Here is a 60,948-nt window from a genome sequence, read left to right as displayed (position 1 = left end):
CTCTCTCTCAATCTCCCTTTCTCCCAGAACCCCTTCAAAATGGTTCACTGATAACGTGAAGCCAGTTTGGCCTTCCCAACAATAGGGAGGCCAGGGTTACATGGTCTAAAATCGAGCCCTTGGCCTTGGAGTGTTCAGTAGTTTAATTATCAGAGCTCTGTGTCCACTGTATTTGCTACATTTTTCAACCACCTTTGGGAAGCAGGAAAAGATATCAGTAATAATAGATAGCATTATGAAGCAAAGAGCAATCCGCACTTCACCATATTCCATTGCATTATTCTTCTACTAATGGGGCCGGGGGGCGGGGTGGGAACCAGAGGGATGAAAAATAATAATAAATAAAAAACAGTTCTGTTTTTCATCAAAACTGACCACCATTGAATCTGTCTTCCAATTTAGAAGAACAGAGAAAGGAAATAATTCATGTCACTGGAAAATAAATCTCTCTGTGGCCCCCTTTCGATCACAGAGACTGGTGGATGAGGAGACAGGGCCAATGGTAGGTGGTTTTGGAGAACAAGAGCCTACTCACCTGTTTTTGGAAAAGAGGACGATGCCCAGAGCAGAGGCTAAAGATAGAGTCTACTTCCATTTCTGAGGGGGTGCCTGGAGAAGTCAAAGAGCACACAGAAAGACATTAAGAAGGCAACACTGCTGGGGCTCAGGATTATTTTGTTTTGTTTTGTTTCCATTTTCCATTTAAGATGTTTGCTCTGCTAGGAAATAAAGCCCATCTGTGCTCTCCAACCGGCTGTAAAGACTGTTACCCATAAATGCCCCATGAGGGTGTTTGTTTTGTGTAATTCCAAGAAAGAGGGAGAAGCATGGCATTTGGTTCAGCAAGGGGTAGAGATGAGGGAACTTGTGTGGGAAATGAGAGGCTGGGAATAGGGAGTGGGTTCTCACCGTAGCACGAAGGAGGGGCCAGCTCTGCACTGACATCCATCCCTGGGAAAGCCTAGAAATCCCGGAGAAGACAGAAAACAGCATGTCTGCACTGACATCCAGGTTTCACTATTCATACTGTTGTTATTAGGATTGCTCTCCATGAAGGGAGCCAAGCAGAACCCACCCAACCCAGATCCCAGTAATACCAAAGGCACGGTGGTGTGTCTACCTGGGTATCATCACCAGCACACTCTCTGCCCCCAGCGAGTGCTAACTCCTATTTATACTCGGGGCCTCATGGAGGGAAGCTTGGAAAGAGTGGGGTAGACAGGATCACCCCAGGCCAGTTGCTGCAGTGACCACAACCCATCTTCAACATTCATCTGCTGCACGATGAACAGCAGGTGCCCTCAAGGTGACACCTTCCTTTTCCAGAAACCGAAATCTGTCAGAGAGCAGCACTGTGACTCCAGAGTTGAGCCTGTCTGAGCCAAGGTGCACCACTGGGAGGCAGGTGGGCCCCGAGTCCCCCTGACCCGCTCCCAAGGACACTTTGCCTGTCCCACGGGTGCCCCCTGGGGGGCCCTTGCTTCACTGCGAGGGAAGAAGCTCAGTGGCTGGAACTCTGGTCCGCGACAGATGTAAAATGTGCCTCTCCAAAGAGGCAGGGTTGGAAGGTCCTTCCTAATACACTTGTCTGATTAGGAATTCCACATCGTGTCATCTGAGAAGGCTCCCGCATGGAAGTTTTGCGATCGTTGTCGCCAGGGCTCTGCAACCAGAGCAGCTGAGCCCTCAGCCCTCTGCCTTGCAGTTTGTGAAATTCGAAACCACAAATATGTACCAGGGTTGCTGGTGGTCCGTGTGTGTCCTGCACACTCACAAGATGAAATAGGAATGTGATCTTTTCATGGTGCAAGCTTACAAGCCACGGACGGTCGACTGTTTCACACACTGCTCTCCAGAGACTCTAGTGGCTTTTCCTTTGTTCTCTTTTTCCTAATTTTTCACCTGCCATTTCTCTCTAGTTAGTAATATAATATTCTTCAAGGTGGAATGCAAGCCCTTAACATTTGAATTCCACAAAGGAGGCCTACTGACATGCAACTCTTAGCTACTTTAAGCTGCCTCCAAAAAACTTTGTTAAATGTGTATTATCCTGAGTTTTCCCTGAGAAGACAGTGTAACCAGTTCTTTACACTGTGTGCTTTGGTGTAGATTTCTGCTAAATGCCTCTGACTTTCTTCCTAGAAGAGTCTCTGCTGCTTGTCAGAAGTTGTGACGTTCAGTATTTTCAGTAAAGTAGTCATTTATTAGGGCCAGTCCCTGTGTGAACTTGGATGAGTTACATGGTTTTTGTCACTCCGTTTCCTCTTTCACAAAATTAGTTGTACGATCTGCTCTGGAGCCAGCTCCACCATGAATCACCATGGCATACAAACAAGGATAATTGAGTGCCACACCTCCAACACTGGTCCTCAGTATATTGGCACAATTAGGGCAAAGCCATCAGAAAATGAAGGAAAAGGAATGGAATGAGACATAGGGGCCAAAGGAAAGGTAATAGGATTAATTAGACATGAGGGAAGCACTGGGCTCCCATTGCATTTGTCATTCCCATTTTCCCCTGGTGAGGCAATCTGCTCCAAAAATAGGAACACCCAATTTTGGGGGGTACACTGATAGGCTGAGGATACATGAACAGCTTTACACTTGTCAACAACAGGTTTCCTCTGCCTACCTTTTTAACCCCAATATCTCATACATAAAAGGTACTCAGTAGAGGCCCTGATAAATATTTGTAGAGCTAATCATTAGATGAAACGCTGATAAAGAAATGGAGATCAGGTGATAAATACTTGCATTCAACAATCAGTATCATTAAAGTGGAACAGCCAGATAAGATGTCCCTCCTGGAGTGATGCAATGTGACATACACGACATCATATTCTTTATTTTTTTTTTAAGATTTTATTTATTTCTTCATGAAAGACACACAGAGAGAGAGAGGCAGAGACATAAGCAGAGGGAGAAGCAGGCTCCCTGCAGGGAGCCCGACGCAGAACTCAATCCCAGGACTCCAGGATCATGTTTTGGGCCGAAGGCAGGCACCAAACTGCTGAGCCACCCAGGGATCTCCACAACATCATATTCTTGCAAAAATCTAGACCTGGACTGGATTAAGCCTGTAGAGTTTACTTTTACAGGCTTAATCTACTTTTTTTTTTTTTTTTGTGAGCGTAAAAATACTTTATTTACCAATTTGCAGTGTAACAATTTGCACTTAGGAAAATAACAGCTCCCGCTGGGCCCAGAAGGGAGCTTCTTGAACCAAAAGTCGGTGGAAGTCGGCGGAAGTCAGCACAGACTTCCTTCTGGTTGGGAAAGCAAATAGTAGATAGAGGAACATAAACACCAGCTCCAGGGAACAAATTCAGAATATAGGACATTCTACAGGTCAACTCACTAGTATCTTCACCAAGTCAGTGACAGGGAGAAAAGGAGAGAGATAGAGGAAGAGAGAGATTGAGACTACTACTTTAGATCTTGATTAAATCCCAATTCGAACCAATAAATTATACAAAGACAATTAGACAGATGGGCGTGTGTACTGTGTGTTAAATGACTCCAAATACTTAACGTTTAGTCACCGATAATAGTAGTGCTATAGTTATGTAAGAAAATCTCCATGCTTTTAGAGATGCATATCAAAATAGAATGATGTGATATTTGGGATTTGCTTAAAATATATAACCACACAAAAAGGTTCAATGAATATTGTGTGGCAAAATCCTTATAATCACAGGGTCTTGGTGATAAATATAAAGGAGATATATACATTGAGGTACACTTTGTTGTTCTCTGTGCTTTAGGTTTGAACCAGTTATAATATTCTTCAAAAGTAAATACCTTAAGAGATGTTCTAACCAGGAAGGGGAATAGGGAGCTTTTTGAGGGGCTAGAAATGCTCTCTCTCTGATGTGGGTGGTAGTTACATTGAGGTACACATTGGCAAAACTCATCAAACTATACACTTAAACACTTAAGATGTGTGCTTTGTGTTGCCTTTGTTATATTGCATTAAAATAAACTAGCTTCCATCTTTAGCAGGCAAAATTAAATTAAAAAACACTTTCATGAGTAATTACATGCAACACACATTCTGCTCTCCTGGCCTTAAAAATGCCTCCACTTCAGAGCTTCCTGAGAATTCTAGCATCTACTCTTTAGCTGGTCTTCTATGTGCAATAAAAGCAATGACAATCACCAGGAAAATGATCTCCATGCTTTAGAGACTAGAAGCACTATTAATCAGTTTCTGGGGTGATGGGACTTGAAAACCAGGCAATTACAAGCATTCACCTTGAGTCATCAGCATCTCGACACCCTTGAAAGAAGAAATGGGGGAAAAACTGATGTGTTTTTAGGCAAAGGGATAGAAGGAGGTCTGAGGGAGGGCCTAAAGGGAGAGCAACCTTAAGAGAAAGCCAACACAGCATGGGTGGCACAGTTGGTTGAACATCCAACTCTTGCCTTCGGCTCAGATCACTATCTCAGGGTCCTGGGATCCAGCCCTGCATCAGGCTCTGTGCTCAGTGGGGAGTCTGCTTCTTCCTCCCCCTCTGCCCCTCCCCTGCTAGTGCTCTCTCTCTCTCTTTCAAATAAATAAATCTTTAAAAAAGAAGATGACGCTGGTACTGTAGATACTGAAGTAGGAAAAAAATAAACAGGGTTTTTGACAGCATTGAACCACTGGATCAACCCTTACCTGAAGGCCATTCTAATGCTGGACTTTTCCATTTATAAGAAATAAATTCCCTTATGATTCAAGCCAATTTAAATTAAAGCCACTTTAACTGATTCAGTAATTATGTTCTGTACTATGTGACCCCCAACAATGGCTGAATCTGAGTGGAAGAAGAGAGAGCATCAGACTCTTGAGCAAACAATATGCAGTCTGGGCAGGAGTCTATAAGGCAGCCAGATACAAAGGCTCTAATAGGGACATCATATCTAGGGAAGTGACTGACCAGAATCAATCCATTTGGTTTCATGTCCTTCGGTAAGTCTACTAGTAGCCGCAAGAATATTTGAATTTGGGGAGCCCGGGTGGCTCAGTCGGTTAAGAACCCGGCTCTCAATCTCAATTCAGGTCTTGATCTACAGGGTCATGGGATCAAGCCAGGGATCAAGCCTGGAGTCAGGCTCGGCACTCAGCAGGGAGTCTGCTTGAGATTCTCTCTCTCCCTCTCCCTTTGCCCCTCCTCCCTCCTCTTTCTCATTATAAGAGAACTTAGAAACAAAGAAAAATGATGAGTGTAATGATTACACTCTCAGACCCCCACACATCACATTGCACAGCCCTAGTTATTCCCATAACCAGTCAGCGACACCTTGCCCCTTGCAGAAGGAGGGAGAGAAAGTAACCGGTACTCCCACCGGACACGGCCAGGGCTTATGAGACACATGGCTAGAGACGAGCAACATCCCCACTGACTGGCCAGTTCCAAAATGCAAATCAGCCTGAGAAGCTCAGCTCTATGCCTGTTCCTGTTTTTCTGTGATTCTGGCTTTGGGTGGAGATCTCTAACTTCCTTATTTCCCCCTGAGTCCTTTTAAGAAGCCCTTCTCAATTGCTACGCTTCTCTGCTTTGAAAACTCAACACTATTTTCAATACATATCCAATTTTCTCCAACGAGGTCTCTCAAAGAGAGTCTATGTTCCCTCTAATAAAATGTACTCTTATTTTTTTTTTTATGTGTAAGAAAAGAGTCTTTTCTGAACCCAGGGCAACATTGTTTCAGCAACCTTGACAAGCCCAGGCTGAGACCACAGGTCTTGCGGCCCTGGCTTCCACCAGATGGCGCAGTCGCTGGTTCGCACACCCAGAGGCCTGCAAAACTTCTCTCAGCACTGAGTAAACACCAACAACAGCTTCACAAAACTCACCACTTCCCCCCTTCCCGAGAGAGAAAAATCGTCACTGTGACTGGCATGCTGGACACTTACCAAGTGTTTCAGAGGGTTTTCCTTAGGGGTAAGATATTGAGCCAAGCCCCCGGGGAAGCAATGGTGACCTCTGAGAGCGTAGTGGGAGAGATGACACTTCAGCAAATATCACACACCTAAACACACAGCCACAAACTCTGACTTGTGCTACAGAAAGAAGCAAAGGCACCTGGTTGTTAATGCCACACAGGACCCACCAGGGGACGAGGCAGGGGTGGAATCCAAAGAGGAAAAGGAGCTAAATTATGGAAGAGGGAAGAGGAAGCATTCCCCCAAGCAGAAGGAACCGCAGATAAGAAGACACAGAGGCTGAAAGGATTGTGGCACGTTGGAAAGGCCAAGAAAAAGAGAAGCCAGAGCTTTCAAACTGAGGATAAATGCAAAAGAAAGGAAGAGAACTGAATTGATCTCATTGGAAGTCCTCAGTTTCATTAAGCATTTATAGAGTGACCCCTAAGTTTATATCTCTGATCACCTCCCTTGGAGTTCCATATATGTATGTCCCTGCTTGCTATATGCACTGAGTTGGGTTTTTTCTTTTTTCAAGATTTTATTTATTTATTCATGAGAGACACAGAAAGAGAGGCAGAGACACAGGCAGAGGGAGAAGCAGTCGCGCTGCAGGGACCCCGATGTGGGACTCTATCCCAGGACCCCAGGATCATGACCTGAGCCGAAGGCAGATGCTTAAGCACTGAACCACCCCAGTGCCTCCACTGAGTTGTTTCAAAGGCACACTCAAATACACGTGCATCACCAAATCCCTGATCTTCCTTGGTCTGATCCCCTGTTCTCTGAATACCAGTGAATAGGACTTACCCATTTATTCCATTGCAAGATTCAGAAAACAGAGAAGAGTTCCTGAATCTTCCTTTACATGGTGCTGCATAAAACATCTACCACCAAGTCCTATTCATTTTATCTGCCACATCTGGCAGTTTTTCTCCAGACCAGTGATTCTCCAAGTGTGGTCTCCAAAGTAGCAATATTAGCATATCCGAGGGACTTGTTGGAGAGAGAGAAATGCAAATGCTCAGACCCCACCCCAGACTTTCTGCACCAAGGGGCCCAGAAATCTGCATTTTAACAAGCCCTTTGGGGGGGATTGGAAGTCCAGGATGCTTTCACAGCCTGTGCCCTAGGCCAGGAGACCCCTGCCTCTGCCGAGAACCCGTTCCATCATTTCCACTCTGGGCTGCTGTCGCAGTTCTGCAATTTTTCTTCCCCATGTAGACAAAAGCCTCCTTTCAGGGTAAATCGCAACCCTGGCATCTACTGTGATCTACTAGGATCCACTAGAAACTGACTACAGCAGAATCTCTAAGGGTGAGGCCAGGTATTGTCTGAAAGCTTCCTGTAAAGGCCAGGACTAAGAACCACCACTCCACTTGATTTCACTCTACCCTGCATCCTGACTGATGTTTTAAAATGCAAATCTGGGTGGCTCAGTGGTTGAGGGTCTGCCTTTGGCTCAGGGTGGGATCCCAGAGTCCCGGGATCAAGTCCCACATCAGGTTTCCTGCAGGGAGCCTGCTTCTCCCTCTGCCTGTGTCTCTGCCTCTCTGTGTGTGGGTCTCTCATGAATAAATAAATATAATCTTTAAAAAATACAATAAAATAAAATGCAAATCTGGTCTTGCAATTACCTAAAATGGGCCAGGGTCAAGCCCACATTCCTACCACCATGGAGGCAGGCAGGCGAGTGATCTGGCCCCAGCACTTAAAGCCCCTCTGGGCTGGCCCGCTGGGCTTCTACCACACTGGCGGTTGTCTCCAGCCCCCTGCAGGCCCCATGCTTTTTCTTGCTTTTCTTTGGTAAGTACGGCTTGCTCTCCTGCCTTAAATTGCTCTGTGTTACCCCTGTGCCCGATAACCTTCCTAGTAATCATTCTGTAATCTGAGCTTCATCTTCTTTTCCCCAGGGAAGCCTTTCCCAAGCTTCTTTGTCATGGAAAGAGTGAGGTGGACAGGATACAGATGCCTCTTTGTCCAGAAAGTTCCTGATCTATGAGCTTACAGATTATGGATGTATTTATTTTTCATTTTATGTTTATTGGTGATTATGTGATTCATGTTTCTCCTACTCACTAGGTTGTAAACTGCAGATGTAGGGCACACAGGATACACAAACAAATATTTACTGAATGATGCAACAACTTTTTGAGGTGGGTGCTGATGAGTATTCTCGTTAATACAAGGGGAAATTGAGTCTACACAGTTTAAGCATCTTGCTCGGATCACACAGCTAGTAAAAGATGGGGCTGGGTCTTGAACCCAGGTCAGGGGTTTTCCAACATCATGAGCTCTGGAGCTGTGCAGGAGGAGAGATTTCCAGAGCCTGATCCGGTGCCTGAGTTTTCTCAATCAGGATTAAGCTTTGTTTGGTCCCTGTTCTGAACTGGGCTCAGCTTGAAGGCCACACAGTTATTTCCTTTCCATTGAAATTGCAATCTGCTCCAAGGAAATGAAGCTTATGACTCTCAGGGTATAAAGGGCAAATGTGTGGGAGAAGCCAGAGATCAAACTGTCAAGTACACTTGTAACAGAATTTTTCATGAGCTGAATTCAAATGCTATCCATGGAGCAACCTCCCCCTTGGATTCAAAGAGTGAGAACAAAGGATGACGAGAAAGGCAGCTGTCAGTGCAGAATCAGAGGCCAGATGGAATGGTCCAGGCCTGGGGACAGGGAGGAGATGCAGCCAAGGGCCAGGACAGAGGTCACAAGAGAAGGCAGTGCAGCAGAAGCTAAGAAGCTGTTTCCCCTCAGCACTAACCCCGGTGGGGGGGGGGGGGGGGTGGTTAGGGAATCATCTGATTTCCAGTAGCTGATTGGTGGGTCCCTTCCAGTTGTACCAGCTGCTGCCCTTCCTCTGACTGTGCCAGAGTGAGTCAAAACCCCAGGAGGTCACTTTGTCGTTCTCTTTCTCATCTTCCTCATAGGCAAAATTAGGAAGTTCATCTGAGATGACCTTGAAAGTTGCTTTCAACTCTAAAATGCTATGGCTCTCTGAGCAATGCTGTTAGGATTGACTCTGGAAAGACAGGAATACACGTGCCAATTGGTAGTCATTCTCAACACCAGAAAAATGATGACCCTTTCATGCTACTCCTCCCCGCTGACCACATATATTTTTTTAAGATTTTATTTATTTATTCATGAGAATACACAGAGAGGAGAGAGAGGCAGAGAGAAAAACAGGTTCCATGCAGGGAGCCAGACGCAGGACTCAATCCAGGGTCTCCAGGATTACACCCTGGGATGCAGGCAGCGCTAAACCACTGAGCCACCAGGGCTATCCCCCACTGACCACATCTTAATACCGAAGAAAGCACTTCAGGTCAAGTGCCGCCAGTGACAAATTCCAAATTGAACCATGAAGTTCAAAGCAAAAGGCATCCAAAGCACAGTAAATGCCACTACTATGCTGAATCTCCAAATTGAGGTACACTAAACTATTATTACAGGAGCAAATATGCAACAGAAAACTATGGTAGCCTTATTTTCTTTTAAATAATTTAATTTTTTTGCATGAAAATGAATGATGACTAATTTTAGACAGTTAAATCAGAATAACTCAGATTGCAGTTCACTTTCATGTATTTAACATATATGGTATAGTTGGATTAAGATAATTTTCTAAGGTGGATGTCAGCACCAGGACTGAGTAGCTATGAAGCAAGACCAGCTGAAAAACTGGAATAAATTCAGCTCTGATGTGCCTGGGCTCATGCTATTTGCTTAGTCCAGAATGCTCATTCCCCACATTGCACTTAAGAAATCCAGCTATGAAGGATTCTTCAGAGCTGCACTGACCTGGGAAGCAGTTTTACAATACAACCCCCAGATTCCATGACCTTCCTTCTATTAGAACACAATCTGTGTTCCTTCCCCCTTAAATTTGGGCTCTAGAGCTCCTCGATGAACAGATTATGAAGCAACACCGTGCCAGTTTCCAGACTCAGGCTTTAAGAAACTGGCAGCATTGACTCTCTGCCTTGGAACCCAGCCACCATGTTGTGAGGAAGCCAAACAGCCACATGTAGAGGCCATGTGTAGGTGGGCCAGCTGACAGTCACAGCTGAGGTCACAGTCTATAGCCAACACCAACTGCCAGACATGTGAGTGATCAAGCTTTCAGATGATTCTGGCCCCCACTTTTCACGCTCCCCCAGATGACGCCGCATGGTGTAGATTTGAACTGTTCCCATCCAGCCCTATCTGCAGATTTCAGCTTCATGAGCAAACTCAATGGCTGTTGTCCTCGGCCCCTGATTTTGGGGTAGTGTATTAGGCAGTGATAGGTGGCAAGAACAGAAGCCATGGGGCATCTGGGGTGCTCAGTGGTTAAGCCTCTGCCTTTGGCTCAAGTTGTGATCCTGGGGGTCCTGGGATTGAGTCCTGCATCAGGACTCTCTACAGGGAGTCTGCTTCTCCCACTGTCTATGTCTCTGCCTCTCTTTCTGTGTCTCTCATGAATAAATGGATATTTAAACTAAAAAAAAAAAAAGAACAGAAGCCTTCCTTGAATTCTCACACCAGCACTACACCACCACTACCAACAGTGTGATAGTCATGAGGGTATTCACAATTATTCCCCTTCCCTCCTCCTCCTGGGTACAAGATGGAAATGTGCTTCCCTCCTGCTTTGAATTTAGGCATGGCCTATGGGCTAGATTATGGCCAATGTGATGTGATTGGAAAAGATATGTGTTGCTTCTGGGCAGAAGCTTTAAAATCTACTGTGCCACCCACCACGTTTACCTCTCTGTCACAGGAATGGTGGAAACCCACTTGGAAATGAATCTCCCCTCAGCCAGACTCCCTGATGGGACCAGGATGAGCATGGTTGCATTGCCAATCCATGCTGGACATACCGCATGAAGGACAAATAATTTGTTTTTGGGTGAAGCCACTGGGATTTTTTTTAAGTTATTTGTCACCATAGCATACAACCAGGTTTCTCAATGGCAGCCCTACTGACATTGGGAGCTAGAGAATTCTTTGTTGGGGCCTGATGTCCAGAGCATTGTAGGGTGTTCAGCAACATCCCTGGCCTCCATCCACTACTCCCAGTTGAAGCAACCAAAAATGTCTCCAAAGTTTGTCAAAGTTTCCTTAGGGGCCCCAGTTGAGAACCACTGACCAAGACTACTCGGCTTGTTGCCACCACCACCATGCAGAGTAAATTGCCTCCTCCTCATTCTTTGGAAGTCTTTCATAGATACTTCTCTATGATACTCTTATCCTTCACCACACTGATTTACAGTAGTTCCTTACACTTGGTCACCCTGAAGACTATAAGGGCAAGTGGAAAAGTAGGGCAGATCTACCTAGAGCGTGAGTTTTCTGTTAGTGATGTGCCAACTCAAGGGGTTGGAATTCACAATCTCACCAGCAAGTTAAGCCAGTTCAGGACCACCACAAATAGTTGCACAATACACAAACTGCACAACAGTACCTAACCACAGGGATAAGTGGTAAATGAGATCCATCCCAGTGTGCACACTATGCTACCTCTGCACAGAAGGAGGGAATTCCTCACTCATCTGTCTGAAAAAAAAAAAAAAGACAATAAATAAATACATACACACATACATACAAACAAACCTTCATGCCAAGGTCAGTACCTGTCCTGACCCAGGCTGTGGGGGAATCTGGGATAAATCCACATAGAACAGGACTGGAAAATCAAAGATTTCCCACCGGATGTTGACTCAGGGGTTCCTTTTTCCTGAATCATGGAAAGAGATGGAAAACTAATTCAAGCCACTGGACAAGAGTTAAAGAAACTCAAGATAAAAGTGTCTAGTATGAAAAAAAATGCAGTGAAAAATTAAGCCTCCTTCCTACTCCTGATCCCTGATATTCTTTCCCTGGTGCCAGCACTGTCACTAGTTTTTCTGTGGCCTTCCAGAGAAATACTAGGCATATTCAGTGATATGTATATATAAATGACTCCCTTTCTTTTTATTTACTTAATTTAATTTAACTTAATTTAGTTTACTTTTTTAGAAAGAAGGGAGGGGCAGAGCAAGAGAATCCTAAGCAGGCTCCATACACAGGGTAGAGCCTAACGTGGGGCTTGATCTTATGACCCTGAGATCACGACCTGAGCTGAAATCAAGAGTCAGATGGTTAATCAGCTGAACCACCCAGGCACCCCTAGACTCTCTCTCTTTTTAAAACACAAATGTTAGTATGCAAATATTTGTACATTGTTATACATCTTCTTCCTGAACTTAGACATACAACTTAGCTAATGTGCCTTAGCATTACATGCCTCATTATCTTAAAGGTACATATTTAATTTTATGGATAGACATACTTTATATAATCTATTCCTTATTGATGGGCATTTACATTGTCTCCAAGCCTTTACTATTACGTCACTGCTTAAATAAAGACTTTTAAAATAGAGGGAAAAAAATGTAAAAACTGCCTAGTTTGTACCAGGCTAACTTTGCCAGGATTCCCTAAAATTGGTTATTTATCTGAAACAAACTAGCATCTCCATTAAATGACCCCAAATCCCTAAGCCCTAATATGTGGGCCTGTGGAACTCTAATATATGTAAATTAAGCACCAATAAGAACCGTTTATTAAAGTTTCCATATAAAACGCCAGCTAGATTGTATATATTAGTGCATGTCGAAATCAGCCCTTGTGTAAATTGTTTCCAAAAGCACACAGCCAGTAGGAATCACTGCCTTCGCTGTTTATGAAATTTCCCTCTGGTTCTGCTCAAGCGGCTCTCTTCTTGATGTCGTAAATTAGCTCCCAAAGTCAAACAGTTCAGGGTGGTGCACTGGTAGCCCAACATCAATATGGGCAAGTCCCAGAGTACACAAGGACTCCTGCCACCTGTCCACCTGTGCCCCAACCGCCCCCCACCCACCACCCCATCCCTACACAACACTCATCGCAATGCTTGATGGCTTCATTATACCCAGTTGTGTTCCCCATCAAATCACCACTGCGTTCCCGCCTGACCTCACAAAAATCTGACCTGGTAACTCCCCAGCTGACATCTTTCCATGCCATATTCACTCCACCCTTCTCAATTTCAGTCAGACCTAATCCAGAGCAAGTCTTTGTTGTGAAGACTTCCACACGGTCTTTATCCTTATGCACGCTCTCTGCCTTAGGAAAATACAGCTAATCCCCAACATCACTTTTTCCTTCCATTTTCTTCTTATATTGTCTTCTCGTTTTTTCTTCCATTCCCCCTCTTCATTGACTGTTAATTCAGAAATAGCTCTAATCATGAGTGAGAGGCGTTAGGGAAGTCCCCGTGACACCTTCCTATCAAGGAAAAGGAAAAGCACTTTTTTTTCCAAGAAGACATACAAATGGCCAACAGACAAGTGAAAAAATGATCAGCCTAACTCATCATCAGGGAAATGTAAATCAAAACCACAATGAGATATCACCTCACACCTGTCAGAATGGCCAGCATCAAAAAAATAAGAAATGGCAAGCACATGGAGAAAGAAGAACACTCATGCATCATTGGTGGGAATGGAAACTGGCACAGCCACTGAGGAAAAACAGTACGGAGGTCCCCCTAAAACTTAAAAGTTGAAATATCCTACAATCCAGCCATTTCACTTTTGGTTATTTACCCCAAAGAAAATGAAAACATTGATTCAAAAGGATAAAGGCACTCCTATGCTTATTACAGCATTATTTAAAATAGCTGCACTATCAAAGCAACCTAAATGTTGATGAATTAATAAAGAAGATGTGATATATATATCTTATATCATATATATATATGATATAATATATATATATAATGGAATATTATTCGGCCATAAAAGAGAGGGAGATCTTGCCATTTGTGATAACATAGTTGGACCTAGGGGGTATTATGCTGAGTGAAATAAGACAGGGGAAGACAAATACTATATAATTTTACTTATATGTGGAAAAAGAAAGAAAGGAAGGAAGGAAGGAAGGAAGGAAGGAAGGAAGGAAGGAAGGAAGAAAGGAAGAAAGAAAGAAAGAAAGAAAGAAAAAGAAAGAAAGAAAGAAAGAAACCAGTCAACCAAACAGAAACATCCATAAATACCACCAGTTTGCCAGAGGGGAGGGGATTGGAGAGATGGGCAAAATAGGTGAAGAGGACTAAGCAATATAAAATTTCAGTTATAAAATAAATAAGTCACAAGGATGAAAAATACAACACATGGAATATAGTCTGTGAGACTGTAATAACCCTAAAGTACATTATTGTCAAATCAGGAGATGATACACCTGAAACTAATGTAATGTTGTGTGTCAATTATGCTTCAGTTTTTTTTTTTTAAACTTGTGTAAAAAAAAAAAGGAGAACTATAATTTCTAAATTGAAATGCATGTAATAAGGATTAGGGTGTAGCAAAGTTCCCAAAAAGTCCCTTTTAAAAAATATCACTCACCTCTAGATAAACCTGTCTTCCTTGGGGAGCAATATTAATGATAATCTATCACTGATTAACAATGCTCAGCAACAGCATCGTTTTGTCATTTCTCACCATAATTTAGCGACAAGACGCTTTCTTCAAGCAGCCTCCTTGGCTTGAAATGACCTGCCCTCGATTGCAGCCTTTGAAAAGCTGCTTTATCTTTCAAGCCCTCCCAAAATGAATTGTTCTTTCACCAGTGCCCCTACATCAAGTTGTTTTTTATTGCTATTTCGCATCTATTTCATTTTGTCTTGCATTATTTGAATTTGTGTCTTCTCCTGGGGCCTCCCTTGAGAGCCTGAGCCTCATTAACACTTGTAAACCTCCCTGCCAGGAGCACATCTGTCTGGCACGTGGGAAATGCACATGAAAGGTGCCCTGAAATGAAAGAGGCTTCTGTGGTCTGGGTTAGGAGCCCAAAGACCATTCACAAAGTGACCTCCCTGACAAAATGCATTGTTTTTTGAACAATTGACTTATTGGTTTATTTACAATCTTCTTTATTCCATAATAATCTCAGGCAGCCTATTCAGACTTCTACAACTTTCTAATAATGGTGTATTTGGTAAACGAAAGGCAGTATGGAAGATCTATATCAAGGAGAAGGGAAAAATCCAGATATGCGGGCCATAAAAAATTGGGCTCGAAGTCTGGCTCTAAGATTCCTGGCAGCCACATACAAAGAAAAATATGTTCAATTACATGGTTCTTACTGCCCAGGAGGAGAAAACATGTCATTGCTTGGGGCAAGCAAAATTTTCCCGGTATTTAGTTCTGTGAAACAAAAGCTCTTGTATAAGACTTCTCATGGGGGATGTTGAGTAGTCCAACAATTGACACAGTTGGAATTTGGAGTGGATCTTTTGCTCTTGGGACTGCTAATGGTCATATGGCAAGAGGTAGAGGCAAAGAGGTTAAAGCGGTGAAGTTATTTTATCTGTTCTTAAAAAAGAAGTTAAGTAGAACATGTCTAATAAGTAAAACTCATGTAAAGGCTAACATAGCATCCTGCGAATAAGTGTAAAAATTATTTTGTTGTTGTCATTGGTTCTGTCTGTTTGCAATAACAATGAAGACATTTATATTTCTGCTTTAGGGAGGTTTTAAGTAGGGAATAGTCGGCCACTGACTCAGTATTTTTGAGGTTTAGCATGGGTTTAATGAGTAGAATATTGGAAAGGGGCATTCAATAGCTTACATTTAATTATTGAGCCATGGAGATTATTAAAATAGAAATGAATTAAGATGTTTCTCCTCCAAAAATCTAATATGAAAAACTCAAGATTTTCAAAATCAAGATTTTATTAAATTTCGTTTTCCCCCTATACATTGAGGTAGCAATTTCATAAAATCAGAATTTTATGTGGCAAATTAGCATACAACTAATGCAGGTAGAGACTAATACCAAGGCAGGAAGAGGGATTTGAAAGACTAGTTAACATCCTGAGATACTTCCAAGGGTGCTATTTGGCTCCCACCATCAGAAGTAGATCAGCTCTTGGATAGTCACTAAATCCCCAGTTAATATCCAGGCCGCCTACAAGCCAAGATCAACTGTGCTTTAAATTTCATTTTAAACATTTAGGGGAAAACAGAAACAAAAAATTAAAAAAAAAAAAAAACGAGAAGTGAATCAGCTGTATAGGCAGAACATTAAATCATAGTACAATTTTCTAAATGTGTTTTTCTTACAGTTAGCCAACTTTTAGAAATTCTTGAATGTTCATTGTTAAGTGTAAGATGCCATCATTTGCTCTAAACCTTTTCAACATGAGAATTGATAGCACTGTTTTGCTAATTCTATTTTCTGCCCATCATCTCCAAAATATTCTCTTGAACCCAAGGGAAAAAAAAAATCAGACTTATGTACAGCAGTGCCGTGAGCATGAGAATGTAAAATGTGGACTGTTCACCCCAAAATAGTTTGCTAATGAAAATAGCCAGACTTTTGAGTCACTCCCGATTATTGGCTTTTATTTATAGAGTTCTGTGCTGTTACTCAGGGAAAACAGGGGTGATGAGAAGGCAAATAAACTGCTAAGCAAAATATATTAAGAATATATGTGAAATTCGAGCAGAATTTGAAATTGAGCTGTGCTGATACTTCTTGCAAGGTCACTGTATGGTGAAACCATAATTCTTTTTCTGGTAATTAAGCTGACCCAAGAGGACTCACAGCCAGGAGCTCTAATCCAGGGAGAATACATTTAGAAAAGGAGAATGAAATGTATAAATGGATCTAATGCATCTCAATCTACCAACTGCAATTCCAGTTAGGATACAATCCCATGAGCACACCACAGAACAGAATAACATGACCATTACAGATGGCCCAGGGATATAGTCTAATATTTATTCATAGAATATTCTGGTGGGCAATGGCATTGAAGAAACAATTTGGAAAGCTAAATGTAACCAGAAAAAATGAAATAATAAATAAATAAATATCCCCAAGCTAAGTTTTCCTTATTAACCTCCTAGTTCCCCTTATTCTATTTAACAGTCATACCTCAACCATCCAAGGAAACTTTAGGTATTTTGAACTCCAAAATGCTAATTCTTTACCAATCATTATGAATTATTTATGAGGCCAAAGATTTTGGAATAAATTCTCTTTTCCAGTGTAGTCCAACTAGCCTAAAAATTCTTTTGAAGGATCAATCTGCTTTTGCTGAGCAACCTGGACCTTCTGCATGTCCAGAAAGAGGCAGAGTCAGCAAGAGATGTTTGTCACCCTGGATCTTTTGGCAGAGTAGGATGGGAGTGTTTCTGGTTTGACCTGGACATCATCCAACCCTGAATGAGACTATAGTTTTGAGGAGGTGCCATGTTATCAGCGGATCCACGTTCAAGAGTCTCCCCACAGCTGCTTCACGTTAAAGAGATACATCTCAATGCTAAGGCCCCTGAATGTTTGCACTCCTTGATCTGAGAATCCAAGCTTGGAGTGGACCAGCAGTAGGGATTCGCCAGAGGTGGTGGATATCATTTAATGAAGAAGTTAGTAGGTGCAGTCGAACTTCATTCTGTGTGTGTGGTGTGTGCTGAAGTTTAAGAAGAGGCTGGAAAAACCTAAAGCTAGATTGGATCCTCATGTTTGCTCAGATACCATGAATGTTGCTAAGGAAATGAGAAGAGTGTGCATAATAAAACTGCTGGTTGAGAAAGATATGAGTGGAACTGCACAGTGAGCTGATAGTGGGATTTCTGGGAAAGAAATATGGCAATTTCTTCTGAGCAAAAAAAAAAAAAGAGAGAGAGAGACAATATAGCAGGGAAATACATAGTCTTCAACTTAAGAATGCCTCAGAATCATTTTGGGGGGCTTAATAAAATACAAGTTTCTGGACCCTATCCCCAAAGAAATTGAATAAGTCTGAGATGGCACCCAAGTATTTGTATTTCTTACAGGTCCCAGATCAGGCTGATTCTGTTTGCCCAGGGACCCCACTTTTTCAAGTCACGAGGCTGTTGATGCTGGCAGATTGAAGGTTGAACCCCCAAGCTGCCATTGCCTGCTTGGGAGCTTTTAGAGATATGACCCAGACTCTCTAAATATTGTTTTTCTCATCCTTAGATGAAGATAGTGATGTGTACTTCATGAGTGTGTTGTGGAGATTAAATGAAAGAACATACTTAAAGCACCTGAGACACAGCAGGAACTTTATAAGTACTTCCATTTTCTCCCTTTCTGGAAGCAGAGGTAGGGGAAACGGAATCATGACCCAGGCGGGGCTCCAGGAGACAGGGCAGGGCGCTGCATGCCTAGAACCTAGAGCAGGTTTGCCCAAACCCGGGCAGGCAGCAGAATCAACTGGGGTGCCATTTAGAGGTGGAGATCTTGGGGTGCCAGGGTGGCTCATTTGGATAAGCATCTGTCTGCCTTCAGCTCAGGTCCTGATCCCAGGGTCTAGGGATCCGTACCTGAGTTGGGCTTCCTGCTCAGCATGGAGCCTACCTCGCCCTCTGCCCCTCCCCCTGCTCATTCTCTCTCTCTCTCTCTCTCTCTCTCTCTCTCTCTCTCTCATAAATAAATAAATAAATAAAATATAAGAAAAAATAGAAATGGACATGTCTGAGCCCATCCTCCAGTCAAAGGACTGAGCAGAGTCCATGGGCTGGCCTGGTGCCTGGGGGAATCTGAGGGTGGCCAGGATGGAGCCCTGTGACATACAGAAATAAGAGTCAGATATTTCCAAGGCAGAGTCGTAGACAGCAGACACCAAGCTGGTGGCTTCAGGGAACTAGAAAGACAGCACTGCAAACGCAAGGCCAGTAAGAGGGTGAGGAGAAGCCAGAGAATGCACCTTACAGAGAAAACAGGGCAGCTGTGAAAGGACCCCTCTGAGCATGTGCTTAGGTGATCAAAGGGACCTAAGCAGAGGACAGGTGCCTAGGTGGCTCAGTGGGTTGAACATCTGCCTTGGGCTTAGGTCCTGATCCCAGAGTCCTGGAATGGAGCCCTGCATGGGGCTCTCTGCTCAGTGGGGAGTCTGCATCTCCCTCTCCCTCTGCCCCTCCCTCCAGCTTGTGCACTCTCTCTTTCTTGGTCTCTCTCGCTTGCTATCTCTCTCTCTCAAATAATTAAGTAAAATCTTAAAAAAAAAAAAACGCAGATGAACAGACTGTAAATAATGCCTAAATATACATGTGAAGACAGCTCCTTGCCCTAGAGAAAGGCTCTGCTCTGTGACCAAATGGATTGTTGATTTCTCAGTGAGGACAACGTAGGACAAAGAGGTGAAAAGGAAGAGAAAAAAATGCCAGAAGCCCTAGATCCATGCACTGCAGTCCCCAAGTCGGGCCTGCCCTCCCCAGATCAATTCCAATCGTGGAAAGTGGAAAATTGCCCACCAAACCACATCAACAGGAACTATGATCAGAAGAGTTTTCTATTCTGGGCTACCTCCCTCATTCTATTATTTTCCTAGGCCCCCAGGCACCACACAAGTGTGCTTCTCGGAATGCGGAATGCCGGGCCCCAGAAGGCTGCAGGTGACATGGTTTCAGTGATAAATATGAAAAATGACACTTACTATAACTCATCCTTGACTATGCCCAAGGCACATTAGCATACTTAATACTTTAAGAAAACTCCCTTATTGGAAATCCTTATTTCAACAAACACTTTTGCAGCATCCCTGCTGTTGCTGATTCCTAGGAACACGCAGTAGGAAACGCCGTCCAACAGCAAAGTCTTTGGTGGCCACTCCACCCTCCTCCCTGCCCCTGTGCCAACATCTGGAACTAGAGCTGTTCAGACTCCGAAACACTTGGCGACTGAAAGAAAACTTCTCTGGGCTTTCAGATTCACTGCCTGCAAATGGGGGAGAAGAGCATGGCCTGTTTGTCAGTTGGCTTTCATCACTGAAGTGGTCAATAAGTAGACAGTACTTTTAATAACAGGGACATGCCTGCATGGCATTGGGAAGATCAGAACAGACACACACACACACACACACACACACAGGCATAAGGTAGAGAGAAATTATCAGCGTTAAAGAGAAAATGACAGTCAACGTCCTTGAAAAGGAAAATAAAATTGCAATTGATGAAGATGAAAACACAGTATGCTGGCTGGGTGAAGGCCCGTAACTCGGCTGGCATGTTTTCCAGCAAGCTAATACTCCCCCCACCACCTCCCCCCCAGCTCCTTGGAATTCCAGCTTGTAAATATATTTATAGCTGCTCAGATACAATATGCCGGATGCTAAAAAAAAAAAAAAAATCCACTTAGTCATTGTTCCTGGTGAACCAGTTTTGCAAGAGTTAACCTAATCCTTTGCACAAAGCTGAGTTTTCCAAAAGCTTGAGCAAGGAGGAGCCAGCCCTGTGCTTTGCCTAAAGGTTAGCTGATTTCCATCAGGCCGGTACAGAGACTAAGATATGATTTACTTGCAGGGCGAACTGTTTTTGATCTAACTAGGATTGGAGGCAATACACGGTGTCCTGGCCCAAACCTGCGCTAATTGACACCTCTCCCATTTATGCAATCACACTGAGAGCCCTGAGAGCTTCTGGCTTCTTGTCCCTTTGCTCCCCCCCTCCCGTTGGGCCCAAGCCCAACAACCTGCTGAAGTGCCAGTTTCCAAAGCAGTTGTGCAACTTTTCATATCGACTGCCTGAGTGATTAAAGAATTTGAAAGCAATTCATCTAAAAGGGACTCCCCTTGAGAGTAAGCCGCCTGAGGTTGGGAATGAAGGTGGCTCTGCAATTTCTAAGAGGAGGCCCAGGGGGCAGAGATGTTACTGGAAAAGGAGCAATCAGAGGCCATACCAGGGGCCTGGGGTGGAAATGTTAGTGGCATAATAAACACAATATTTATCCTTAGATGACGTCCTAGGGGAAAATTACAAAGATTTTTTTTTTCTGAGAATAATTTTGATAAGACTGAGAAAAATCCCAACCACCCATATTACAGATTCAGACGGCAAGGCTGCTGAGCAGAGCATGTTCCAGGAGGTAGCAACTGGAGGAGCAAGAGCCTGGCCGAGCCTATCAGACAATCTTTGATGCCTGATGCCGGAGAGGAAAACAGAGACTGATTCATCTTGACACCCTGGCTCTTAGCAGAGTCATCAGCGCAGCCCAGAGATCTACGTATCTGTGAGTGCAAAGGGGCACCGAGCATTGCAAGGAGGGAGGGGAGAGTTCTAGAAGCCAGGAAGGACGGGAAAGAAGCAAGAACCTAAGGAAGAGGGGCCAGAGACAGAGGTGGGAGAGGACAGAGGGGAAGGAGAGAGATGAGAGAGGAAGGATGACACATTTGGCACGCGAGCTGAGATTATTCAAGATATTTACGGGGCTTCTCAGAGTTTAAGTGTATTTTTACCCTCTTGGCCAAACACTGTAGTTGTCAGAGCGTAATACAATCACAGTTCTTGCCCTGGGAAACTCGACTTCTTTTTTCCTGGTTTTAAGATGCTTTCTAGAAGCGATTTAATGCAGCCTGCTTTGCCGTCTTAATGCAGATTCTGCCGCAGGGCTCAAGTGGTGCCCTCCCTTTGGGCGCAAAGGAAATCTGCCTTCCTTTCGCAGGCTTCACCATCGAAAACGTTTCCTCGGGTACCTTCCCCTCACGAGTTATTTCCGTGCTGCCAAACTCTGGTTTGGTTGATGGGAAGATACGTGTGAGTCCAGTTTTAATCGCCCCCGCCCCCTTGCCTGACTCAGAGATACCAATCAGAAACGAATGTTTTACAGCTCTGTCATTTCCACTCTGGAGAAGAAAAATGTCACAAGTCCCGGGTTGTGAAGTCACAGGACAGGCCAGAGAGAGACCAGAGCAAGGACAAGGGCCACCCTGAAGGCTGCTGTGACCCCCACACCCTTCTAATATAAGGCTCCTTTGTTTCAGCGAGTGCTGCCTTCTGGGCAGGAATGGGCCAATAAAAGGCAAACCATCTGTGCATGTGCTGCTCTCAGATGTCCACAAAAATCCCCATAGTTGTTACCTTCTGGGAAGCTCAGAATATTGTCATTGTTCCCAATCCTTGTTCCAAAAATTTGCAAATCTAAGAGCCTGGTATTGAGTTTTTAAACCTCATCTACTATGGTGGAATAATAATGTAAGCGAGACGATACGCGTGAAGCCATCGTGTGAGTGTGTTATTATTTATCTCCTTCTGAGTAGAGAGGTGGAGGTGAAAGGGAGGTCAGGGTGGGGCCTGGGAGGGAGAGCCTGGTCAGAGGAAGGACATGAGCCTCAAGGCAGTTGGCAGTGGCTCTTTTCACCACATCCAAGTCCAGCCACTAAAATCACTCCACAAGGCCACGGGGCCACTGTGCTAAGTTGGCGGGACCAAGCAGCACTGGTCCTGTCTTTCTAGGAGTCTGAGCTGTAGAGTGGAGACAGGTAAGTGAGCAGTTTCAATGAGTGAGTAATCCCAGCAATGGAAGGTGAACAATCATGGAAGAGTTCATCTTCCCTATGAATGTGACTGGGCTAAGTAATTCCCAGGCAGATGGTAAAACGTTATTTCTGGGTGTTCCGTGAAGATGTTTCTGGAAAAGATAAGCATTTGCACTGGTAGATTGAGTAAAGAAGACTGGCCTTTCTAGTGCAGCTTGGCACTATGCTACCTGTGGAGGGGCCTCCGTAGAGCAAAAATTTGTAGGGAGCAGGGTAAATTTGCTCTCTCTGAGCTGAAATATCCAACTTCTGCCCTCCAACCTCAGCTTCCTTGGTTCTTGGCCCTTCAGACTCTGACTGAATTACACCACTGGCTTTCTTGGTTCACTTCTTGGCCTCCATCATTGCATGAGCCAATTCCTACAATAAATCTTTTATTTATCAACTTTGTCCACTGGTTCTATTTCTTCAAGAAAACCCTGACCAGCACATAGAGAGATATGGGAGTATATGTATGAACTCTAGAAGTGGTGAGTGGTCAGAGGAAGTGACTTCTGAAGGAAGGTTTACCTTTGGTGTTCCTCACACTTCTCATCACCTCTCCAGAGCAAGAATGGTAGGGAAAGTGACAAGGAAATAAACATTATCCACTTTGAATTCACTTGGCATGGTGTCCAGTACAGGCTACCTATGGTTGGCAGGTGACCTTTTACAATCCACCTGTGAGTGGGTAAGTTTTCCAGTCGAGTTTCCCAAGTGATTCTTTTTTATTGGAGGAAAGAGTGATACTAAAGTTTCTTGTTAAAGGAAACATTGCTTGAAAATGGGTTATCAACTCTATCTGGGTTGATTGTGGCTAAGGAAAATTTTCAGCTGGAAAGCAGTCCAAAGGACCACAGCCTCTGCAGCGGGAGCCGTCTCTGTAACAAGGCTCAGATAATTGCTCCGTATCTCTGTTACCACCATAGCACTTTTGAGCCAAAGGTCAGTCGGGATGGCTATTCATGCTGAAGCACTCAGCAGCTTGGGCACCCATTGAATGAACATCTCTCAACACACTTTCCTATCTATTTTCCTTAACCATCTGTACTGGAGGAGACCCTGCTCACAGCTCTCCCTGTTCTCTAACCGGTCCCCAATCTGTCATTTCAAAATTGCTTTGTTTCCAAGGAACACCCATATGAGGCACAGAGCATGACTATGGCTTAATCAAAACAGAAAAAAAAAGAGAGAGAGAGAGAGATAAAAAGATAGAAGGTCTGAAAAAGTAAGCATTGGACATAAATACCACTAAAATGTTGCAGAAACAGAAATCCTAATTAAAGGGAGTTGAAAGAGTGATTTCTTTTTTTCTGAGAAATATTTAGGATCATTGTAAACCATACAAAAGAGTAAAAGACCAGCCACCTTGGGAAACTATTACCTGCTTCCTTAATGGCTTAAAGTGAGTGAGGTATGTTCTCTTCCAAGGTCTACACACAGGCTTTAGCAATAGTGTCCCCTTGGTCCTTTGATCTGTGTCCCTGTGGTGGGTAGAAATGCTGGTACAGCATGCCAATGTCATCATGTACTATGAGGCCATTCGTGGGTGGTAGATTTTGAGGTTGTGCATTCATTCCACCTCCTCTTATTCTAAAATCCCTATTTACAGAAGGACACACTGCCCATCTACCTACATCACCCTTCTTTATCCTGAATAGGCTTCATTCTCTGCAATTTATATTTAAACAGATGTGACATTTAAAATTCTGGGTATAAGGGTTTAAAGGTGGAACAGGTGTCCTGAAAGTGAAGTATCTGAGAGAAAGAACAGTTCGATGGGCTATGACTAGACACAAATAAAGTGGGTAAAAATTATGAACAGAAAATTCGTGAGAGGAAATCCAAAATGCTAATAAACCTGTGGAAAAAATGTTCAATATTACTAGTTATCAAGGGAAATATCTACTTAAGCAATAATGAGACACTACAATAGTCTGGGTTCTCCAGAGAAACAGAACCAACAGAAATATGTAGATAGACATAGGTATAAAATAATTGGCTTATGCAGCTGTGGAAACCAAGAAGTCCCAAGTGCGATAGTCATCAGGTTAGAGACCCAAAAAAAGCTACTGGTCAGTTCTAGTCTGAGTCACAAAGCCTGAGAACCAGGAAAGCCAATTATGTAACTTCTAGCCCAAGTCCTATTGTGAAGGCAAGAGAAGACCTATGTCCCCATTGGAAGATAATCAAGCATGGAGAGAGGATTCTCCTTCATTCTCTCTTCAACAAATTGGATGAGGTCCACCCCCACTGGGAGAAGCAATTTATTATCAATTCAAATACTAATATCACCCAGAAACACTTTCACAGACACATTCAATATAACATTTAACCAAATATCTGGGCACCCTGTGGCCCAGTCCAGTTGACACATAAAAATAACCATCACAGATACTATTTCATAACCCCTAATTTTTCAGCTAAAAAAAAAAAAAAAAAAAAAAAAAGCTTTGCCAAAAAATGAAAGGAATTAGAAGAATACACACATTTCTTGTGGGAATATGAGATAGTATTACCTGTTTGGAAAGCCATTTGCCAATCTCTAGTATAGCTGAATGTGGGCATATCCCATAGTCCCACTTTTATGAAAGACTTTCATATTTATACAAGGCCAGATGTTCAAGGATACATTTTATAGCATTATTGATAATACTAAGAAATGTGGGGTTGTGTATCATAGAGTAGATTAAAAAAAAAGTAAACTTAATTTACACAAAGCAATGTGATAAATCTCAAAAATATGTTACATTTAAAGAAAACTGAAAAATGATGCATATAGTATGATACCATGAATGTAAACATTTAATGAAAGTAATAGACTAATAGAAAATATCACTAAATATATTTTTCTGGATAGATACATATGTAGAGAGTTATTTTCAAAAACAAACATGCATAAGGCTGATTGACACCAACTTCAGGATAGTGCAAACCTCTGGAATACAGAAAAGAAGACAGAAAGAACGTGGGTGGGGGTGGGAGGGAGAGAGAAGTGATAGCAATTGGGTGATTTGGCTGGAACTGTAATTTTACTTACAAAAAAAAGGAGATTTGGCAGCTTGCTGATTTCTCTTAAATCTAAGAGCTGAGTATATAGGTGTTATGTTATTTTTCTCTACTTGTATGAACATTTGAAATTTTCCAAATTAAAAATAGAGTAAATGAATTAAAAAGCAGTATTGTAGTAAGGTCCCATAAAATATAATGAGTGATTAAATAAAAGGATACAGGAGTGCCTGGGTGGCTCAGTCGGTTAAGCATCTGCCTTCAGCTCAGGTCATGATCCCAGGGTCCTGGGATCGAGTCCCCCATTGGGCTTCCTGCTCAGCAGGCAGCTTGCTTCTCCCTCTCCCTCTGCCTTCTGCTCCTCCTGCTTGTGCTCTCTCTCTCTCTCTGTTAAATAAAAACAAACAAACAAACAAATAAATAAAAACATAAAAAGATATACACTAAAACAATCTGGCAGACTGTAGATCAAACTATTAGTACTAGTTATCTCTGGAAGACTGGAAGACGTATTTAGGAGTATACTCTCCTTTCTAAATTTTTGTTTTGTTTGAACTTTTGCCATGATTTTGGATTACCTACACATGAGAACAACCAGCCAACATGTTGAAAAGGGTTAGAGAAGATAAAGATGTACAGAGATTTACATTTAGGCCCTTACTAAAAAAAAAAAAAAAAAAAAAAAAATCACCCCTTGGACCCCCACCCCTTGGTGTCATTTTTCCAAGAGTAGGCCAGAGGAAAGAAGGAATGCGTTTATATTCTTAGAAGCCAATAACTAGCTAAACCCCAATTTTGCAATTATGCAACACCAGCTGCCATTTCTGAACATTCACAAAGAGCTAAAAAAAGGGCTCATTATGTTCTTCTGAAATCTGCTCCTCATCCTGTATTCTCTGTATGGATGAATGTTGCCACTAGGCTCACCCAGTCCAATCAATTCTACCACCTTCGTAACTTCTGTGCCCCATCCCCCACTCTTGTCTCAATGCCCCCACTTTAGTCCAAATCATCTCACTGATAGTCTTTCTCTCCTGCCTTAGGGCTTAACTCTTGGAATTCATGCAGCAAACAGGACTCAGGTCAATCAACCTTTTATTTGATCCTAGAAATCCCTTCCTCAATTAGTTACTTCCACAAAATGTGCCCATGTTTCTGTTTCTCATTACTGACAAGATAAGATGCCAACTCTTCAGCGCTGCTTCAAAGTTCTCACGCCCTTTATGGGCTGCTCCCGCTTACCTCCGGGCTGACCGCTTTCCAGGCACACCTCAGCCTCTGATATCTCTGCTGTTACCTGTGGCTTCCTGGACCTCACTCCGCGGTGTCTTCAAAGGCTCTATGGTTTTGCTTCCTCGGCCTGTAATGCCCCGCCCTCTCCACCTAAGCAGCAGGACATCTATACCTGTAAGCTCGGAGCAGCCCACACACATGCGTGCACTCACCTGGCAACTTGGTTCCAGCGCTTAGCTCTTTTCACTGCCCCCTCCCACTCTTGTTTTATGGATTTAATAATTCTCCAATTATCTCTGGGTATATTGAATAGAAGCTGTTGGTTTTAATTATTTATTTATTTCTAGTTCATGTCTGTGTTTCTCAAATTACTTCCATTTTCACAAGGATCCATCCGTTTTTCTAGAAAAACCTTATCATGTTGCTGGTCTCCCAAACACGTCCGATGATTCTACATCCCACTGTTCAGTTTACCTTTCATTTAAAAAAAAAAAATGTTTTAGAATCTTATTTGCTGATAATGTCCCTTCCTTTCTCTTTGCTGTAGAGGTTTACTTAATTTTGTACATCTACACCTTTATTTCAGGTGTGGGGAAACACAATTCATGTCTATAAATGTCTGGTCCACCACCTTGGGTCAGAAAACCAGCCAACAATTCTAGAATCCACTCAGTCAACAGACCTTTCCTAATAATGAAAAATAAGCAAACATAAATTCCTCAAGACCCAAAATATTTAAGAATATAAGTCAACCGTATTGTAGTTAAGCAATAATTATTTATAATAAAAACATAAATAATTATTTATAATAACTCTGAAGCTTGCAGTGTAAGCTTTTTTGAGGAAAAGGCTACACTCACATCTTTGAAGCACAGTGCCTAACACAGTGCTTGACCAATAGCAGGGTTCCACAAATAGTTGTTGAATGAAAACAGCATTAATAGACGTTCTAGAAACTATCCTCTTCTTTCTTTTGTTGTGGACATATCTATATTAGAATATTGTTCTAATCTAGCTTCCATTTTAGCTGGGAGGTGGAGAAATTAAATCAAAACAACAATACAAGAAGCATGTTTGGAGTAGAAATTCCTACTTCTCTTGTGTTAAGGAATTTATTTTCTCAATAGGTGAAGCTTTGTGACTGAGCATAGGGCAGAAGGGAGAACATTGAAGAGGGAAATTCAGTTTGTGGATTTAAGAAGAAGTGGAGGAATAAGCCGTAAATTTGAGAAAAAGAGCTGCCACAAAAATCCAACCCATTTTTACCTGGGATATCCTGAGCATTTCTGCTTTTCCACCAAAAATTCCTAAAGAAATAATAATCAATGGGAACCCCATACCCTCTCCTTCCCCTCCCATACTTCTACCTTCTTGTAGGTTTTTAACCCCAAACTCAATAGTTACAGTCCACAAATATGGAAATTTGCCCAAAGTGTACATTTAATGTATGTAATAACACTAAATCTAGGACAAGGATGTCCAGGAGATTACAATCACATTCCAGACCCCCAGAATAAAGCCTTGATTAATGAGCAAAGTTTCAAGAGGCATAACTGTTTATTTGAAACAAACCGTGAGTATATAGTATCTTCACTATCTTTAGCTAGAGAGCTCTTTTCTGGGTGGTGTGAAATAGCCACGTATTCCTTCCACAGAGGGAAGAAGAACTAGACTAAAATACTAGCAGCAGGTCAGAGAGAAGTGGATGGAATCCATTTGAAAGATATGTCTGTGGCAGAATCAACAAAAGCAGGGAAAGGAACCTAAAGCCAGGGATGCCTGGGTGGCTCAGTGGTTGAGCATCTGCCTTCATCTCAGGTGGTGATGCTGGGGTCCTGGGATTGAGTCCTGCATCCGGCTCCCCACAGGGAGCGTGCTTCTGCCTTTGTCTGTGTCTCTGCCTCTCTCTGTGTGTCTATCAGGAATAAAAAAAAAAAAAAAACTAAAGCTGCATGCTAAATAAGCTTCTTTTTCAGAGTTCAAGGGCTGCCAAATGGTCAGCTATTCACAGTGGGGTCTCCTTGTAGGCTCTTCCTGTTTATAACCTGTTTCTCCTTCACTCCTCTCATGGTTGAGTCTCCCCTCTCCACCCCAAAGATTGGTTTCTCATCTTCCCTTCTTGCCTCCCCAATTCTACTCATATCTCAAAGCAAAGTGGCTCCTTATGGAGCTTGAGACTGTCCATAGATAAGACTTCTCAGGGACTTCGGAAGAATTAAGTGCAGATGAGGGAGTGACAAGGGATTTTCCAGGCAACTGGTCTCTTTTAAGACCTTACCTCCAATGGAAGTCAGTCTGGTCTCTTGATTTATCCTACAGATGATCCATCAGTCACTATCAAAATAATTGCATAGGGGTACATGGACACACAAAGGGTTCAAATGCCCACACACAGCTCCAAAGAACAATATTAGTTCTCAACGAGAGACATTCTAAAATGACAAAGTAAGAGTGCAGCATTCTCCTAACTACCTCACAGTGAGTCACCTCTCTTCTACAGGAGTCAGTGTTTTATTCCCTCCCAGCTTTTGAGTTGAACTTCTTTTGTTTAGGCAGCAATAAGAGGACCCATTGCCAAACTTAGATAGCGCACCTCTCCATGGTCACTATTCAAAGCTTTGAGATTTCTTGTCCTAAAGACTTTATGAAACTCTTCCTCAAAGTTTCCTCATCAATCAGTAATAGGTGGGGTGCCTGGGCGGCTCAGTAGGTTGAGCCTCCAATTCCTTTTTTTTTTTAAGTTTTTATTTATTTATTCACGAGAGACACAGAGAGAGGCAGAGACACAGGCAGAGGGAGAAACAGGCTTCATGCAGGGAGCCTGACGTGGGACTCGATCCCCGGTCTCCAGAATCACGCCCTGGGCTGAAGCGCTAAACCGCTGAGCCCCCCGGGGCTGCCTGAGCCTCCAACACTTAATTTCAGCTCAGGTCATGATCTCAGGGTCATGAGATCAGCCCCACATCAGGCACAGCGGTCATCCGGGAATCTGCTTGAGGTTTTCCTTCTCCCTCTGCCCCTCCCCCAACTCTCTCTCTCTCTCTCTCTCTCTCTGAAAACAAGTAAATAAATATTTTTTAAAAAATAAAACAGGGCAGCCTGAGTAGCTCAGCGGTTTAGCTGAAGGCACTGCCTTCAGCCCAGGGCATGATCCTGGAGACCCGGGATCGAATCCCGCATCCGGCTCCCTGCATGGAGCCTGCTTCTCCCTCTGCCTGTGTCTCTGCCTCTCTCTCTCTGTGTCTCTCATGAATAAATAAATAAATAAAATCTTAAAAAATAATAATAAAATAAAAAATAAAATAAATGACAGGTAATGTGGGTTAGTTTATTTTTCATAATCAAATTATATCGAGCACAAATATATATGTAAAAGTAGCTGATATGCGGTGAGGGTTCAAAAAAACCTTGTATTTCTTTTTTTATTAAAGTCAGAAATCATCTAATGCAACCATTAATGTTTGCAAATGAAGATGCTAAAGCACAGAGAGGGGTAAGATTTTTCCAGTCTCACAAAGTGGCAGAGTCAGAAGTAGGTGCCAAGCCTCCTGATTCTTGCTCACCGTTCTTTCCATTACACCTTCTGTAGTGAAACTAAAGTATGTGTTCAGGGAGTTGGAAGCCTTTTACTGTAGAATCTGTGCCCCAAGGACACGTCTCCACTCCCCGCAATGTCGAGGCTAATGCCAGTTATGTGCAGTGTCCATGTGGTTTTTGCCTTGGATGGAAAAGTTTTTTTCCAGCACCACCTATCCTATTATTGTGTTTTGAAAGGGTAATCTGTCAGGTACATCAAACATTAAAAGCAGCGGGAACGTTCTGAGGTTGTAGTGTGTGTGTATTTTTCTCACCGATTAAATCTTCACTCCTCAGCTATCAGGCAGACGGGAGGAAAAACTGTTCCCCTCCTCCCCTAAAAGGAGAAAAGCTTTTAAAACATTTGGCAGAATCCACTATTCAGAGTGGAAAAATAAAATTTTCAGGCAACATCAGATGAGAAAGGCAAAAGAACACATGTGCTCAGGATAAAGTTTGTTTTCTCTTGGGCTAAAATATTGCTGCTTCATGATTCTAAGCTATTATCATTAGAGCCAGATTGTAGCCAACAATTTTATCAACATAATTTAATGCTTTCCCTAGGTTACCATAATCAGGAAAATATAGTGGAAGTTTTCAGCCGATCTCATCAAATCACAAAATAACTGACATTGGTGAAAATGCGATTTTTCTAAATGGCAGAGAAAAGGATTGATAGGCAAGACTCAAATTTTCTTCTTCACCTGCTGCTGATATGTGCGACTGGAGTTATCACCAGCACTTTTGATACGACCACCTAAGCAGCTGTCATCAAGGAGGGCCTGGGCTCATGGATGCCCTGCTAGCATCTCAAACTTAATACATTCAAATTAAAATCCAGTACTTTCTCCCCTCCCTCAATTTATGCTCCTTCTAGTATTCCCAATCTTAGCAAGAGCATCAGCAATCCCTGAAGACATCAACTCCTTCTTTCCCATCTCTTATCTTCCTCCCATCCCAAAGAGTCTCATAAGTCCATTTTTTTAAAGCCCTGAAATGCCACCATGGAATCCACTGCCACCATGTTAATGCTGACTTTCCTTGTCTCTTGATCTATTGGCACTCAGGTTTGATGAATCGGTCCCTTGGAGCCTGTTCTTATCAAAGTCTAATCTATATTTCTTATGACACCCAAATTGCTACTGTAGAATATAAAACTAATGATGGTCTAAAACTTTCTGTGGCTCCTTGTTGTCTAATAAGGACAATTTTTCATCTAGTCTAAAAGAATGTTTTCAATCCACCCAATCCATTTCCCAACCTCCTTTCCTCAGCAACCACCACCATGACCATGCAGTGGAAGCTTTGACCACGCCCAAAGTATTCACTGTTCTTTTTTTTCACTTGAAGCTTTGACCATCCCCAAAGTATTCATTGTTCTCTCTGTCTTTTTTTTATGCTGTACTGTCTGCTCATAAGTGCTACATTTGAACCTCCATTGTTGACCTGGTAACTTTCTTCTTAACCTAAAGGACTCAAATTCCACATCTCTGTCAAGTTTTGATAATCCCCAAAGACCTAGTTGAGTCTTTCTTTATATTTCCATACCACGGTTAATAAACTGTGGTAAATAATAAACAATAATAAACAAAATTATTTTGTCAATTATCCTGTTATATTATAATTATTTTTTTAGTAGGGAATTCTCTGATGGGTTAGTTTTTATCCTCCTTGTATACCCATGTCCTAATACAATGTCTGACGCAGTAAAATTCAAACGTTTGTGAATCAAACTCATTATCTAGCCCTTCTCAGGTGATGATAAATGGGACTGATTTTCATGTATAATCTTATGTAAATTTCCAGTTTTGAGAAAAATAGGCTGTTTCTCAAGGGATATACTGTGGCGCAAAGGTGTATTGCTAAATATATAAAATGTAAATTACATAAAATTATGTAAATTATGTAAGAGCATGGTTTCTGTGTATCCATTAGGTAGCAAGTTGAGTGGATCATATATCTGAACATGAGATAGAATAAACTTGGTGTATACAAGAGCTTTAAAAGTATACTATAATGTAAAGCCAGTGAACGCCAAAATGCTCTTTTTTAAATTAGAACCTGCAAGATCTTTGCCTTGCTGTGTAAAAGAGGGGTATCGTCAAAGCAGCCAGTTCATCTTAGCCAAAGAGTCCATGTTCAAGGGCAATCAAGCATATAAAATGGCAGCTATAGGTGTCCTATAGCAGTCTGAGATATTGTTAGACCATATAGATGTTATAATTATTGATTAGCTTGTTTGGGGCCTTTCACCATCTCCAAGCTTGCGGTCAAAACATCCTGTATTTGAAAGCATGCCTAAAAGGTAGAGAAATGATTGATGCAGAATTGTGGATTATCAGTTTGAAATTGGCAGCCGGGGGATTTCAGTCCCAGCTCTGAACTCACTACCTCTGTTAACCTTTTGCCAAGTTGCATTAGGCTTCCTGACCCTCAGATTAGCCAACTCTATGAAGTAGGGCCTACTTCATAAGACTGTGGAAATTAAGCTGAAAACAAGAATCTGGCTTGAAGTAAGGCCCTAGACATGTTACCTGCTGTTACTTGCTGACATCGTTGGTGTATTTCTTTCTTTCTTTTTTTTTTTTTTTTTTTTTTTTTGGTGTATTTATTTCTATGTTCTGTAGAGAGACTGATGTGCTAACTTCGTTTCATCAGCCTTCTCTGCCATTGCTGAGATTTCCTAAATTTATTATTTTTAAGGATTTTTAAATCTCTTTACTTGAAGGGGATAGAGAAAGAGAGCGAGAGTTCATGAGCAGAGAAGAGGGACAAATAGAAAGAAATAGACTCTCTGCTGAGCAGGGAGCCCAACCCAGGGCCGAAGGCAGATGCTTAACCACTTAACTGACTGAGCCATCCAGGTGCCCCCGTGATCTCCTAAATTTAATAGTGTAACTTGCTTAGCTCTGGTTCCTCCACTTCCCTGAAAATCTACCACAACTCAGAGAAAAAGAGCAGAAGGATAAACACAGCTTGAGTGAAAGTTTCCTCTCTCTCCACGAGTTCAAAAACAAAGTCCTGTTTGTCACTATCCTGTATCGATTAGAAATACCTATTTTCTGGGAAAATCAAATCTAAGCATCTCTGGCTAATGGGTATCCCTTCAGAGGACTGATGTGATCAGAAAGATAGAACACGAGATGCCTGAGTGGCTCAGTGGTTGAGCATCTGCCTTTGGCTCAGAGCGTGATCCCAGTCCTGGAATCGAGCCCCACATCAGGCTCCCTGCATGGAGCTTGCTTCTCCCTCTGCCGATATCTCTGCCTCTCTCTGTGTCTCTCATAAATAAATAAATAAAATCTTTATTAAAAAAAAAGATAGATAGAACAATAATTATCCAGTTTGCTTGGATAGTAAAGTGAAGTTTAGTTGAGGAGATGTGGTGAAACTGCAAAACACCATCTGGGGAAGCAGAAAGGAGATAAACACCCAGAGGGGAGAAAATGAAAACAAGTCAATCAAAGATACTCACAAATTGAGAATACCTTAGGGCAAAGGTCAGGCTGACTCAGGAGAATATTAGCTTTTATCTGACCAATGTTAAATTAACATCAATATCAATACCTAGAAATATTTATATACGCATGTGGAATTCCACAATACATCCACGCATTGCTTCCACAATCACCCATGTGTACAATTTGACTCTCGAAAGTAAGTAGTAGTAACCTATGACTCATGACACAATTGTTTTCATCCAATCATCAGAGTTGGACAGTCACATATGGCAGGTATCAACACCTACCTCTTGGGGATATTGTGATAATGAGTTTCAAAAATGTTTTCAGTTGAGGAAAGGGGGAAGCAAATCAGGGGTGGGGTTTCGTGGTTATCAGACACAACTATTATTCCTTTTCCTGTTATCCAAGATACATCAGGCCCACAGCCTCCTAACATACCTAATTATGAATGAATTGATATTCTTCAACCAAATAAAAGCTTTCAGACAATGAGACTCTTCCCTAAATTCAGCCTGAAATCAGCATGTTCCAAAATAAAAAGCCTCCTAAACACATCAAGATCTCGTTTTTGCACCCATTATGAGTGACCTCCTTGTCACATCTGGATACTTCTTACTCCTCACAGCATTTGACATGGTTGGCCACTACACTCTCTCTTTAGCATTATTTAATTAATTTAATTTAATTTAATTTATTATTTTTTAAGATTTTATTTATTTATTTATTTATTTGAGAGAGAGCACAAGAGCACAAATGGGGTAGAGGGGCAGAGGGAAAAACTGACTTCCCACTGAGCAGGGAGCCCAATGCAAGGCTTGATCCCAGGACACCGAGATCATGATCTGAGCCAAAAGCAGATGCTTAACTGACTGACCCACCCAGGTGCCACCTCCCCACCTTTTTTTTAATGTGTTTTTATTTAGATGGCAGGTCTTTGGATGAATGATATTCCTTCATCTCAATTTTCCAAAATTTAACCATTCTTTTTTTGTGGCTACTCTGATATCATATTTTTTTCTTTTAAGTTTTAATTTAAATTCCAGTTAGTTAACATATAGTATACATTAGTTTTAGGTGTAGGATTTACTGATTGATCACTTCCATACAGTACCCAGTGCTCACAACAAGTGTACTCCTTAACCCCCATCACCTCTTCAACCCATCCCCCACCCCTACCCCCTCCCCATATATTTTTCTGGGCTTGGTATCTGCTTTCTAGGTTCTTCCTTATCTGTCCATTTTAGTTTGTTTTCTTAGGCCCCTTCTTTGCTTTCTGGATTCTCTACTTCTGCACAGTAGCACGCATTATTATTACAGTTTCTCATATGAGAAGCACTGGGGGAAGAAAGAGCTCAAAGTAAGACCCGGTCATCACAGAAGGTGTTGTGGAATACATGGTATTTGACTTAGTGGCTTAAGAATGTGGTAAAAGGGGACCATAAAGTTTCTGGTGTGAAATTGAAGTAATGCTTGTGTAAAATTCTCTTGTTCTATTGTCTGTTCCAGCTTGCTCTTCATAAAGGAAATATTTTCCTCTAAAGGAAACTAGTTAGTTTTCATGTTAGTGCCTCAAATCTAAATGAAGTCCATTTTAAAGAGCTATAGAAGAAAAGACGCTTGGCTCATTCCTTACATTAAAATGTGCTCATTTGAATTCAATAAGGTATCACACTGAACAATTCTGTGACTCTTTAGTCCTCTGGCTTTTCAAACAAGAATTCTTGTGATGGGCGAGTAGCTGCTTCCATTTGGAGAGAAAAGTGCACTTTATTCTCCAGTCTTATATTCAAATGAGGGGCTGAAAAAGGAAATGACACAACTTTTCAAAATAAAAGGTTTAACTTTAAACACAATTTCCGAAGTATTAATATTTTAACAGAATTCTTTTGCATCACACACACACACACACACACACACACACAGGGTAAACATTTTAAAAGGAGATTTAGGGGCACCTGGGTGGCTCAATCATTTAAGCATCTGACTCCTGGTCTCAGTTCAGGTCCTGATCTCAGGGTCATGAGATGGAGTCCTGCTTAAGATTCTCTCTGCCTCTGCCCTTCCTGCCCCCACTAGTACACACGCTCTTTCTCTCTCTCTCTGAAAAATTGTTTTAAAATAAAATAAAATAAAATGAGATCTAAATATGTTTCAACAAAAGTGAGAACAGAAGATAAAAGTCATCTCGGGAGGGTGTGGATTTGGATGGATTCCCCAAAGGAGACAGGTGGTGAAGCATTTGGATGACTCTGCAATTTTGTGGAACATTTTTATATTTGCAAAGTGCTTTAAAATAACTCCTCTTGACAAGCATGTAAGCCAGATAACCATTATCATCTCAATTTTTTTCAAAATATGAAACAGAGATCGGTGAAGCAATCTGCCCTCTTCCAAGAGAAAATGGCGTGTGGTAGCAGATTAGAAATCACTGAGCCTGAAATTCTATTTTGCAGTGTGAGCCAGTGCCCAGGATGACCCGTTGGAAGAGTGTGGCTGGGCGGTTGCCAAATCTCAACAGACAAAGCAGCACACAATGTGATAGCTCATCCAGATGATTTAGGTCAGAATCTCCCCACGACCCTGGAATCTCAAAAAAAAAAAAAAAAAAAAAAAAAAGTAACCTGAATGATCGCACTGGCTCAGGACTTTACAGTTAGCTTCCCTGAGGTTGGACCACCAAGACACAAGTGCTGAGCAAGGCAAGGAAGAAGTTTCTCTTGAATTCGATTGGGCTGAGATAAGTCACAAGAGGGATGGGGATGGTGCCGAGAGGGAGGCACTGACTACACAAACAGGTGAGTCAGAAATGTTTCCTGTGTCTTCAGTTAGGACACTTCCCCTCACAGTACAACCATCTTTATTTTACTCTTGGCTGCCTCTAGGGCATGCTGGGGAACATCTGTCCTCTCTCTGAATATAACCTGAAATGTTCTTTAATGTTTGTATTTTAAATAATTTAATACTAACGTTTACTATTCCACACCATATTAAAATCCTTGCTCCCAGGGACCCTTCGGGGTTCTGACATGCTCCACGGGGGCCCAGCTGTGGAGGCCCTCACAGAGGCAGAGGCACGAGCCCAAGTGCTAGGTATTGCTCAACATCAGTGCAAATTAAAGAGAAACAAAGCAGCTTGTTTTGCCTCTTCAGCCTCTCTCGAACCAAAACACAGGAGGACCTGAGCCAGCAGAGCAAAGCCACCGGCAAATGACTCACTGGAAATCTTGAATGTTTGCTAAGTAAGGTCTTCTGCTGCATTCCCAGATCAAAGAGCCTGGGCCCTCCTTCCGCTGCTGCCCGGCCTGACTCACACAGGAGAGGGCTGAAGGCCTGTTGCCCCTGCTGTCTGCCTCAGGAGACTCACCCCCCAGCTCTGGGGAGACACTTGCTTGGTGGTGGGATCCTTTGCTTTTGGGTTCTCAAAATTATTTTTGCATGTTTGTTTGTTTGTTTGTTTAATGGTTATATAATAGGGGCTCCACCTCAAACTTTTGGAAGGGACTGAAGATTTTTTTTTTTTTACAGCAGCTGGAAAGTCTTCACCCGTGATCCTGTTATTGCAACCTGTTAGCACCTCTGTCATTTCTTACACCAAGGTTTCTCATCCTCGGTACTACTGACATTTTGGGTGGTTTCACTCACTGTCGTGTGTTTGCAGAGGCCACCCAGAGCATTGTAGGATATTCAGCAGCACCCCTGGCCTCTCGTGCTAGGTGCCAGTAGCATTCCATTCCCACCTCCAGACACTATCAAGTGTTATTGGAGGTGGGGGGGTCAAAATTGCCCCCATTAAGAACAACTGTTTCAAATGGCATATTTTTGCAAAGCAAGAAGTCTATTTGAGATTTATACAGGGAAACACTTTAGGAAATTCCTTACAGAGAACTCAGTCCATGCTTTTCATTTCACTAGGAGGAAGGCTCAGAGAAGTGACTTGTCCAAAGTCACCTCACCGGATGGGTTAGTGGGTCAGATCCCCTTAGCTTCTGATCTACTTATTTTTCTACTCTTCTCTTTGTGTAACTTTTGTATTCTTCCTTGAGTGTGGTACACAGTCAACACTGGCTTTGTGGCTCTCGAATTCCCACCCAGGGACCATTCCCAGCATGAGGCTTGATTCTTCATGGCTCTTCATACTTGTCCCCGGCAGACAATGACAGGCTGCATTGGTGATGACAGATTCTGTTCTACTTAGGAAACCTAGCTTTCTTAACTTACAGTCCTTCTGCTAAAGAACATGCAAGAAATGCCCAAATGTTCTTGTGTTTCAAAACTTGGTATCCCCCCTCCATTTTTTTTTTTTTTTTTTTTTGTTCCTTGTTAGTTTTCTATCTTCCTAGGGCAATATTCCAGTGATTTAGGGAACATATTCTTCCCTTTGTTCTGACCCATTAATCTAAATATGAGCCCTAAATTTCTCTCCTGGAAAGCCCCTGCTTCCATTCAAATTCAAACCCCCATCGTCTCCCACCTGGACTAAGGGAAAAGTCTCCTTGCTTCTACTCTTGTTCTGCTACAATCCATAATCCATTCTTCACAGATCTTTTTTTTTTTTTTTTATGTAAATCAGACTATGTCACTGCTCTGCTTAAAATCCTCCCATGGCTTTCTCTTACATTTAGAACACAAATTCCATGCCCTGGCCCACAAGGCCTCATGTCTTGCCAGCTCCCCACCCCCTCTGCTCTAACTACACTGGCCTTGTGGTTGTTCTCAGACATTCCAAACGCTGCCCACCTCGGGGGCTCTGTGCTTGCCCTTTCCTCTGCCTGGAATGCTCCTCGCCCATGCTCCTATGACTGCCTCCTTTCCTTATCATTCATGCTTCATCTCCAAAAGTCAATTCTTCAGAGAGGGTTCCACCTAATTAATATCTTCACCCCTGCTTGTACCGTGGTCACTCTGAGCCATATTATCTAGTTTCGTGGCCTTCCTGGAATTTATTGTTATATCTTAATTTGAATAATCCTATTTATTACTACCTCTCTTTTCCCTATTCCCCACCACAATGTGTCAGTCTTCTTCACTACTGGATCCTTATTCCCAAGACCCAACAGAGAGTAGCTAGGTGCTCAATAAATATTTTTGAATAAATGAATGAGTGATAAACCTATAGCACACTTACTTATGCAAATAGAATTGGAGATCCTTGGTATCCTTTTCTAATAACCATTACCCTTCCATTCAAATTCACCCTTCACTTCCTGCCCCATTTTCCTTGTGCTACATAATACAGCAGTCATAGCCAAAGCCCTAAAGTGCTCACTTGGTGACTTCAATTTAATAACCCATGACCTATCTGACTCGAAGTTAGTCACTTAGACTTCATAAAATTTCCCAATGATACAAGATGTCACCAAGAGTCTTGCCTTTTTTTTTTTTTTTAACCTTAGTCATGCATTAATTTACCTGAATAACATCATCTAGCAGTTAGGCCCAAAGCCAAAAGAACCCAGGAAAACATAGTTACTTAGCAAACTTCCCTTATTCACTTGGGATTACTGCTACCATTTCCCACCTCCGGATGTTGTACGAACAAATAAGATATTATCTGTGGAGTATTTTCATCTTAATAAGAAACATTTGTACACATGAAAAGGAAGCTATTGATTTTCTGACTTTCCAATGTGTCATTTAAATGCCTTTTACTAATAATTGTATTAAAAAAGGTCAACTTTTGTGCATTCCTCATAAGTCAAGGGAAATCTAGTTGCTTAAGGCATTTACCCAAGACATTCCAATTGAGAATTCAAGAATGTTTAGGAATAAGAAGCAAATTTCAGGCATTTCTGCATCTTCTACTCTTCGCAGACTTCAACCGTTGTCATAAACCATAGAATATCCAAGAGTAAGGAAGCCTCTTATAAATCACCTGATCTAACCTCTTGACTTAATTTATTTACTTTTTTAGATTTTATTTACATATTTGACAAAGAGAGAGAGCACAAGAGTGGGGGAGCAGCAGGCAGAGGAAGAGGGAAAAGCAGGCTCTGGGCTGAGCAGGGAGCCTGATGATGCGGGGCTCCATCCCAAGACCCTGGGATCAACACCTGAGCCTAAGGCAGACACTTTACAGACTGAGCCACATAGGTGCCCTAACCTCTTTATTTTATAGATGAGAAAGCAAAATCCATAATATTATGTACCAGATTCCTTCAGTCTTTTAAGTGGTCAATGCCAGCCTAATGCCATCTTCCCCTCCTTTCACTCCAGAGATAGTTCTGGGATAGAACCCATTGCTTCTCATGTGTCATTATTTTATTATTGTCCTTTCACTTCCAAAGGTCAGGCTGCAAACCAGGAAGGGGAAGTAAAATGCTAACATTGATATCTCACCAAGAAGAAGCACATAATTTTGTCCTACTATTTCCAGGTTTTGGTCTTTTAGTGAGAAATAACCACTCTAGTTAAAGGTATGCAAATATGCATCTGGAAAGAATTCAGGTCAGCATGGTCAATATTTCCAACCCTTGGCTAACCTGAAACGCTCTCTGGAATGCTCAGCAAGCTGGAACAACACTGGATGCAGAAGTAAGTAGCGGGGGACAAAAATTTAAGGAAAAAAATATGTTAACTTGAAAAGCATTTTTGGCTGGAAAGAGCTGCTTTTAATTATTCAGCAATTGAATGAGCAGTAAGGGAGCATAGCTGAGAAAAAAAAGACAACACCCGGTAAAATGAAACCAGTCACTTCCTTGCACGGGAAAAAAAAAGAAAAAAGAAAAAAGAAAAGAAAGAAAAGAAAAGAAAAGAAAAGAAAAGAAAAGAAAAGAAAAGAAAAGAAAAGAAAAAGAAAAGAAAGAAAGAAAGTAGAAGAAGAAGAAGAAGAAAAAGAAAGAAAGAAAGAAAGAAAGAAAGAAAGAAAGAAAGAAAGAAAGAAGAAAGAAAGAAAGAAACTAGTGCTTATAAAATACCAAGACTTTAAGGAATTAAAAGTCAAGAGTGTGTGTGCTGTGGATCATGAAAAACTATCAAGTTAGGTTATTTCCTACCCTTTTTGAGAATGCAGAGCAGTTGCAAATAAACATTTTTAAAGCACTTCCATTTGTAGAAGTTAAATTCAGTTAACTCCAAAATGGAATTCGTTTCTAGATAGCTGTAGGAATAGACCAGTACTTCAACACACACACACACACACACACACACAACACACAGAGGAAGGATAAATTGAGATGGCTCCATATAGAATTGCTACCATGATTTCCAATCATTATGTGTCTAGGGCTGCAGAAACCCAATTACCCTGTAAGAGAAAATCTAGATGAAAGTAACCAGAGTAGTTGCTATATGTTGAATCAGCTACTTCTCACCTGTTAATACAGAAGAGATAAATTTAAAATAAGCCTTTAAAATGTCAAGCTGGGGGGAAAATGTATCAGCGAAAGGATGGGCAGGCTCTGATAAAATATGAGCACACTATCGTGGTGTAAATTCTACTTTCTCTTCTATTTCATGCTTCATTTTATTCCTTTTCTTTTCTTTTCTTTTTTCTTTTTTTTTTTTTTTCCTTCTAAAATCTAGCAATAGAGAAGACTAGAGAATCCATAGCTGGGCTATTTCATAAATAAATGGTTTTCTTTTGTAATAGCCGACGTTACATGAAATGTTTAACTCTACATTCAGTTTTCTTCATCCTGGGGTAGTCAAAATAGCCAAACAAAACAAAAAAACAATAGCATGGCAACTAATATGTGAATATGCTTTATGTCTTGGAACACTATACTTCTATTTTAAAACATGAAGAATTGAATTCTAAAAAACACATTCTATGCAATGCTAAGAATTATGTGTATATGTGTATATATTTAATACTTAAATTTTTAATTTTTTAAAAAAGATTTTATTTATTTACTCCACAGAGCAAGAGAGAAGGAGGAGTGGCAGGCAGAGGGACAGGGAGTGGCAAGCTCCTGGCTGAACCAGGAACCCATGGGGAGCTCCATCCCAGAACCTGAGCTAAAGGCAGTCACTTAACTGACTGGGCCACCCAGGCACCCCCTTAATACTTAAATTTTAAAATGAATCTTCATCACATATAAAAAGTAGAGAATTGAGTTTTGCTGGCATGAATCTTTTTCTAATATGATACAGAGAACAACTATATATGTCAGAACAGAAATAATCACAATATGCTAGAATCTGGTTGTTATACCTTGGTACAAGCAACATAGCTGGTTATTGGTTGGTTTCACCAACATTAAGGGATTTAGTGTAACCATCACTGTGCCCTTACCAGGCCCAAGCTCAAAGTATTTCCCCTCACCCCCTCTTCAGCTCTTTTGTTGCAGATAACAGCCACATCTTAAGGCACTCAGCACCCACAAGAGAACTTGAGCAGATTGGCTCCAGGACCCGTTGTACTATTATTGTAGCAAACTACTACCAATTAAATGGCTTGATTTAACACAAATTTGTTATCTTACAGTTCTAGAAGTCACAAGTCGGAAGTCAATCTCACTGGGCTAAAATAAATTGTCAACAAGACTGCATTTCTTCTGTAGCCTCCAATTTTTAGAGATCACTTATTGCATTCTTTAGCTCATGACCCCTTCCTCTATATCAATCCAGAAGCAATGTAGCATCTTTGAGCCTCTCTGAGTCTTTAAATTTGACTCTGACCTCCGTTTTGTTTTGCTTTTTTTTTTTTTTTTTTCTTTTAAGATTTTATTTATTTATTTGAGAGAGAAATAGCGAGAGAGAGCACAGGCTGGGTGGGGGTGCAGAGGGAGACGAAGAAGCAAACTCCCTGCCGAGCAGGGAGCCCAATGCAGGGTTGATCCCAGGGTTCCGGGATCATGACCCAAGCCAAAGGCAGACACTCAACCAACTGAGCCACCCAGGCGCCCCGTGACCTCTGTATCACTTCTCCTTCTCTGACTTCCCTGTCTCCCTCTTTCCTCTACAAGGATCCCAGATATTCCAGGGTAATCTCCGTATCTCATCTCAAAATCCTTAATCTAGTCCCATCTGCAAAGTTCCTTTTGCCACTCAACATATTCAAGGTTTCCAGGGATTCTTAAGTGGATATTTTAGCGAGGTCATTATTCTGATACCATGCCCTCCCATTTTTTTTCACTCTCTCCATCCACTTCCTAAAACTAGAACAGCTTTCATTTCAAATCCCCAAATTACAAAAGATCTTGCTTCATCTCTGTGTCTGGATATGGGGGTGCTAACTGCCCTGCATTCCCTGGTGGAATTCAAGTTAATACTCTGCCTTCATTTAAAATGGAACATGTCTGGACTTACTAAAGAGGAGGCAGCACAATTAAATTCTTTAATGAAATATGCTTTCTGATGATCACTTTTGATGGGATCATATGAGTGTTCAACAGAACTCTCAATATACTTCTGAGGAGTAACAGAACCCAAAGGAGGTGTTTGTAAATAATGTTACTTCTTTGAAACACTAGCCTCTGGGGATCTTTTGCTCTTTATGAACCACTGTGAAATCTCCCTTCATTCATCGATTCCACAAATATTATTGCCAGCCCACTATCTGCCAGGCACTGTGGAAGAACCTAAATATAAAGGTGAACAGAAGAGATGTAGTTTCTTCCCTCACAGGGAATATGAACTACAGTCTAGTGGAAGAGACACACACCTTACATAAACAAACAAATTAATATATAATTGCAAAGTGTTACAAATGCTCTCCAGGAGATAAAGAGAATTTGGAGCTGAAGATGAAATGCAGGGGGCATGCATAGTCAAACCAGGGAAGATTGCTCTTAGGGGCGTGTGTGGACCCACAGCTGGGAAACAGAGTTTTTAGCATTTAGTTTTTAGTATTTAGAAACTTTAGGAGTAGTAATAAAACTGGCTAAAATTAGCCTGCTTTTTGTCATCATCATACACTGACAAGTCTAAACAATGTCAATAATAAATTACTTCTCCCAGAAAAAAAAAATTTTTTCTTGATCTAAGTTCTAAACAGTTGCTACAGTTACTGTTGAGTTTTGATAATATACATGTAAAATGTAAATCAGCACATTTTTATTACCTACCCTTTAACAACACACTGTTTTCAACATGGAAGTTAATTTGAAGAACCACTATACAATCAGCCCCTAATGCACACGGACTCAGTACTATGATCTGAATGTCTGTGTCCCCCCCAAGTCAGTTGATCCCTTCATCCCCAATGTGGTGTCTCTTGGTGTCTCTTGTGGTGTTGCTTGAGGGTGGGTCCCTCACAATGGGCTTCCTGGTCTTATGAGGAAAGACACAGGAGATGACCTGCCCTGCACTGTCTACTCTCTACCATGTGAAGCTACCACAAGAAGATGACCATGTACAAAGTATCAAGTGTGCTCTCCCCAGATATCAGGTCTACCCGCACCCTGATCTTGGATTTCCCAGCCTCCAGACTGTGGGAATTAAGGTTTATTGCTTAAACCACCCGGTCTATAGTATCCAGTTACACTAACCTGAATTGATTGAGAACTCTCAGTGACCTGTATCTGTTTCTACCTGAGGTTCAAGGAGATGTGGAATAATCTGAGTTAACTTTGGTCTCTATTCAGGGATCTTAACCTTTGGTTCCTTTTGATACCATTCACTCTACGCCATGTGTCACACGGTGATCAAACGGGAAGTGCTCACTTACGTCCATATTGAGGATGGCAAATTAGAGAGAAAAGACTGGTTCTTGAGTTTCTTTCCCATTTCTGGGATAACTGCTGCTAAACTCACATGAAAGTCACAACGCAACTGCGTGGGGAAGGACTGGACATAAACCTCTCTCGTGGTCAAGGACATAGAAATGCTGTAATGACAGTTATCTCCCTCTGCAGTGTTTGGCTAAAAAATCAAAGAGGTTAATCCAAATCCTTGTCTGTACCTTGTGCAAATCATCCTCCCAAACCTTTGAAGAGTTGGCTATTTTGGAAGTTTTTCTTCATGTGTGATATTTTGGGGAAAGAAAAAAAAATGCATTCCTTCTTTTCAACATTTTGAAAAGATTCATTGATGGGAAATGCAGCACAGTGTCAGTAGAAGAGTGAAAAGGCTTTTCTGGACACAGTGGAGTGTTCATTTGAAGCTGTACACAGAGGAAAGGCAAATTTTAAAAAGTTAATCCCAACCTTTGAAGTACTCTAAGATCCAAAAGAAAATGTGGACACAAGAAGATCAGTCAAGATTTTGCTTTCAGCTGAGGCTATTTTTCTTTTCTGAATTAGCTTTTTTTCTGGAGTGAGCTTTCGATGAGGTTAATCAGACAAATAGATTTGCAAAGAGACAGAAGTGGCTTTGAACAATGTGTGTGAAACTCCAGGCATTTAAATTTTTTCCTTGAATATCAGCCTACACAAAATGTAAAGATGACTGATATTTATATGACAATGAATATAAGAAAATGGGCATTTACATGGAAAAAAAATCAAATTTTGAAAAAGACCAGCAGCAACAGCAAAATCAAAAGGACCATGTTTGAATGCCTCAATCACTTTTACCAAGAATTGGACACTTGGTCTAAAGCAATGTATCAAATATTGCCAATGTTTGCTACCATTTCATGATTTTGTCTGGCCTTTTGCAGCCAAGATCTTTAGAAGCTTCTACCCAATGACAACAAATTTATGATAAATTTTCTAGTGAAGATACTTTAGTGCAGTATATTTTTTTGAGTGAAGAAAAAATAAGAATTTGAAAGCCACTAGAATCTATTTCCAAAAAGCAATGATATGGCCGATTTTATAATATCTGGATATTACTGTGTGGTAAGATTTTTATTTAATTCTATTAGATCTGAATATTGAAAGATCAATTTTAATGAAGTCATTGACAAATTTGCCAGATTAAGTTTTGAAAACAGAAACTGTGTGATATTACACATTATTGTGACAGACAAATATATAGGTGTAAGGTTTTTTTTTTCTTTTTAAAAAAATACACATTGATGTAATCCCAAAGTACGAATTCTGATCAATGAGGAAGAGCTCAGCTTTCAAAAGGCAAGACCAAGACATTCTACAAAAAACAAACAGCAAGGGCAAAGGCTGTGAATTATGAAATAACAAGGATTGTTTCAGAAATTCAAAAGAGGAAAATGTAGCCGGAGGAAGTGTGTAAAATGGAGTGTCCTGGACTGTGCTTAGAGAAGCAAGCAGAGGCCAGATGCTATCACCCTGCAGGCTATTGCGATGAATTTAAATTTTATTGTAAGCACAAAAGGAAAATACTGAAGTTTCTTAAGCAGGAAAGAGGTATGATCAAATTTATGGTTTTCCAAGATAACTCTGGCTGCCGTGCTAAAAATAGATTGAAGGAGAGCAGAGTGAAAGGTTACTTGAGAAATCTAAATGAAAAGTTGCTGTGGCTTGCATTAAGATGAAAGTAAAAGAGATGACATGGGAAGAATAGATAGGCCTGAGATTTGGCAGATAAGTTGGGGATCTATATTTGGGGCAGAACTTATAGGATTTGCTCACCAAGAGGATGAGAAGAGTGAGCTGGAGAAAGAATCAGGAACTCCCAGATTTCTGGCTAAAACGATGAGTGGATGGTGGTCTCACCGGGGAGATAAGGGGACACTGGTTTAGTGAGGATATTCTTTGTCTCGGGGTTCAAAGGCAACTTTGCAAGTACAAGTATCAGTAAAAATAAAATACAGGGTTACCTGGGTAGCTCAATCATTTAAGCAACTGCCTTCAGTTTGATTCATGATCCCAGGGTCCTGGGATCGAGCCCCACATTGGGCTCTCTGCTTGGCAGGAGAGTCTACTTCTCCTTGTCCTCCCAACTCCTGTTGTCTTTTGCTATCTCTCTGTCTCTCTCTCAAATAAATAAATAGGATATTTTTAAAATAATAAAAAATAAAATACAAAGTGATACCATCATTAAGATCTATTAAAAACAATATGCCCACACATATGTATTTATTGTCATAGAGAAAATGAAAACAAGATCCAGCCCATACTTTCATTTTACATGGTAGCAGGCTGAGGCTGGAAGGGGAAAGACAACTCGCTCACTGAGTCAGAGCCTGTAAAGTCATCTTCAGGTCAGATTCCTTGGCTCTCATACTCCAAATACTTCAACCAGTATTTTGTTTGGGGGGCTTTTTTTCATAATCCCTTTTTCTTTATACTCTCATTCAGTTATTAGGTCACGTCTGCTGACAGAGCTTGTGAACTCACTTCTTCCTAAGGGCAGTGTGATGCCACTTCCCCAGTGGACAGTGATGGTTCTTCCTGCCTTCAGATCTTTCAGGCTAGCCAGACCATGATCCAGAGAAGCACAAGGAATGCTGGCAATCAAGACGTTTTCACCCATCAAATCTCCTCTTCTCAAGTCAATACCTCCAAAACCATTCTGAAAGGCTCCTAAGCTCTTTAAGAAGAGTGTCATTATTCAAACAATTCATTCAGACAAATAAATACTGATTCAATGTCTACTGTTCTGAAGACTATGAATGATTCAAAGTGATGATTATTGGTCCTTCCATGTTTTCAATGTGGTTGGAAAGAATAAATAGAGAGGTAAGAATTGGTCAAGGAACAATACTGGTCAATACAAGATTCAGCATCAAAATAGGTAGCTAATACAGGAAAGGCCATGATATTTCAGAAAAAGCCATTCAAGTGGTTGAGACACATGAAAGATTATGGGGCCATCATAATCCATGGAAATCAAAGAAGAGATTTGTTTTAAGGGAAGAAAAGGAAGGAGGTGCCTGGGTGGTGCAGTCGGCTGAGCAACGATCCAACTCTTGGTTTCAGCTCAAGTCATGATCTCAGGGTCATGAGATCGAGCCCTGCAGTGGGCTCCCCATTCAGTGTGAAGTCTGCTTGAAATTCTCTCTCCGTCTGCCCCTTCCCTTGCTCTCTCTCTCTCTCTCTCTCTCAAATAAATAAATAAATCTTAAAAAAGAAAAGAAAAAGGAAAAGAAGAAGAAGTAAAGGAGGGCAGATGCAAATTTTAACTGAGAGAAACCAATCCAGCTCAGGGCTTGGCCACGCCCCAAAAAGAGTCAGAAGTTTCCATGAAGAACTGTGGTATTAGAGACTGGACTTCCTGGAGGTAGAATAGCTCAGCTGAGATTAACTAATCACTATACTCATAGTGATTCAAGTAAGCCCCACCACAAGCCCATGAGGAGGTGGTATCCTAGCTCCATTTTACAGATTAAGAAATGGAGGCCCAGAGTGGGTATGTGACCTGCCTCAGCCACACAACCAGTGCAGCAGAGTGCTGGGTTGCAAACCCAGACGGTTGGGTTAAGAGAGCCTGTGCTCTTAACCACTGCAGCATGTGGCTTCTCACGTGCGTGCTGGTGGTTTGGAGCACTCAAAGGGAGGAGGGGCACCAAAACGACCAAGATGAAGCCTGGAAATAGTGAGCAAGCATAAGAATAAATGAGTAGCCACGAGTCACAGCAGAGACAGCGTCAGATCGCAAGGACAGAAAAGGGCTCCAAGGGCCAGCCTCCACACAGTCGGCAAGGGGATGACCATTGAGAACAGGCTCTGGAAAGAACTAGCTCCTGGCTTGGAGAGGGAGTGGGATTAAAAGAAAACAAAAGTTACAGGGTGAGCCCAGCCAATGCTCAGCCTCCCTAGAGGTAAATTCCTGGCAGAAAACTGGTCTGGCTGTCCATGCCTTCGTTACTGGCCAGCTGCTTTTGTCCTTGCCTCTTAAGAAGAGTCATGGCAGCCTCTGAATAGAAGATAAATGTGATAAAACTTTATCGTGAAGGTCGAGCCTGAAATGCTTCATGCACACTCTGAACCTCATCTTCTTTTCTCCTTCCCGAGGTAAAGAAGAAGTTTTAAAAGTATAAAGAAGCATGGCCAACGACATATGTCATATGCTAGGATGCTGAAATTCAGGATGAGGGGCTGGAATTTAATCTTGGAGGTCAGAGGGAGCCACCGAAGCTTCTTGAGGCAGGAAGAGGACACAACTGGCATAGAAGGATCCTCACGTGACTGTGGTTTATAGTTTGGATTAGAGGAAAAAAAGATAGGTGACAAGTGGAAAAGTTTAAATGCAGCCGAAGACATGTAACCCGGTAGCAAGAGGATTCGAGAAGGCAGTTAAAACAAAGACAAGAAATGTGAGCTTCCAGGAGAAATCCCAGCTTCTCAGGGTGACTTCTAGCAACCCTTGCAGAGCTTCTTCCTGCAGTGCTAACAGTTTAGAAAGTATTTTTGCAGCACACTCAACAACATCCTGAAAAAAATGAGTCCCTGTGAATAGAGGTGAACCGTGTAATTTTAGGTAGACTCATAGTTTCCCTTAAAAACATTCTTTCATCCATGATAAATATAGCTTTAAGCAGTATCCCACATGATTCATGTGGCTGTAACACACCCAACTAGTTTTTCTTTCTAAGAGACCCATGAATCAATTGCCTTTGTCTAAGAATTGGGACAATTTGCGAGGATCAGCTTAACAGATAATAGATACACACCCGAAGCAAGAGTAATGTTGCTGAAAATAAACCGTTTCTACTCTGGTATATATATATAAAAAAATTAAATAATCTTCTTTCATCAAATCGTTCAATACTCCCAATTCTTTGTAACAGGCTATCTGCTCCATTATTTGTCCTTAGTCTTTTTTTTTAACCACTATTTTCAAAGATATTTTTTAAGCACTTAGGATGAAAATCTAAGAGTAGCTTTGTTCATTTGTTTATTTATCTGATGGAGTCCAATGTGGGGTTTGAACCCATGACCCTAAAATCAAGAATCAGATGATTAACTGACAGAGCCACCCAGGGACCTCCTCTAAAAGTAGCTTTAAAAATATCTTTACTAGGGACACCTGGGTGGCTCAGTGGTTGAGCATCTGCCTTTGGCTCAGGTCGTGATCCCAGGGTCCTGGGATCGAGTCCTGCATCAGGCTCACTGCAGGGAACCCGCTTCTCCCTCTGCCAGTGTTTCTGCCTCTCTGTGTCTCTCATGAATAAATAAATAAAATTTTAAAAATATATATCTTTACAATCCTGTCACTCAGCTTCTCGGTTCCTTCATCAGTAAAGTAGGAAATTGGACTGGACATCCTCCCAGCAACTAAATCAATATGATTCTGTTAATATTTTCATGCATATTTTTCTGGTGATGCTCTTTAAAACATCTGGGATTTTTTTTCTATATAAGCCAAAATAATATACAGACTCAGATATTAAACACAAATTTAAGAAATTCCATAACCGACATCCGTTAGCTATTATCCAATCAATCATAATTATTTTGTGGCTATAATCTATTAGTGACTTGCTTATCAGTTCTTGATTGAATAGAGAATTTTTCCAGAATGTTCATAAATATAACAATTTGGATCTTATCAAAGAGCTTTCCTTGGTGGAGCCCTTTTAATAATGCCGTTTAGCACCACCCTCCATATCCCCAACACCTTTCCTGTGAACTGCTGTCCAGCCAGATGATTAAAGGGATGGACCCTGATGTCATCCTTCTGTTTCATGGCCCTGCCCCATGACCACGGTCTATTGGGACAGGGGAAGGCAAATGACTCCAGAATTTGGAATTGGAAGAGAGAGAAAGAGAGAAAGCTTTGTCTTTCTAGTAGCTGGAGTGGAAATCTAACATTGGTAATTCTCGGCAATTGTATTTTTCCATTTGTTCATAGAAAAATAGAAAAAGCTAGTCCACAGAGAGGGGGGTGGTGGGAAACCTGAAATAAGACACATGGAGGAACAGAGGTGTTCAAGTCTCGAGTCCAATTTGTTCCTGAGGCTGAGCGGTTTCTATTTCAGATTTTTCAAGTGTCCGGGACCCTTATTATAAATGCTCCTTGTCTGCATCACCTACCTCACGTGTTCGCCTCTGCAGCGCAAAAGCTGTTGTACAACAAGCAGTGCAAGGCTGCCTGGCCGGGCTCTCCCCAGCCTCATCAGGTTGCCTGAGTGCAGGGAGTCCCAGCTCTGGTGGTCACTGAGAGACCGTCTCTGATAGAGTATGTTCAGGACAAAAATAAGGGAAGTGGTCATCTTGGCTTGAAGTAATAGCTCACACCAGCAGACTGCCAGGTCATCCCCTCTTCCTCTTCCAGTTTACCTCCCAGTCTCTGGAGTAGGGGTGTCTGTCTGGAGCAAAGTAAATGGTGCAACTGCCCAAAGGTTCTTGTAGAATGGAGGCTCTCTCGGGTCCCTCAAGATGTCTCAAGCCTGTTTCAAGTCACACATCATGAACCGTGAGGGTTCTCTTCATGGTGCACTTCATGGTGAAGTGCTCAGCTTCCTACAGGCAAGGAGAGGGGGGTGGCAACTGGGCTGGTACTAGCAGTTATCCCACAAGCATCCCCCCTCCAGGTGAGGGACAAAGTAGGCCTTTCTATAGAATGTGGCTTCCTCCTACAGAGCATAGTGTACCCCTCCCTCCTCACCCTTACTCCCACGTGAATGCAGGTTTAAGGCATGAGCCAGTTTGTCACAATAACAGGGTCCTCTCTGCCAAGTAACCTAAGCCCAGGCCGGTAGGCTGACTCCCATTAGAAATTCAAAGTCATAAGGTCATTAAAAATAGCTTGCTTTCCTTTTTCCTTCTTAGGTATTCCTCAGACTCTCAAAAAACTCAGGCTCATCAGCAAACTCTAACAAGACCACATTTGCATTTTGTCTTTCTGAAGATTCATTTGAATCTGTCCAAGGATATTAAAATACAGTACAGTCCTCTTTTTAAAGTCTCATCATAGTCTATGGCCCCAGATCACCATGGCTCCTGAGAGTCTGTCTCATCCAACCTCGTCTTTTTTTTTTTTTTTTTTTTTTCCACAGAATCAAGGCCAGAGCCTCAAGATGACTCGGCTTTAAGTCTGGTAAGGCATTTTTAATAAAAACTTCTGCTTCTGTTGGAAGACTAGGGAATGCAGACCAATCCTCTCATAAATGATGACTAGGAAAGCTGGATGAAATCTTCAGAGACAAAAAGTCTTGAAAGCATCACAGGACCAACAGGATAACAACGATTAACCAGTCCCAGATATAGAAGGGATGGGAATCCAGACAGATAAGCTTGGTACTATAGCCATTTTTGGATTGGAGTTATTTGCCAGTTGGAAAAAAGATGGCCAAGAAACTGAGCCATACTTTTGATGCCTTTAAAGAGCTGGGAGGAAAAACATCAGTGTCCAGTGTCTTGCTTGCAAGATAGGAATTCCATAAACTGTCCCTCACTTTGGACTGGTAGCTCCAAGAACTGCACCCTAGAAGTTAGAATAAGCCAGAGATAAACTCTTCCCTTTAGGAACTACAGATATACTGAGTGGCCTGGAACATATCAGGTCTGGAACTTGGATAAATTTTGTTCTGAAGTATTAATGTCCCAAGCACTTGGCTAAAGAAATTAAATATTATCTTTGGTGGACCAAACATCATTCTGGGCTTCAAATTATTTGTGCACTTTGTGTTTGAAAAATATTTGCTAGGATGCCTGGGTGTCTCAGCAGTTGAGCATCTGCCTTTGGTCATGATCCTGGGTTCCTGGGATTGAGTCCCACATCAAGCTCCTTGTGAGGAGCTCTTCTGCCTATGTCTCTGCCTCTCTCTGTGTGTCTCTCATGAATAAATAAATAAAATCTTTAAAAAAAAAGAAAAAAATATTTGCCAAGAACTATGTGTTGCACACAAAGAAAGGTATCTGGGCACTTATGGAAACTAGATGCCATGAATGTAATCCAAAGGCAACAAAAATAGGCTGCAGAGGATCCAGATATTGGGATTTTAAAATACAGGTAGGAACTGTGTTTGCCAGGTTTAATGAGATAAAAGTCAAACTTTAAAATTTTGGCAGAAAATAGGAAACAAGTGGCAAATTCAATATCTTAGAAATGAAAATTTTGATACTTGGAATCAAGAAGTCAATCAACAGGAGTGCCTGGGTGGCTCAGTCAATTAAGCTTCCAACCCTTGGGCACAGGTGATGGTCTCAGGGTCATGGATCAAGTCCTGCAACAGGCTCCAGGTTGGGCATGGAGACTGCTGAAGAGATTCTTTCTCCCCCTCTCCCTTTGCCCCCCCCCCCCAGCTTGTGCACTCACTTACACACTCTCTTTATAAAAAAAAAAAAAAAAAAAAAAAAAAAAAAAGGGATCCCTGGGTGGCGCAGCGGTTTGGCGCCTGCCTTTGGCCCAGGGCGTGATCCTGGAGACCCGGGATCGAATCCCACGTCGGGCTCCCGGTGCATGGAGCCTGCTTCTCCCTCTGCCTGTGTCTCTGCCTCTCTCTCTCTGTGACTATCATAAATAAATAAAAAAATTTAAAAAAAAAAAAAAGGAAGTTAATCAACAGACTTAAGCGATACTAGACATAGCTGAAAAAAGAATTAGTGATTTAATCCAGAATGAAACACAAAGATATAAGGATGAAAAAGACAAAAGAGGAAGTGAGAAGCATAGAGAATGCATCAAGAAGATCTCATGCATTTTACTGGGATCTCAGAAGGACAGATGACAGGGCAGAGATGTTATTTGAAGAAAAGATGAAATACAGCACTTCTTACACTGTACTCTTGAAATACATACAGCAAGATGATTCTTAAAAATGAAGGAAGACACATCAGGTGTGGTCAGTCACATATCCTGGCGGCCTCCACTTACACAGCTTCATTCCCATCTGGTGTTGCATCCTTGCTCTGCGCAGGACCAACTGTCCCTGCTGTGCCCTTTACCATCTACTACAGGATCACTCAGCCCAGCAGATTTCTTCCATGACTGTGCAGTGCTTGGCCACATAAAATATTCCGCTGCTCTTATGCTGCCCTGGCCTTTGAAGAAATTCTTTATCCCCACTACATGGGGATCCTGTAGAAATTCTGACTTCTGCCTGGCTCCCCAGACTGATATTGTTGACCTCTCTGACCTTCTCTCCCCAAAACCTCTGATGGGGAGAAGTGGGGAAGTGATTCTCGTCTCCCTACCCTCAGAACCTTGGCCAGACCCCTTATCAAAGGCTCCAAGTCTTGACTCTCTCACACTTCCCTCCTCTCTCCTGGAAATTCTTCTCTACTTGCCAAGCAGAAAACTGGTTTAATCTGGTATGTTTATTCTAAATTTTCTCTCTTTTGCCCAGACTAGTGGATTTGCCATTCAAAGGGCAAACATTTGATTCTCTGTCTAGTGTTTTTCACTTTTCCTCAGAAATAATGAAAAGCATAGGAAAAAATATATATATGTATATACACATATACATATATATTATATAAATATATATTATATATAAATTTATATATAATATATAAATATATAATATATAAATATATTATATATATATTTATATATAATATATAAATCAATTGATCAGAATAAAGGCAAAGAAATAAGAAAATCAACCCAGGAACAAACTTGAATAAATATCTCAAATATTATTCTATAACATATGAAGCCAGCAATCTCATTAATGCAGATAGATAGATAAATATAGACGTAGGTATAGATATAGATATAGATGATATACACACACAAAAATATGTTAAAACTGCTCTGGTAAACCTGTGCAAATTTTTTTTTGTCAAGATTTAATTTATTTATTCATGAGAGACACAGAGAGAGAGGTAGAGACAGGCAGAGAGAGAAGCAGGCTCCATGCAGGGAGCCCCATGTGGGACTTGATCCCAGGATCCTGGGATCACAACCTGAGCTGAAGGCAGATGCTCAAACGCTGAGCCACCAGGTGCCCCAAACCTGTGCAAATTATATAATTTTTGGCCTTCTCCAGTGTTCAGACTTCTCAACGGTCTTTTATAAGTTCACCAAAATAGTAGGGAGTGATTCCTCAATGATTTATCTAAGCCTGTGAGAAATCTACCCTGTAAATGTGCCAAAGTTCATAGGAAGCCCAGTTTACAGACCTACCTATTTCAGGAATCCAGGAAGTGTAGGAGGTAATGTGGACTCCCTGAAAAAAAGGGGGGGGGGGTGGAGAGAAGGGCCTTAGGGCTTAGAGCCAAGTCTTGGACACTGAGATTCAGAAACTTTGAAAGGCTAAATGGACTGCCCTAAATTCTAGGAGGGGTGAGGGGAGACGCATCCTAATAAATAGGGATATTGAAAAGCAAGGGGCCCTTCTCAGGTCTCAGAGCACACGTCCAAGAACTATTCGGAGGGGTGGGCGCCACGAGGCCATATCTGGGGGCGCCCAGTGCTGCCGTCACTTAGTGCCAGCTTAGAGAGGAAAGGTAGGGAACCTGGAGCTCAGAGGGCCCTCCTTTATGCAGCAGAAACAGCACAGGGAGGGCAGCCCGATAGCAGTGCCCACGGGAACGACAACAAGGTCCCCCACACCAAGCGAGGGACAGATCAGCAAGAGCAGCGGTGGCAGTGGGGTAGGGCAGCAGGCAGTGTCTGCAGGAGCACCACGGGGGCGCTGGCAACCACCACAGAGAGGGGCCAGCAAAGGCAGGAGGAGGGTGAGTCACTCAGGGCCTGCAGGAGGCCAATGCAGGAAGAGGACACACCAAACAGGCCCTGCTTTTGGTGGTAAACATCCCTTAGATGAGCAGCCAAGCCAGGAAGGAGCAGACGATCCCCCTCTGATTGCACAGAGGATTCCTGGGCCTCACCACAAAGCTGCTGCACCAGAATATCTGAGAAGAGAGTCGAGGAATCTGAATTTTAAACAAATTCTTTGGGTGCTCTTTGAACAGGACTTGCCTGTCGTTCTGAGAGACTGGGACTCCTGTCCCGGACCGTAACTTTTAGGGAAACTTCTTCCAGCCATGCTCCTCACAGGGCAAGGTGTCCCAGGGATCAAGGGAACCTGCCTAGCAGCATCCGTGCCCACCCATACACAGCACCCCTCCCACCCCACCCAGACTGTGCTCCTGGCACCCAAGACCCTACATCCCATGCCCAAATAACACTGGACCAATTCCAGGGCCTGATGGACCTCTCCCACCCCCCATCTGTTCTCCCGTAGTGGCTAACCCTGTGTGGTGTACACAACTCTAGAAACAAGTGTTTGCCAGGGAGCTTGATGGGCATGGGGTTTGGACCTGCATGCTGGGCTGACCACCTGTGCCCTCCAAGTCTCTCACACTGGGGCCAGAGCAGGTGTGGGGGAGAAGGGACACCCCCTCCTTCTCTCCCTCCATCCACACTTCAGCCCTGTGCCCCCAGACATTAGGGACATCTACTGGCCTAGACCAGACACTTACTCATTATTTTTGGCTCTTTTTGGGAGTCATAGGAGTTTTGTTTAGTTTATTTTTTGTTTTTGTTTTGTCTTGCTTTACTTTGTTTTCAAGAAACTGAGAGGGAATGAAAGCCCTTTGAGTCCAAATGCCAATTAGAAAATGAATGGATGCTAGAATTTAATCCTGCTGTGACTTAACCAGCTCTTGATTTTTTTTTTCCCCTTGGCAGGTGAAGCCTTGAAGAACAAGTGTTCCTATTCAGCGGCATCTGAAAACTTGGAATTCATTCAGTTAAAGTAGTATCTGCTGAACATTTATTTGTTCTGGGCTGCCCATTGTCCTAGACAGTGAGTCTCAATAGGGCATGAGCCAGGCCATTGGATAATTCAAGTTGTATACATGGGATGCAAATGGGACAGCTGTGTATGGGAGTATGTTCTTTTAAGGGCTAAAGGGAGTGCCCCAGACATGCTAGAGCAAGTCAGTGCGTCTTCAAAGAGACCCCTTCCTTGGATCCTCAGGGTTGCCACCACACACTCACACAGCCCTCCTAAATGAGATCCCTGTGCTTTCAAGTTTCAGGAACAAGCAAGATCAGCGAACAAGACTTTGTGTCTCAACACTTATCTGGTCTCTGCTTTTAAGGATTGTTTTTGCTTTTGGGATTTTTCGTTTTTTTGTTTTTGTTTTTGTTTTTGTTTTGCTTTGCTTTGCTTTGCTTTGCTTTGCTTTGCTTTGCTTTGCTTTGCTTTGCTTTTCAGGCACATTTTCAGGTGTTTTTTCTTTCCTTCAGTGATGACCCATCCATTTAGCCTCTTCACACAGGACAAGCTCTGCATCTGACACTCACCAATGGACTTTGATAGACTGAGTGTGCTTGGTTGTTCCTTTCTGGGTGGAATGTTGAGCAATAAAACTTGGGAAGAGATTCAATTATTCACACTGTTGGTAAAGACAGACATACATCTTGCCCTAAATTTACCATAACATGAACCTAAAACATGGGACTCCATACGGGCACCTACCCTGGGAGTTGTATCTGTTTCACTTTTTTGCCAATGAAGCTGTGCCATAGAGGATAAAAGCAGCAGAAACAGGAAGCAGTGACCAAGGAGTGGGCTGGGAAGTTCCAGCTGCCCTCCTGCCCTAGTTATAGGGAATAGACGTGACTCATTGTTAAGAAGCAAACAGATGTTGACTTGGCTAACAAAATCCCATGCAGTATTTAAGCTCTCAGGGCCCCTGTTTCCTCTTCTGGGAAAAAATAAAACAAGGACAGGTTATTATATTTGGACACCTGGATAGCATTGTTCAATAATGGTATGAAAAAATAGGCAGATATATATTTTTTTGAATGTGCTATTTTTTATTGACCTTGAAGATCACCTTCCCCTGGAACATAACTATTTAGGGAAGATGAGCTGGACAAGAGAAGCCCCCACAATCCAACTTTAGCTGTGCAGATATGTGAGGTCTACCATTTAGAATGAGATGGAATTTTCAGGTATGCACACCAATGAGCAAATTCCAGGCCCCTACCCAAACATAGAAGTCCAGAGGCCCAGCAGTCCAGAGGTTATAATCCTGGCCCTATATTAAATAGCTCCGTGGCCTCAGTTTCCTTATCTGTGAAATGGAGAAGCTTGACTTTCAGGGCTCCTCCCCCTCTACTCTTTTATGGACTTTTAAAGAGTTGAGAATACATACTTATACTGCCCACTGTCTCCATCATCCATCTACCAAAAGAATACATACTTTTATGAGATAGAAAATGTATCTGTTAACAGTTTTCTTTCACTGTAAAAATAAGAAAGTATGTCCTGGCTAATACTGGGTCAAAGGCAAGATGTAACATGTAATGGAGTTAAAAACATTTCCTTACTTACCACCTCCCTGGGTGACTGTAGTCATCCAGTGAGATCACATCCTTGAGAAGTTGATCATGTATTGCACTCTATGGAAATGTTCCCTTCAGAATTCGTATGTTGAAACCAAATCCTGAATGTGATGGTATTAGGAGGTGGGCCTTTGGAAGGAGCTTAGGTCATGAGGGCAGAGCCTTCATGAATGGGATGAGCACCCTCATAAATGAGACCCCTGAGATCCCTTGCCCCATGTGCCATGTGAAGTCATAGTGAAAAGTCGGCTGTCTGTGAGCTATCATCTTGATCTTGGATTTGCCAGTCTCCAGAACTGTGAAAAATTAATTTCTATTGTTTTATAAGCCACTCAGTCCATGCTATTTTGTTACAGCAGCCTTGAGGGGAATAAGGCAAAATGTTGATACTATTACTAATAACAAATATAAATATGCTTACCCAAGAAACATTGGTCAGGCACTTTCTATACATCAGACGTCATGCTGAATATTAAGAAGACATCGACCCTGTTTTCCCAGACTCACAGGAAACTAAAAGAGCACAATAAAATGATGAAAATTTTTTTGAAAGATCTTATTTATTTATTTGTGAGACAGACAGCACAAGTGGGGAGGTGAGGGAGAAGCAGGATTGATGAGGATATAGGGATTGAGGTGGGCCTCGATGCAGGCCTCGATCCCAGGACCCCAGGATCGTGACCTGAGCCGGAGGCAGATGCTTAACCGACTGAGCCACCCAGCTGCCCCAAAATGCTGATAGTTTTTATCCTTAAAACTGTTTTCTACCTTTATGAAAAGTTTGAACCTGAATAAAGGAACAAATTGCCAAAGCTATTTCCTCCCTATTTTCATGCATTATGTATCTTTTTTAAATGTCCCTGCCTCAAACCTGAAGAAAAACATACCTGAGATTCTGCAGAAGCTTAGCTAATTTCAGTGCCAGGTGAAGAAATACGAGAGGCTACAGTCTATTAACTGTTGGCACCAAGTACGGTGGCAAGTACTTAATGGGCTCCCCAGCAGTGACGAGAGACAAATGGATGATAACCTCACCGTAAAGGAGAATAGAAGCCTGACCTTGGGCTATGAACAATGTGCTCTGTGGCCTTGTGGCTGCAAAGCCCACTGCCCCCCTTTGCACTTTACACTTGGGTGACACGGCTCTTACCCGCTTCTGGGTCCTTGAATGTAACCTGCTGTCTCAGGCCGCTGCATTTTCTCATTCCTGTCCTCTGCCTGGAACAAGTAATCCCCCATCACTCCTTCCTCCTCCCTCCTCCCTCCTTCTCCTTCCTTCTCTCTCCTGCCTCCCACAGGCGGCTGCTCAGTATTCAAGATGCCACTCCACTTCTCTTCCTGCCCAGGGCCTCCTAATTTCCCTCCCTACTGCCCTCATGCCACCCCCAGCATCCATCCCCCTGTCTCCATGAGGTGCCCTTGCTTACACACCAACCTGTCAGCCCCGTGGTGTCATAGCACTTATCACCGTGTACCAGAGAAACTTCTGTATTTTGTTGATTTCTTCCACAAGCACACTGGTTCTAAATGGAGTAGGTTTTGTCCCTCAGGGGCGTTTGACAATATCTGGGGACATTTTTCCTTGTCACAACCTGCCAGGGGGTGGGGGTGGAGAAGAAGGTAGAGCTATTGGCATCTAGTAGGTAGAGCCCAGGGATACTGCTAATCAGCCTACAATGCACAGGACAGTGCCCACAACAAAGGATTATCCAGCCCCAAATGTCTGTTGTGCAAAGTTTGAGAAACTGTCCTGGACTCTTTAATTCCTTTAAAGCAGGACTTTTTTAGAGGCCTCTTCCCATCAGCTCTAAGCGCAGTGTCCAATGCTCAGCAAGAATCAGTACCAATTGTACAATTAAGTAAAATCCATCTTGGGGCACCTGGGTGGCTCAGTGGTAGAGCATCTGCCTTCGGCCCAGGGTGTGATCTCGGGGTCCTGGGATCAAGTCCCACATCTGTCTCCCAGCAAGGAGCCTGCTTCTCCCTCTGCCTATGTCTCTGCCTTTCTCTCTGTGTCTCTCATGAATAAATAAATAAAATATTTTAAAGAATAAAATTAAATAAAATCCATCTTGAAAATATCATTGAAAAAAGTCTTAACTACTGCTCTCTGAGATAACTAATGATTAATTTGAGTATGTACCACAAGTTAAAGGAATGTCAATACTCAGGATGAAGATAGATGACACCCCTCAGTATTGCCCTGACACTTCCTCCCACCCTGCTCTCTCCACTCTGTCTCCTTTTATACATGTGCACCCTCTCCCCTCTCTACTGTCATGTTTGAATTCCACTGTGAAGTAGGAATTTGCACATAGTGCAATACATTGCTCCACACTTATTATCATAGGCATTTGTTCAGCTTAATTTTAACATTTAAACGGACAGTTGCTGGGTGGGATGCTGGACACTGTAGAAAAAAAAAAAAACAAGACATGTAAGAAACTAAACCTATCCCAACCAAACCTGGGAAATTTCAGAAGTAGAATAGAGGAAATGCAGTTTTGTTTTCATGAATGCATCAGGGAATGCTTCATGGAGGAGGAGGCCTTTGATGTAGGTGTTCACACATGTTTCATCAAGTGCTTTAAATATGCCACACATCTGTAATCATGTTGTCTCTCCTTATCTGACATCTGACCAGCAGAGTTATAAGTGCTGCCCACAGACAGTGATTCAGAAGCTTTGGCTGGGTGCCACCCTCAGAGCTTGTGATTCAGTAGGTTTTGGGGGAAGCCTGAGACTTTGTATTTCTAGCAGGTTCTCAGATAATGCTGCTGTTGCCACTGCTGGCCTTCTGACCATACTTTGAGGACCGCTGCTTTGGGATAATCAGCCAGGTATTTCCTGCCTGAAATTCCCTGAAATTCATTCCCTTGCCTGAAAAGGTACATTCTTCACTTGGCTAAACAATAAATTCCTAGTGTTCACAAAGAAAGCAACTTGTAGCTTTCTGCAAGCAGGAGCGGAGAAACACATTCCAAACTATTCCTATAACTAAGGAAGGGCTCAGTTTTCAAAGACAAGTTAATCGTTAGAAGCACATCCGTTATACCCGGTGCCCTGGGGGAACATAATTATCTATTGGAAATATATCAGAACTAACACGATATTCTTGAAGATCTTTATAATTAGGATAAAATAGTGTATTTACTTATGTGTTAAATGCAGGGCCCTAATATCTAGACTTACACTCATCACAGGCATAATAACATATTTGAAGTGCTGTCACCTTGTACTTGGATCATAGCTTTTGGTTACTTGAATCCGATGCTTCTGTTTAATAATTCCTGGAATGTCCCCCCACCCCACCCCCACCCCTTTTCAATCAATCTTCTCTTTCTTTTATGTCCTTTGTCTATGTCATCCTATAATTCTGGTTGGTCTCCTAGGCTGTTTGCTCTCTCTTCTAGTCTCTCATTGGC

The 60,948-nt window shown here is 42.1% G+C and overlaps 1 long non-coding RNA gene across 1 annotated transcript; it reads left to right on the top strand.

Moving 5' to 3' along the window:
• Window positions 1-20,603: 20,603 nt before the first annotated feature.
• On the top strand, window positions 20,604-57,952 carry LOC140599473 (uncharacterized). The gene is made up of 3 exons (XR_012002366.1): window positions 20,604-20,959; window positions 51,273-51,313; window positions 55,856-57,952. It is a non-coding gene; the product is annotated as an uncharacterized lncRNA (long non-coding RNA).
• Window positions 57,953-60,948: the final 2,996 nt, after the last annotated feature.

The sequence above is a fragment of the Vulpes vulpes genome, chromosome 1 (genome assembly GCF_048418805.1).
Source record: "Vulpes vulpes isolate BD-2025 chromosome 1, VulVul3, whole genome shotgun sequence".
Taxonomy (NCBI): Eukaryota; Metazoa; Chordata; class Mammalia; order Carnivora; family Canidae; genus Vulpes; species Vulpes vulpes.
This window is presented reverse-complemented; position numbering and strand designations above follow the sequence as displayed.